We start from the raw sequence: 60948 nt of genomic DNA on the forward strand, positions 1-60948 counted from the left end.
CCCTGTGTAATTATCGCACGCTGCAGTTTGATTTTTAAAACGCCTCTTCTGTGCCTGTAGCAGAAAAAACCTCTGGGGAAAAAAAATTATGCCAGCAAGACGACTGTGCCCTCAAAGTTTATAATTTAAGCTGGATAGAACCAGACACAAACAATGATACAGACAACAGGTCAAGGGCAGGGAATGTGGAGTCGACACTTCCCCTTTCAGAACAATCATCAGCTCTGAAAACGTGTCCGTTGTTGCTTTTCCCTCCTAGACTGTGAGCTCCCTGGTGACAAGTGTCAGACTTATTCATGATCGTCTCCCCAGCACCTTGCCCAGTACTGTTTCCTGGCACAGAGTACATATTTAATACATTTGTGCTGAACAGGTGAATTAGGCTTGTCCCAGGGAAGACACAAGGGAAGACCCAAGCAAAGATTTCCCAAATCGTGCCCAAATTCTTTATTCCTCCCCTACATTTCAATGCACAGATTTCCCCGTGGGCCACACGCCAAACACTCCAGGCTGGGAAACTGCAGGGCAAAACTCCTGTGAGGCTTGGACACTACCCGTAGGCTGCCAGGGAGAAAAGGAACCCCAGAGAATGTTTTTTTGTTTTTTTTTGGTTGTTTTCACCTTATGGAAACCAGGAACAGTCTGTTTTCAAAAGTCACAGCTCTCGAGAGCCCTGCTTGATTGGGGTGGTGGCGCTAGCATTGCTCAGTCTCCAGGATACCGAAGCTAAGCAGCTAAACAGACACCAGGGTCTCAGAGAAGGAGGAACTCAGAGGAAAATGCATGCGTCTGTTGGGGACGGGCCTCCCATGCCCTTGGGGACAGAGTGAGTGAAATAACTAACACTTGGGAGCCTGCAGAGATCTGTGACCCCCAACGTTAGCCCCAAATTTCAGAGTATTCTAAATACCATCCTTTAAAACACATTTCTTTGGTGTATTTCCTATTCTTTTAAGTTGAAAATGCTCCTGGAATTGTTTTAACCCTGATTCATGCTAGGATACAAATTACTTAAACTGCATTTGTTTGCCAGGGCTGCTGTAACTAAGTATCACAGACGAGGTGGCTGAAGCAACAGATATTTTTCATCTCACAGTTCTGGAGGCCGAAGTCCAAAATCAAAGTGTCCACAGGGTTGTTTCCTTCTGAAGGCTTGGAGGGAAGAATCTGTCCCCGGCTTCTCTCCTGGCTTCGTGGATGGCATCTTCTCCCTGCGTCTCTTCACATTGTTTTCCTTCTATGCATGTCTCCATGTCCAAATTTTCCCATTTTGGGCCAGGCAGAGTGGCTCATGCCTGTAATCTCAGCACTTTGGGAGGCTGACGTGGGCGGATCACGGGGTCAGGAGTTTGAGACCAGCATGGCCAACATGGTGAAACCCTATCTCTACTAAAAATACAAAAATTAGCTGGGCACGGTGGCGCACACCTGTAATCACAGCTACTCGGGAGGCTGAGGCAGGAGAATCACTTGAACCCAGGAGACGGAGGCTGCAGTGAGCCAAGATTGCGCCACTGCACTCTAGCCTGGGTGACAGAGCAGGACTCCATCTCAAAAAAAAAAAAAAAAAAAAAAAAAATTCAACAAATTTTCCCATTTTTTAAAGACACACTTCATTTGGATTAGAGCCCACCCTAATGACCTCATTTAACTTGATTCCCACTGTAAAAGACCTTCTCTCCAAATGACATCACAGTCAAAGATACTAGGCTGGGGGCTAGGACTCCAGCACAAGAATTGGACTGGAACACGATTCAACCCATAACACTTACCCAATCTTTTTCCTGGAGACAGAAGTTAGACAGAGAAAGGCTTGAGGAGAAACAGATCCTGAATGTCAGAAAAGGGCACTGACAGAAAATCTCAGCAGCCCCCAGGGAGACAGGGAGAGGGATGCACACTTACCACAGTGCCCAGGGTGGGGTTCAGAGCCTGGCCCTTGACCTGTCTTCATATGGCTATTGCAATGGGGACACCACCATTTCCTTCTGCACCTGACCTTCATCTCTCAGGTGAAATGAGCAAGCTGGCCCTCTGCACCTGCAGAAGGTGGCTTTGCAGAATTGGGAGGTCTGTTTACTGATTCCATTTCCCAGAGCACTCAGTCCCCCTAATAACCTTTTGCCAGATTTAACTCCCTCCAAAGCCTACCGTGCCACGAATGCTGCCTTTGCTCTTGAATTGCCTTGAAAATATTTTCTAGTTGTGATGAGGGTAACCTGTCACCTTTGGTATAGTCTAAGTTCTTTTGGTGTCAGCTGACCTGAGATCTAGTACCTGTTCTATCACATACCACCCATATGGCCTGGAGCAAATTGTTACTTCACCTCTCTGTGCCTCAGTTTCCTCATCCGTAGGTGGAGATAATGGTAACTCACAGGGTTATTGCAATGATTAGATAAGAGCATTTGTAAAACGTGTGCATTTAACAAATGGTGGTTATTACTAACTACTTTACAACGGATAACTCCAACTGCTTCCTATGTGCACAACAGATAACAAATGTTCCTCACCACCTATTGGTGTGTGATGCATATGTAGACATTCAAAAATGGTCACCCAGGGGTTTGCATGTTAGCTGGGCTGACCCAAAATCAGCTCCAAACGTCTTGCTCCTCTTCACAGAACCCAGGCATCCCCCCAGTCTCTGGCTCCATACTCTTCCTCTGATCCCCAAACATGCTATTCTGGATATGCCAGTTCCTTGGGCTGCTTTAAGGGAAAACCCTCTAATAAAGGTTGAGAGGTACAGCTGGGGTCAGGGTGGGGGCAGGGATCATGCATCAGAACTTAGGGACCCCTAGTTGTCACCCTGAGAGTTCTGGGGGACTTGGATTTCTACTGCTCCAAATAATCCCTAGCTGTAAATATTCAGCAAGAAAAGCAAGGTCCTCTGCCCCTGGTCTCTGGTTGCTTTTGAAACCCAGCACCTAGGCTAAAGAGTTAACATAACCTCATTGCAGAGGGATTTCTCTGTAATCTGTACACATGTCCCAAGGATCAGGACTGTGGGAGGTGGTGCTAGTCCGTGGCAGTTGCTCAGGCCCTTGGCCCTCAGCCCACCAAGCTCCCAAAGCCCTCTTGTTCCAGTTGATTTCAAATTTAATTAAGAACAACTGAGCAGAAGCCAAGGTCTCTGCAGGGCCGTCACCCCTGAGCTTGGAGTTGGCCAAGGAGATAAGCATCTCATCACAAACCAGAAAGCTGGAAGGGCCATCACCTTCACCTGTGAAAACAAGGCAGCAATGACCACCAGGATGTTCAGCAAAGCCTGTGGATGGTGCGGGGAGGGGCGATGAGAACACCATCAGAGCAGACTCAACTGGAGCCACGTCCCGGCCATCCTCAAAGGCAGGCAGGAGGAGGCCCCTTGCCTTTCCATGTCACTCTCACCCTCTCTGGCCAAAAGGACTCACATTGTGCCCTCAAATTCATTAAGCTGATAGCCCACATCTGAGAAGGACTTAGCCAAAAAGAGAGAGAACAGACAAAGAGAAAGAAAAGGTGAGCAGACCAGTTGGCCTGAGAGATCTGTCAAGTTGGAGCCCAGGAGGGGTAGATGCCTGGAGAGATATTGGGGTCACTGAGTAGCCAGATGGTTGTCCGATGTTTCTAAAAGTCTGGCCCACTGGCCCCCCTACCACAACAGCAGAGCAGCTCCAAATTCTGGGATGCTTCTCTGTAATATAGATTCCTAGGCCTCCACCCAGACTGAGGAAAAGATCCTCTAAGGGGGCCAGGAAATTAGCAATTTAAGACGTTCTTCAGGTGATTTTGACAATGACTTTTTAAGACTAGGACCCTCTAGAACAGGGATTGGCAAACTACAGTCCATGGGCCAAATCTGGCCCGCAGCTTGATTTTGTAAATAAAGTTTTATTGGAACACATGCCTGTTTGCTTATATATTGTCAATGGCTGTGTTTGCAATACAACGGTGGAGTTGAGCAATTATGAAAAAGATGGTGTGACCCTCAAAACCTGGCCCATTACAGAAAATGCTTGCCAACCCCTGGCCTAGAGCAGTGATTCTCAACCTTAGTGGTATGTTAGAATCAGCTGGGGAGTTTTCAACATTGCTGATGTGGGCTCACCTCAGTAAGAAAGTAAGCACAGGCATGGATGGGTTTTGATACTCTTAAGGTCTGGGAAATGTCTGGGGAAATCCTGGGCTCTTACAGAGCTGGTAACAATTTAGAATTTCCTCCTGCCTCTTCCTCTGATGGTAAATAACTTCAGAAGGTATTTGTGGTTGATCTTCTATGAACATGATGTTAGAGCTAAACAGGGGTTCAGACATACCTGCCTTCAGCTACAAGAAATACAAGTCACAAGTTTTTTCCCCTTGGATTCTAATGTCCATCTCTGTCCTTAGGGAGACATCCTTCAGCAGATTCCAGCGGTTTCCCAGCTCTGGCTGACCACCGACTGGTTGCATCGGAATCACTTGGGGGAGCCTCGTGGAAATCCAGACTCCAGGTCCCATTTCAGAACTATGAATTCAGTTCTCTGAGAGCGGGGCCCGTGGGTGGGTTTTGTTAAGGAGGTTCCAGGTGGTCGTTCAGACATCCAGGCTTGGGAGCCACTGCTAGGAGGCTCTCTGGGGCTTGGCTGGAGAAAACCTTGTTTCAATCAGGTGGAAGGCTTTTTCCAGAAGCCAGCCCCCAGGCCCAGAGGAGTCATTTTTCTCACTTTTGATGTAAACTTGGACAGTAGCTGACTTTATGTCCATCTCTTGGCTCCCAGTGAAATCAGACCAGAATACCATGATCTCTGTTAAAGTTGGGGTGTGTGTGTATGTGTATGCTTGTGTGTGTGTCTGTGACTGTGAGAGTGTGTATGTGGGCAAGTGTGTGCGTGTGTGTGAGCATGTATATGAGTGTGTGTACCTGTGCATACATGAGTGTACATGCATGTTTGAGTGTGCTTGTGTGTGTGTGGATATGTGTTAATGTATGTAACTGTGTTAGTATGTGAATATGTGCATGTGTATTTGAGTGTGAGAGTGTATATGTAGGTAAATGTGCAGGTGTGTGTGCATGTGAGTGTGTGCGTGTGTGAGGATTTAGGTGTGTATATGTGTGTTTGAGTATGTGTAAGTGTGTGTGCATGTGGGTGTATGAACGTGTTAGCATGGGTGTTGGTGTATGCATGTATGTATGAGCATATGTGTATGTACATATGTATTTGAGTGTGAGTACGTGCATGTGTATTTAAGTGTGTGCATTTGTGTGTGTCAGTGTGTGGGTGTGTGCATGTGTTTGAATGTGAATGTGCAGATGTGGGCATGTATGAGTGTGTTTCAGTGTGTGTGGGTGTGTGCATGTATGAGTATGTGTCTTTCAGTGTGAGTGTGTGGGTGTGTGCATGTCTGAGTGTCTTTCAGTGTGAGTGTGTGGGTGTGTGCATACATGAGTGTGTGTTTGAGTGTGTGGGTATGTGCATGTATATATCTGTGTGTGTTTCTGTGTGAGTGTGTGGGTGTGTGCATGTCTGTGTTTGTGTTTCAGTGTGAGTGTGTGGGTGTGTGCATTTATGTTTGTGTTTCAGTGTGACTGTGTGGGTGTGTGTATTTATGTGTGTGTTTCAGTGTGTGTGTGTGTGTGCATGTATGTTTGAGTGTGTGTGTTTCTGTGTGGGTGTGGGCGCATCTGTTTGTCTTTCAGTGTGAGTGTGTGGGTGTGTGCATGTATGTTTGAGTGTGTTTCAGTGTGTGTGGGTGTGTGCATGTATGTTTGAGTGAGTGTTTCCGTGTGAGTGTGTGGGTGTGTGCATGTCTGATTGCGTTTGTCTTTCAGTGTGTGTGGGTGTGTGCATGTTTGTGTGTGTTTAAGTGTGAGTGGGTGTGTGCATGTATGTTTGAGTGAGTGTTTCCGTGTGAGTGTGTGGGTGTGTGCATGTCTGATTGCGTTTGTCTTTCAGTGTGTGTGGGTGTGTGCATGTTTGTGTGTGTTTCAGTGTGAGTGTGTGGGTGTGTGCATATATGTTTGAGTGTGTGCGTCTTTTGGTGTGTGTGGGTGTGTAAATGTATGAGAGTGTGTGGGTGTGCGCGTGTGCATAAAATCACTCCACAAGAGCCAGACCTTGAGCTGAAGCGCTCAGATTTTCAGTGGCCCAGCCAGGCCAGGCAGGGGTCGGGGGAGGCCAGTAAGTGCCAAAGGCCCCAAGCACCAGGAGGTGCCCACACCAGGGCCATGCACTGCAGGCAGGTCCTGGACCTTCCACAGCCCTCAAATCCCTCTGCCACTTACCTGCCCTGTGGCTTAGGCAGGTGCTGCCGCCTTCCCAAGCCTCGGGTTCCTCATCCACCTCAGAATAATGAGTGTACCCACGTGATGGAATTTTGGATGGGGGGAAAAAGGGAAAACTAAGATAATGTTTTTAAGTGTCCAGCTCAGTGCCTGGCTACTAGCAACTGCTCACTTGTTTGTCCTTGCACCAAACATTTAGTGAGAACTTGCTCTGAATGGATTCTTTTCTGGGGATTGGAAATAAAACATGGAACGAAACCCCAGAAAAATCCCCATCTTCATAGAATGTACGTGCTAACAGGGATGGGGAGGAGGACAAAAATAAACAACCAAGGAAGCATATGGTACCTTCAGATGGTGACCAACGCCATAAAGAATAACAAATAGGACCACAGACACCACGTGAACCCAGAGACATGAGTGTTGGTCACCATTCAAAAGCTGATGCAGCCAGTGGTGACGCCTCCCCTGTGGAGGGTTTAGCTCCTTCACCCCAGGACTCCCTAACTTCCTGGGGCTCAAGTATAGTTATTTGTGGTTAAAAGCTGAGCATTCTATCATGAGAGTTAGGCAAAGCAAAACAAAAACAAAACCTAAAATGAAAACATTTTGAGAAAAACAAACAAAACTCCCCTACACGTTTACCAGAGATTTGTTTCTGCCGGCTTCTTGGCTGAGAGTGAATATTTATCTACACGCACAAAAAGAACTGGGTGGGGGGGCAGAGGCACCTGAAGGGGGACCCCGTTTCCAGAGGGGCAGCTGCCAGCTACAGGGATGGCTGGGACCCCGAGCCTGCCTAGGAGGAATGCCCTTCCAGAACCCAAACCTTCATTTTTAGGATGTAACTCTAGATGCAGAAAAGACTGAGAAACCAAGACTGGCAGTTTTAGCCAACCGCGTTCCCAGGGGCAGTTTTGTAATGGAGGAAGATTTTGAAATACCTCGCTCTTCCAGCCAGTGAGAAATAAATCTCCATTTCTGGTCAGAGGCTGAGACTCACTGGCTCTTGGATTCACTCAGGAGAGAAATCCACCATCTCTCCCCTGGCCCATCTCATCTCCACCCAGCACCACCAGGGAAATGACTGTTCCCTAGCTGCATTCACCCGGCTTTGAAAGATCCTGCGAGGCTTTGAGAAGGAAAATGCTTTATGCTGACTGTGCTTTCTCAGCTATCATTTGGGCTGTTTCATGCAAACTCAGCCCTTAGGCACGTTTTATGCCTTTATTTCAATTCCACTCATCCCCTTACCAACACACACACACAGACACACGTACTAGAAGCCAGGATCTAATTAGACAATGTCAATAAGAGTTCTTTAAAAACTGCTGGACATAAACAAAGTGGGATTCACTGTTATTATTCCCCATCAAATCAACAGGACATTTTCCCCCAAAGCCCCACAGATACACACATCCCAGGGCAACCGAGCATTTTGGAGAGGTCTCAGTGGGCCATCTGCATTTACTGACCTCGTTGTGAGGAAAGGACAGGAAAAAACAGACAGCAGGGATATAAGATTCTCCCACACAAACTGGACCCCCAAGACACTCTGCATTCTTTCATCAATGACTGTCACACCCCTTCCTTCTCTGGGACCACAAGGAAGACCGACCAGGGATCCATTTGGATCTTAACACTAAAGCAGAAGAGGCCACTTGACATATGTTTACTAAACACCCACTCTATCCCCCGATGATACTAGATACCAGATAACACACAAACAAAGAAGCCATACTCTCTTCTTTCTAGGAATGCAGAGTCCATAAGGATAACAGACGAACAGATGCTTTTTGTTTGTTTGTTTTGTTTTGAGACAGAGTCTCGCTCTGTCACCCAGCCTGGAGTGCAGTGGCACGATCTCGGCTCACTGCAACCTCCACCTCCCAGGTTCAAGCTATTCTCATGCCTCAGTCTCCTGGTAGCTGGGATTACAGACACGCGCCACCATGCCCAGCTAATTTTTGTACTCTTAGTAGAGACGGGGTTTCACCATGTTGGCCAGCCTGGCCTTGAATTCCTGACCTCAGGTGATCTGCCTGCCTTGGCCTCCCAAAGTGCTGGGATTACAGGCGTGAGCAACCTTGCCCGCCATAGACGTGTTTTTAAATGACAGTAACATCCAACCTCCTTTCCCTGACCATTAAGACCTTATGTGATCTGATTCCCTACCTCCTTTTTTGAACATATGCTGTACTCCTTTTGCCTCATTTGCTGTGTTCCAGCCACGCTAGCCTTCTTGCTGTTTCTCAAATGTGCTAAGAATATTCCCACTTCAGGGCCATGGGATTTTCTGTTCCCTCTGTCTGGAATGTTCTTCCCGCGGACCTGCCAGTGGCTTTCTCTCTACTTCCTGCAGGCTCTGCTTCCTCCAGGGAGGCTCTTCAGCCGCTCTACCTGAGACAGCCCTGTGTTTTCTTTATCTACCCTTTTACCCTGTTTTGTTTTTTTTCCATAGCATATGTCACTGTCTGACATGATGGTACAAATGTATTATCTGCCTCTCTCACTAGAGTCCCACTGAGTCCTCTCCAAAATGCTCGGTTGCCCTGGGATGTGTGTATTTGTGGGGCTTTGGGGGAAAATGTCCTGTTGATTTGATGGGGAATAATAACAGTGAATCCCATTGGTGCTCATTGGAGCACCAATTTGGTTTCTTTTGTTTCCTGCTATATGCTTAATGCCTAGCATATAATGGGTAAACAATAAATATGTGTTGAAGAAATGAATAAATAAATGCTATAATGAAAACAGAATGCAGCAGAATCTATCCAAACCACTCCCGGCCTGTTACGTGAGTATCCCACTTGAAGCATCTCCGTTCCTGGAAAGTTTCCTTTAAGCACAGTTCCAAGGACCAAAGTTTATTTCTCAGAGGCCATTTATTGTAAGACTTGGAGATGTGTTTCTCTGGAAAAAGATGTTTACACCACTGTACACTGAAATCTCAGAAAAGTGCTCCAAATCATAGAAATATACAATGGCGATTTTCTAAAATATGAGCTGCAGAATTTCAAACACTTCTATGTGAATGCCCTCTTAATAAAGCAAAACAGTGTCAAGATGATATAGTGGAAGTGAGGCGGGAATCAGAGCCTCACCCACCAGGGCCTCCTTCCCTCCTCAAAAGCCATCACTAAGACAGATGAATGACATGAAGACTGTCACTAAGATGCCCAGCCACCTACAGACATGGTTTACAAAGCAAATACCAAATCTTCCCAAGAAAAGCCAGGACAAATGGAAATAAGTGAGAGTATATTTGTCTGTTGACATTAAAGCTTCAAAGCCTAGAGAAAGTATCATCACCAGCCTCTGGCAAAAGGCACCCCTCCCAGCCATCCCCAGCAGCCTACTGCAGAGGCACAAGCATCTCTTCTGGATTGGTCAGAGCCAGGGTCAGGACACTGAGGCACAGTTGCCGGCTTTAAAATATCTGTGATGCAAAACAATTTTGATCAGGGGAGAGAAGGAAATCATGCAAGTGTGATGATCCAAAATGCAGCAGGAAATAAGCAAAGGAGGAGAGTTTATGAGAGTTTATATTGGACAAGTCTAGAAAAAAATGAAACAGAACAGCAGTGTATTTACTGAATCTGGTGGAACAGGGACGCCATAAAGCCAGGTTAAGTATGTGCAGTTAGGGACCATGATTCCCTGTATGCATGTCTGGGTCATCTACGAGCTGCTTCCTGCTTGCTGTAGCATAATTCTACTCCACACACTGCCACTGGGAACCCTCCATGGGCTGGTGGAAGAGATGTAAGATGAGAAGACAGAGGATCTCACAGCTTACCCTCAACTGCCTCAACAGCCCAAAGACACCCGTCAAGGGAGCAGTCATAATAATAACAGCAGCAATTGTGATCGTAGCAAACACCCCTCCTCCCTGGGCCACTGTAGGGGACAAAAGCTCCCCATAAATTGTAAAGCAAGTTTTAGTCATCTGTTTATGCAAACACTCATTGCAGGCCTCCTCTGGGCCAGACTTTGCTCAGCAGTAACTGGACAGACAGAGGCTAGGAGCACTGGTGCAGATCCTAGCAGGAAATGCAGACAATGCAGAGAGAGAGAAGTAAGTTGGGTGGTACAAATAAATATGAGAAAAAAGAGAACAGGGCAAGGGCTGGTGGACAGCTGGGGTTCAATGTTGAATAGAGGGGTTGGGGAAGCTCCCTCTGAGGAGGGAACATTTTTGTTTTTGTTTGTTTTGAGACAGTCTCACTCTGTCATCCAGCCTGGAGCGCAGTGGTGTGATCTTGGCTCATTGCAACCTCCCCCTCCCAGGTTCAAGTGACTCTTCTGCCTCAGCCTCCCAAGTGGCTGGGACTACAGGTGCACACCACCCCACCCAGCTAATTTTTGTATTTTTGGTAGAGACAGGGTTTTACTGTGTTGGCCAGACTTGTCTGGAACTCCCAACCTCAGGTGATCTGCCTGCCTCAGCCTACCAAAGTGTTGGAATTACAGGCAGGAACCACTGCACCCAACCAGGAGAGAACATTTGAGCAGACCCCCACATGAAGGGCCAACCATGAGACCGTCTAGAAGAAGAACGTTCCAGGCAGTGGGAACAAGAAATGCAGAAGTTTGCAGCAGATGCTCAGGCAGGTGACCATGGGGAAGAATAAGGTAATGAGGGACAAAACTTCCCCAACCAGGGCAAGACTTGGGACTGTGCTCCTCCATGTGAGTTGGGAAGTAGCAGGATCACCCAGTAACATCCGAAAAGCGTCACTCTGGCAGATCTCGAAGGTAGCATTATTGCTGCATGCCCAGAACCACTCGTAGCAGCTCCTGACCTCTGTGAATCCAGTGGAAACAACTCAGACTGACCACATAGTGGCTCTTCCTTGGCCTTTGACTCTTCCATCTGTTCATTTTTTATCAACAGATTAACTGCAGAGCAAAGAGAACAGGGAAGTTGCGGTGGTACCACCATCTCCCACCAGGTTATGCTGCTCCACGTCCCTGGTGAATTTGCATGAGATAACAGCAGTAAGGAATAGTAAGGAATTCATTATAACAGAACAGAAACCACAGGATGTCATAGCAAGAGCATCCCAAAGGAAAATGTTAGGGTTAGAGGTAAGATGTTGAAGCAAAAAGGCGGCGGGTAATAATTACGGTGCAGACACTGCTTAACCAAATATGCTTTTCCACGTTCCTGCCGAGGAACGCCCGATGCAAAACTATTTGCATGCTCTCACTGCACATGTCATCTGCAAAACAGCCCAGCACAGTTCTGGTTTCTCTAGGTGAGGTGACTCTGCTTTCCAGGATAGCAGCAGGATTGTTGCTTTGCTCCGGGCCTTGTCGTTGGCCATGGAGGAGCCAGACTGCAGGCTGTGATGTGCTTGCCTCAAGGCTGGACTATCAGAGCATCAGAGTGTGTCTCCAAATGTCAGGAAGAGGAATCGGGTTGGCTGAGAAGGGCGGTGATTTCTGATAGGAGGTTCCCAGCCAGGCGCAGTGGCTCACGCCTGTAATCCCAGCACTTCAGGAGACCAAGGCGGGTGGATCACCTGAGGTCAGGAGTTCAAGCCCAGCCTGGCCAACATGGCAAAACCCCGCCTCTACCAAAAATACAAAAATTAGCCGGGTGTGGTGACATGCGCCTGTAATCTCAGCTACTTGGGAGGCTGAGGCAGCAGAATCACTTGAACCTGGGAGGCGGAGGTTGCAGTGAGCCAAGATCATGCCATTGCACTCCAGCCTGGGCAACAAGAGTGGAACTCCATCTCAAAAAAAAAAAAAAGTTCCCATTCACCCTTCTACGCTAGACGAGTGTTGTTGGGTTATTATTCCTTTCAAACTTAAAAAATTATGGGGAATGTTAGAGCCCAAAAAACAGGAGCTACAGGCTAGGGGTTACTAATCACAGAGCCTGGGGTTCCCTCTGACAGCAAGGGGAGGTGATTCAGCTGTGCCTTCTCATTGTCTCACTGTGTGGATTGAATTGTACACCCCCGCCCCCCCCCAAAAAAAGATCTATGGAAGTGCCCTATTGACTCAAAATGTGACTTTTTTGGAAAGAGGGCCTTTACATGGGGTAACCAAGTTAAAATTAGGTCATATAGAGGGGCCCTAATCCATCAGGGCTGGTGTCCTTATAAAAAAGGGAAATTTGGACACTTGACAGACACACACAGAGGGAAGATGATGTAAAGACAAAGGGAGGAAGCCGTTCACGAGCCAAGAAATGCCTGGGTCTCCTCACAGCTAGGCAAGCAGCCTGGGGCAGATTCACCCACACAGCCCTCAGAAGGAACCAACCCAGCTGACACTTCATTTTCCACTTCAAGCCTCCAGAATTGGGAGATGATAAATTTCTGCTTAAGCGCCCCAGTTTATGGTACTGCTGTTTAAGCCCTCCCAGGAAGTGAATGCACTCACCAATAACAGCTTATACTGAAGGGCCGTCTTTAGCGAATATTAGTGAACCCTGGTGTCCTGCAGGGGACGTTCGCAGAGTTGAAGATGTGGATAATTTCACATGGTTTTTGTAAGGTGCTGGGCTCCCAGCACATATTCTGCAACAAGCTCTATGAACATGGCCTCCTCCCAGATTTTCCATGCTTGCTTTGCATTAAGCAATAGACTGAGACTTGGACTATCTCATTTCACCCCCAGGAACAAAATGAGTGTGGATGTTTACACCATTTTATAGGTGAGAATACAAAGGCATTAGTTGTTGTACAGTAGTCATGAAAGATGGCTGAAAAAAATCAGATGCAAAGAGGGTGTGCCAGGGAGCCCCCATGAGGAGAGCTCTGCTAACAGACAGGGGAGGGCCAGGGAGCCGTAAGTTCTTCTGAGCCAAGGAAACCCATCCTGGAGGAGAAAGAGATAGACAGGCCAGAGTTCCAAGCCTGGTTCTACCTCCTGCAGCCATCAGGCCTTGGGCATCTCCATTCCAAGGTTTGTCTATGGGAGGAGTATCGGCAGGGGCGTCCACACATGGCAGGGCATTCCAACCCCCTAGCGTCCACCCACTCCCTGCCAGCAGGGCGCTGCACTTCCCCCCAGGCATTGAGGACTTCCACAATCACCCCACACATTCCAAACACCCCTTAGGGGGTGGTGCCCTATCCAGGTGGGAACCCCTGAATCATTGTGAGTCTCATTAACTTCACTCCTAAAATGAGAAAGACATTATCCTTCCTCCTAGGTTATGAGGGACTTGAGATTTTTCTTTTTCTTTTTCTCTCTTTTTTTTTTTTTTTTTTTTTTTTTTTTTGAGATGGAGCCTTGTTCTGTCACCCAGGCTGGTGTGCAGTGGCATGATCTAGGCTCATTGCAACCTCCGCCTCCTGGGCTCAAGCGATTCTCCTGCCTCAGTCTCTTGAGTAGCTGGGATTACAGACATGGCACCACTGCGCCCAGCTAATTTTTGTATTTTTAGTAGAGATGGGGTTTCACCATGTTGCCCAGGCTGGTCTTGAACTCCTGACCTCAGGTGATCCACCCGCCTTGGCCTCCCAAAGTGCTGGGATTACAGGCGTGAGCCACCAAGCCCAGGTGGGACTTGAGATTTTAGGTGTATAGAAGGCAGCATTTTCCAACCTCAGTGCCATTGACATTTTGGCCTGGATGGTTCTTTGTCATGGGGGTCTTGTCCTGTGCATTGTATGACATTTAGCAGCACCCCTAGCCTCTTCCCACGAGATGTCAGGAGCACCCCTCTCCCAAGTCATGACAAGCAAAACCGTCTCCAGACATGGCCATATGTCCCCAGTTGAGAGCTGCTGATAATAGAATAATATTCAGAACAGCGTGAGGCTTGTAGTAGGCACTGAAGGAATTACAGCTCTTATTACGAAAACATCCAACTTCCTTCTTTTTCTACTCAGTAACAACCACCAATCCAATTCAGGTAAATAAGAATGCACCACTGACTCCGTGCACACTCTCATTAGGTGGGGCAGCCCACAGGCTGTGTCATGGATTCCAAGGACTGAACGTATGTATGGCCATTGTCCTCCTCTTGCCAATTTCAAGGGTCCTTGGCAGAAGCCTTGGCCTTATCTGTGACTGCTCCCTCTCCAGCAACTCTCTGATCCACCTGCCACCAATCTAATTGTTCATTCCTCCATATACTCTTTTCTCTTCATCCCTACTGCCAATTCCAAGGCAAAGCACCCTTCATCTTTCACCCAGAGATCCCAGCAATTTCTAGAGAAAGCTCTGGACCCTAATCTTTCGTCTCTCTCCTTCAATCCTTCCACCTCTTCCTGTTGGGGCTTCACTCCCCGGACACCACTCTCATCTTCCATATACCAAGGTCAAGAACTCTCCTGCCTTTCAAGTGCCTGATCCCCATCCCCTCTCTTGTGGACGGCCTGACTTTCTGCTTTCTGCAGTACATAGGCACGTGCCTCCTCTCATCCCTCCTCTCTCACTGCATGCTCAGTGCCTTCAGACATGCAGAGTATCTCTCCAACCTCCTCCCATTCCTCCAATCCCAGTGCAAGCTCAGCGTCCCTCCTCCAAAGCCTTCTTTAACTCTCCAAACCCCACTCATTTCACCCTTTGCTAAAATTCTATTGCAATTATGGTCATTCACACACAGCAGAACACTTATTGTTTAAATGCAGTATTGCCTTTCCACCCCCTGGTATCCTTAGATGAATGATGTTTTTATTTCCAGAGTTCTAAATTCAACCTTCCCTACCCCACCTCCTACTAGATACCTGGCTTACTTCCTCCTTCTGTTTTTTGTTTAAATATCACCTTCTTAGCCAATCTTCTTTGACCACCCTATTTAAAACTGCAGCCCCTCCACCATCCCCAAGTTCCTCCATCCCCCTCACCACCTAAGCAAGTCCCTGTTTTCATGGAGCTTACAGGAGCCGACATATTTGCCTGGGCAGAAAATATATTCACTTTACCACTGATTTCATTCACAGACAGTTCAATATCGAATCTGTTCTCAGTATTTTATTATGACTCCTTATCAGTGTCTTGAGCTTGACTTTAATCTCTAAGGACAAGAACCTTCTCTGTTTTGTTTTTCTAAAATGAACTTTGAAGTTTAGCATGATTTTAGATTTATAGAAAAGTTGTGAATTTGGTACAGAGAATTCCCATATATCCGACACCTAGTTCCCCTGTTGTCAATATCTTACATGAATATGGTATATTTGTCATAATTAATGAAACCAACATTGATACATTATTATTAAAGAAAGTTCATACATTATTCAGAGTCCCTTAGTTTTTTTCTTAATGTCCTTTTTCTATTCCAGGATCCCATCCCATCCAGGATACCACGTTACATTTACCTGTCATGTCTGCTTAGGCTCTTGTTGGCTGTGACAGTTTTCACACTTGTTTTTCATGACCTTCCTTGACAGTTTTGAGGAGTACTGGTCAAGTCTTTTGTACAATGTCCCTCAATTTGGATGTGTCTGATGTCTTTCTGATTAGACAGGCGTAATGAATTTTGGGAGAGAAGATCTCAGAGGTAAAGTGCCACTCTTATCATCTTGTATCAATGGTGCAGATAAAACATGACATCACTGCTGATACTGACCTTGATCACCTGGCTGAACTGGTGTTTCTTGCTTTCTCCACTGAACATTACTTGATTTCCAGCATTTCCATACTGTACTCTCTGAAAGGATGTTACTAGATCCTGCTTCCTTGTGGGCAGAGTATCTACCTAAATTATTTTGAATTCTTCTGCATGGGAGATTTGTCTACTAGCTCTCATTTATTTATTGATCCAATCATTTCTTTATAGCAGTATGGACTCATGGGTATTTGTTTTATACTTTGGGTTATAATCTAGTTAACTTTATTTTCTTATTCAAATTGATCCAGCTTTGGCCATTGGGAGTTCCTTCCGTTGGTGCCAGTGTTCCTTTGACCCATCCCCATCATTGTGTCTGTTAGTTTTTGTAATTTTGTTTGCTTGTATTTTTAGCATTTCCTTACTTTCTGGCTCTACTGATGTTCCAGGCTTATCTTGGATATGTCCTGCCCTACCTCTAGAATCAGCTATTTCTTCAAGGAGCTCTAGTTCTTCTTACTGCAGAATAGTACTAGAAAACAAGATCTGGGCTCTCAGTGTGCTCATTGTGACTAGGGTGTGGTTAATTCTAAGCCCTTCCAGCTGACAAAGCAAGGAAACGTATGTGCATATACTAGTCCATGTCTCTCCACACACATGTATTTACAAATATTTCTATATGTAATCATCTGTATCTCTATTAAGCTAAACATAAACTTATACTGATATTTTTCCAACTCTAATCCATTACCACATAGATCATCCTAGACTCCCCCCATTGCTGAGCTTTAAAGTCCCACTCCCACAGTGAAAAACAAGCTTCCCACCATTCACCAACCATTTACAGGATTGTTCAATTGCAGTCTACGTGGATAGCAGTATCAGAATTGTTGACCCATACCCCCATGGAAAACAACCTTATCAGCTACAGTAGAGTGCTTGCGGGTGTTTCCTTTGCATTTAGTCTTACCCCCCTCATTTCAAAGTTGCTTAGATCAGCACCTTTTCCCACCAACCCCTTCAGTTAGCTTGCTTCATACAACTATAATATATCTAGATTATTTTGTCACATTCTTCATTCCACTCTGTGATCTCCCAATCTCCTAAACAATTTGTTAAATTGCATGCATTAAGATTCTCAATGTGCCATAAAGTTCTATTGGTTTTGACAAACGCATAGTGTCCTGTATCCACCATTACGGAATCAAACAGAATAATTCCATTGCCCTTAAAAAATCCCCTGCACAACACCTATTCAACTCCTTCCCTCCAGAACCTCTGGAAACCGCTGTTTTTTTTGCTGTCTATATTTTTGCCTTTTCCAGAATATCATATAAATAGAATCACACAGCATGTACCCGTTCAGACCAGTTCCTCTCACTTAGCAATATGTATTTAAGATTCATCCATGTTTTTGCATGACTTGATAGCTCATGCCTTTGTGTCACTGAATAGTATTCCATCATATGTATGCATCAAAGTGTCCTGACCCATTTAGCTATTGAAACACATCATTGTTGCTTCTAGTTTTGGATAATTATGAATAAAGCTGCTATAAACACTCATGTGTAGAATTTTCTGTGGACTACAGTGTTCAAATGAGTGAGATAAATATCTGGGTGGGAGCATGGTTTCTGGATAATACAGAAAACTGATTAGCTTTGAAAGACTATTTGTTTTTTAGAAATTTTCAGTACTGAGACACATGCAGGTAAATATTTAATAAATAGTTTTTTAAATTTATTAAGGACCTAACAGTCAGCTGCTTAGAAGCTCAGTTCCTGGGAGAGAAGCTTTTAGCTTTGAGTAAAGGAAAGGAACTTCCTGGCATATGTCATCTCACTACCAGAAACAGAGTCAGGTTGCCCCACCATTGAACTGTGGATCAGATGGCATGTCTTCTTCTGCACCTACTTGCCTTGCAGTTCAGCTATGCCTTGTGGTTTCTCAGATAATAGATGTTAGAGGAATAATAATGACGATTACCACTAAGTTGTCACTTGATGTTGAATGTGTGGCCCAAGTGAAAACTACATTTTCTTCATTTGATCTATTTTCTTGTATTCCCACTTTTAGCCATTTTCCCAAATCCAAACAATCTGGCTGCCACACTCAGAGGGGGAAGAAGTCAACTTTTCCAGGAAAAAAAAAAAGACATTTAGAGAGCCTGGGCCCATGTAGAGAATGTCAGACTTCTCCAGAAGGACATGGCCCTGCTCCTGTCCATGGGAGAACAAAGGATCCAGTATGTAATGGACCAAAAAGGATGCAGGCTGTGTCTATATTCTCTTGCTGACCTCTTCCAATTGAGGCCAAAACAGTGAGCTTTAGACTTGAACATCCATTAGAGTCACCTAAAGGGCTTGTTAAAACCCGGACTCTTGGGACCCATCCCCGAGATGTCTTATTCACCCAAGAGTTTGCATTTACAACAAGTTCCCCAGTGATGCAAATCCCACTGGTCCTGCCCCGTTCTTGGAGATCCACCTGCCTAGAGAACTAACTATCCTTCATACATCCAAACCCATTGCCATCGCTAGATCTCCCCTCTACTCCTGATGTAAGGGACGAAGCTGAATGGAAGAGCTTGGGAAGGTGGATCTGAGATTTGGGGAAGAAGGGCCAAGGGGTCTAGGCACTGACTCTGGAAACGCAAGTTGTTCACCACTCTGGAGATGCTCACTAGTGTGGAAATGCAGGCTTTTGGAGACGGAATGGGCTGTAGTGGCCAAATTCCCTTTACCATAAAAAGAAAGAACATAAACCCAGAGGGTGGAAGCCATGCTCTCAAGGCCGCACAGCAAGCCTGGGCAGAGCCATAGTGACCTAGACCTTTTGACTCTTCCCATAATAGTAAAGCTACCCTTCCTTGTTCAAGGCAGCACAAGTACCTTCTGACTCAGAGTGAGGAGGTTAGGATCAAGCCCATTCCTGGAACGACAATATTTGAATTATCATCTCAAGGGGAAATGAACAAAGAATAGCAGCTCCCTCAATCCACTCCCTGCTAAACACACACACACACACACACACACACACACAGAAACACACACACACACACACGGGTTCACAAAGGCCAGCTCTCCAAAGAGTCAGGGAGTAGGAAATGGGCAAGTGGGAAGATGAAAGCTCATTGTTTTTGCAGCAACACTAGTCAGAGTAATAATTCAATTTTGACCACACAGAATAAACAGTTCCAAGCATCTAAAAGATGAGACTGCTGAAATTCTCAGCTGAAAACCCAAGGGGACAGAAAAACCAGAGCTGCACTTTCAGTTCCTCCCCCAAAATAAAAGGACTCCAGCCAGCCACATCTCGCCCTTAGAACCCTGGAAACAGGTGAGCGATTCATGACATTTGTTTAAGATGAATCAATTCCCAGCACCATGTAGGGAGCCTGGGTCTCAGAGTGACCCAAAAGGAGGGGTGCAAGACAAGCACAGGAAGGGTGATGGGAGAGAAGAGTCTTTGTCTGCTTTTCCTGAGATTTTAAATATTATTAGATAATTTCTTTCAAATTTCTAATAAGCAGGTTGAAGTTTAAATTACAAGATCTCTAACAGAGTCAGGATCCAAATAGCACAGGAGCCGGCAGACAACAATTGCTGGGGCCGGATGGGTTTCAGGTTTGCTCTTTGCGAAGACAAAGCTCCTATTGAGTGGTGGAGAGGAGAGCTGGGGAAAAGAGAGAGGGCTGTGGAGGGTTTTCATTACCTCGATCATCATCCCCACCGCGAGGGGAGGATGTAGAAGGAAGAAAGAAAATCTGGACCTGGCCAATGCACTGCTGAAAATGACAGCTTGGAATGAATCACACACCTGATATCTGTGGCTCCTCCAGAGCAGAGTGTGGACATGAGACAAAGAGGAGGAAAGAAGGAAGGAAGCTGAAGCTCTAGCCCTGCACGCTCATGCATCCAGCAAAAATAAAAAAGCAAAAACATCAGAGCAGAGGATGGGTTCTTGGTAGGTGGTCCAGGGCTAGAAAGGTGATCTAATAGTTTTCTGTTTTTTCTTGAGATGCCTTGTAAACATTAGATTAGGAATCTCAACACTCAAGGGAATTTTATAGTTGAAAACCAACAGCCACTTCCCAATAGAAGGTGAAGCAGAGATGGCAGAGATCAAGAGATACAATACCTCTCCCTCTATGTGTAGGCTAACAACGGAGATCACGGGTCTCTGGGGCATTGCCACAAACCCAATCTTGTTTGTTCCTCTTCCTTTCCTTCCCTCATTTCTTTTCTCTCTGTCATTATTAATGTCAGAGTCAAGTGCCCTCTTTGAAAAAAGCAAGTCTCCATCTGAATGGAGTTGGGGCCAGGTTCACAGAAGTTATTTCTTATTGGAATGTTCTCCCTGGCAGGTGCTTCTCATCTGCTAACCCCTGTGTCTTCCCTTCTACTGCACTGGCATTAGGAATTAGCATCTCCATTCAGATATGGCCAAATAGCGTCTGAGAGGTGAAACCAGTAGCTCTCAAACTGGGCTGCAAAAAAGTTGTTTTTGTTTTTGGATGCCCATTCTCTACACTCCAGAGATTCTGATATAATTGGTCTATGTTTTTAAAATTCACCCCAAGTGACCCTTACATGTCACCAGAACTGAGACCCCTTATGTTAAGAATTATCCAAGGAGTGGTTCTCAAACACCTGGAAGGCTCACGAAACGTAGATTTCTGGACACACCTGCAGAGTGGCTGATTCAGTGAGTCTAAAAATGGGTCACAGAGTTTACATTTTCAGCAAGCTCTCAGGTGATACTCAGGTGGCTCCCAGGGACCACACTGTTAGAACCACTGACCCCAAAGCATATATGTTGTAATTGGTAAATAAGATGCAATGTGGGCCTCCCTGCCTCGAAGTCTGCACCCCAAGCATGTTTGTATTTCCCTTTTATTTTTATTTATTTATTTAGAGATGGAGTTTTGCTCTTGTTGCCCAAGCTGGAGTGCACTGGCACGATCTCCACTCACTGCAACGTCTGCCTCCTGGATTCAAGCAATTCTCCTGCCTCAGCCTCCCATGTAGGGGATTACAGGCATGGGCCACCACACCTGGCAAATTTGTTTTTGTTTTTGTTTTGTATTTTTAGTAGAAATGGGGTTTCACCATGTTAGCCAAGCTGGTCTCGAACTCCTGAACTCAGGTGATCACCTGCCTCGGCCTCCCAAAGTGTTGAGATTACAGGTGTGAGCCACCACATCTGGCCTATTTTTATTTGTTTATTTTTTGAGACAAAGTTTCACTCCTGTTGTCCAGGCTGGAGTGCAATGGCACAATCCCAGCTCACTGCAACCTCTGCCTCCTGGGTTCAAGTGATTCTCCTGCCTCAGCCTCCCGAGTAGCTGGGATTACAGGCACCTGCCACCATGCCCTACTAACTTTTCATACTTTTAGTAGAGACGGGGTTTCACCATGTTGGCCAGGCCGGTCTCAAACTCCTGACTTTCAGGTGATACACCAGCCTCGGCCTCCCAAAGTGCTGGGATTACAGGCGGGAGCCACCACACTGGGCCTGTATTTCCCTTTTAAAGTGGTCTATTGGACCAAAAGAATCTCTAGACACAATGACTACTGTGGAGCAGCTGTAGAATCTCTTTCCTGAGAGATGTGTCAGATAGCATGGGAGAGAATATTCCAGGGCATTGCTGCTCAACGGGCGCTCTGTGGACCAGGAGTATTGGCATCACCTGGAAACTCATTAGAGGTGGAGTCTCTCAAGCCCCACCCCAGAGCCAGGACTGGAATCTACATTTTTACAAGGTTTCCAGGGGATTTTATACACATGAAAGTTTAAGCAATGCTGTTCTAGGACAGCTGAGAAACACCATGATTGGAGGATGGAGAGATTAGGGGTGTGTGCCCAGCACACCTACAGGAGGTAGGGGGCAGGGAGCTGCAGCTCATCTAGGTCCTCCTAAACCCTGGCAAATACTGGCAGAGTCAGGAAGGGTGTTCAAAGAGGGCACTCGACCATGATGATAATGACAAAGAGAAAAGAAATAAGGGAGGAAGAGGGAGAGAAACGAGATCCAGGTGGCAATGCCCCAGGGACTTCAGGTCTAATGACGGGATTCAATGATGTCTAGAGTGTGTTCAGCCCTGGAACTGCCACTGCCACTCAGCCCAAAAGCAGAGGAAGGAGGGGAAAGTTGTGGGCTGGGCTCTGAGCAACCCATGTTGCTGTCACTTAAGCCTGACCAGATCCCTATCAGGGATGGCCATGCCTGGTGTATTAGTCTGTTCCCACATTGCTATAAGGAAATACCTGATACTGGGTAATTTATAAAGAGAAGAGGTTTAATTGGCTCACAGTTCGACAGGCAGTGCAGGAAGCATGATGCTGGCATCTGGTTGGCTTCAGGGGTGGCCTCAGGAAACTTATGATTATGGTGGAAAGCAAAGGGGGAGCAAACATTTGATATGGCCAGAGCAGGAGGAAGACAGAGCGAGGAGGGAGGTGCTACACATTTTTAAACAACCAGATCATACAAAAACTCACTCAGTATCACGAGAACAGCACCGCCGGCATGGTGCTAAACCATTCATGAGAACTCCACCCCCACGATCCAATTACCTCCCACCAGGCCCCACCTCCAACAATGGGGATTACAATTTAACATGTGATTTGGGCAGGGACACAGATCCAAACCATATCACCTGGTTTCCAAGGAGAAGTCAAGATAAGGAAGATCAGAGGACCTGTGCAGGTCTCACAATTACTCAAAAAACAAAAACAAAAAAACCCAGGGGATTTCTTATCCAGGTCTGGGAAGCCAAAGCTCACATTCTCCTCACCACAAAATGTTAGGGATAGTTTCATGGGAGATGATTACAGGAGCACCGTAACTTGGGAGTTTCAGAGGATTCCCAAATTCTGTCTTGTCTTTTGCACAACAGAGTAACCAAGCCACTCTTAATGGTTGTAGGAGACAGAGCTTCGGGATTACACACAGGGGCTCCGGACTCTAGTCGCCTGAATTGAAGCCCTGTCTCAAATCTTTGCTAGCTTCAGGCTCCCGTCTATAAATTCTCTTTGTCTCCGCTTCCTTGCCTGCAGAAGATGGAGAAGAAACTGATATCCACCTCACTGAAATTTTCCAAGAATTAAATCAGATAAAACATTCAAAGTTCTAAGCCCTGTGCCTGGTACATAATAAACACCCGGTCTTTTTGGAAGAAGTACCAGTCCCTAGTCTTGGTCCGGTCAAATAATCTCTCTAATTGCTGCTCTGGAAAGGAGCATTTTAATTCCACAGTGGGACAATGTGGAGAAGTGGAATGCTATGGGAAATGTGGGTACAAAATGGGAGGCGAAGTGCGGATGAAGCCCAGTTATTTATGTGATTGCAGGATGTTTGCAAAGACACACTCAAAATGCACACAAGTTGGCGTTTCCCCACAAGTGATGGCAGTGAGCCTGGGAAGGGTAATGTCGACATCAGAACCATCTGGCTCTGCCTGCAAATTCAGAAGCCAATCACCATTCCCACCCTCTGAACTCTCACCACCCCAGTCCTACATTTTTATACCAGAGACCCTGAGCCTGAGCCCCCTGGAAGGGGAAATAGTCTCTGTCCCATTTGCTGCCCATAAACAATACCCTGCAAGAGTGCTCACTTTAGTACCTTATCTTGCTTTGCAGTTACCTTAAGTGCAAAAGACAGGCTTGGAGAAGAGAAGCACGAGCTGAAAACCTGCAAACTTCTGTGCTCCCCTGGGCTCAAAGGTCTACAGAAGGAAGATTTGTTTTTAAAATACCTCCGTGTTCAGGAAGGGTAGTAATTGTGATCATCAGAGGCACCTTGGTGTGTCCTAGGCTTTCATTCCTGGGGTTCACAGGAATCCACGTAGAGTTCCCCTTCCTGCTCAACTGCTGCCCTCAAGAGCCAGCTAGCCTTGCTCAGGTCATTGCAAAACCTGATAAACTAGGTGCCATTATTATTACTATTTACAGGTGAGAAAACTGAGTCTTAAAGAGTTTCACCTATGTGCTCAAGGTGGTACCTATAGTAAGTGATTGAGGACCAGGAAGCATGGACTTCCAGAGCCTGGGTTTTAGCTGCCAGGCCAACCTTCATCCATGGCGGTGCAAGGGGACTATCATTGAGGTGGGGACTCACCAGACCTGTGTGGACATCTTGGTTTTGATGTTCACCTTTCTTCTGATACCACTGTCCCCATTTTTCTCTGGAAGACCCAGTATCAGTCTTGCCCTGGAGGGCACCTGACTCATACCTGGCCAGTCAGCACATCCCTCAGGCTGTAGGGATTAGTTCATGAATGGGCACATGGCTAGAGAGGTGGCTCATTCTGCTGGACATGGGGCTGTGAGCCCAGGAGCCCGGAGGGAGAACCTGCTTGAGAATTAAACCAATGCCGAGAAAAGCAAAACCCAGAGATGTTGTGTCAGGTAGGAAGGCCATGCTAAGCTGAGGTAACAAATAAACACAATTATTGTTGTTATTTATTATTGTGTAGCTTAACATAATAAAGGTTTATTTCCCCCTCACGTAAAGTCCAATGTGGGTCAGATGATCTTCCAAGGCAACTGTCTTCTTCTTGTCCATAACTTGGGGGTTCAGGTGCTCTCCATCCTGTAATAGGGCCATCTCAACATGTGGCTTTCAGAGTTCCTGAAGTAGGAAATAGAGACATAATACACTCATTTTATTGGTTAGAAGTTGTCATGTGACTCACCTAAACTCAAAGGGGCAGGGAAATATGGCTGTCCAATGTGGCACAGAAGGTAAGAACTACTCAAGAATGAACCCCAAAAGTCTCCACCACAGATGGAGGGAAATAAAGTAGTTTAAATGATTCAACATGATTTAGATCTCTGGATCAAGCTGTGCCTGAAGGAGTTGCGGTAGTTCTTAAATGAGCCAATAGATTTCTTTTTTTAAAGTCTAGTTTAAGTTTAGCTTTTTTCTCACTTGCAATGGAACAAATCCCACTTGACAGGAACATACCTAGACCTCACTCCCTGGCTGGCTGCAGCGTCTCCCTCCTCCCAGTTGAAACACCACCCACTATGGGCTTCTGCCCTTCCACTCACTAAGGAGAACTGCAACACACATAAGCTTAAATGTTCTAGATTTTCCTAGGAACTGTCTTTTCAGCCACTGTGAAGGCCAAATGGTACATGAGAGAGGAAGTCACTTAGGAGAAAATAAAAATCAATGCTAAAAATAGCCTTCCATCTTGCAAATGAATGGGGTTCCTCTGAAGGAAAGATAGGACTTCTGTAGAACGCCATAAAGTTAGCTTTCTGAGATCCTTTGGAGAAAGTGGCCACATCTGTCCTTAGATTGGCAGCAGCAGCAAGAGTTGGCTTGACCTCCTAGGGACTTTGCTTGAAGACTCTGGCTGGAGAGAGGAGATCTGGGTTCTGGTTTAATCTTTGCCATTGACCAACTGGCTAACCTTGAGCAAGTCATTTATCCTCTCTGGGCCTCAGTTTCCTCATCTGTAAAGTGAGTATGTTAAAGTAGCCAGGGTCTAATTTCCCTGTCTCCCTTATGTCCTAGATTTCTATAAGATCCCACCTCCGCCTGCAGGTGCTCAGAATGTGGCTCAGCAATTGTCCTGCTGGTCACAACCAGCAGGAGTGAGTGTGCTTGTTGAAACCCCTCCCAGAACTTCCCATGAAGAGTGGCTGCACACTCTGTATACTAGCTGGGTAGACCACTGCCAAAATCATATTCGAAGAACATTGGACTGGGAGCCAGGAGACCTAAGTTCACATACCACTTGTTTCATTGCCTTTGACAAGTCCTTTAAATCTTTCTAGACTTAAGTTTCTCCATCTTTCATGTTGGAATGGTGATTTGTGCTTCCATCAGAAGATCAAACAACCTTCTAGAGGCCGCTTTGGGCTTAGAGTCACGTGACATGGTTTGAGTTATCACTCTGACATCTTCTAGCTATGAGACCTTGAGCAAGTTGTAATCTCCCCATACCTTAAGGTCTGTAAATAAAAATAGCAACCATTAACTTAATTGAGGGCTTTCTCTGTGTTTCTCTACAACCTCATGAGGTAGGTACTATTATCAACTCTATGTTTCAATGTCCTTTAACCTCTTTAAGCTGCAGAGTCACAGAGCAGGTGGCAGACCCATATTCCAATCCAGAGCTGTCTGGCCCTAGTCCCTGTTCCACACCACACTCCCTGCTTCCCTGACATGGACAGTGAATGAGGATGGGTACAGGGAAGCCCCAAATGCTACAGAGGTGTCTCATTCAGGTCTGTATCATCCTTCCTCCCTAGAAACATAATTAAAATGTAGTATAGTCTCAGAGGCCTTGTGATGAATGAGTGATTAACGGGTGCTTAGATGGATCACAAAATAGATAATTTATAAATGGAAAATAATATGGCGCTATGTAGATGCCCAAATGTATGTGTTGACCCAGGTACCATCACAGTCATTCCATGGGAGTAACAGGGATATGGTGATCAGGTGCGCTTGGGGTTGGGATATGGAAGCGGCCATGTTGAAGGGGCCCAGACTACCACACACCAGAGGGGCTGGGGTTTCTTCCTCTATTCCTCCACCAGTGGCCCAGAAGGTCCAGACATGTGCCCAGGGTAAGAAAGTCATCTAATTAGAGCTCTGACGCTAAATCGCATGAGGGCCTTCCCTGGAGCTCAGGATAGAGGGCTGGGAATGAGGCAAGCAGAGCTGGAGAAAAAGGGCTGCCCACCCATCACTCAGCCATCTGGGTCCCACGCCTGAAGTGAAGGGGAATCCTCAGATCTTTCAGGAAATGTCAGCAGCCAAAACAATGTCTTCCTTGTCTTCCTTCTTGTTTTTTCGCTCCTTCTGCATGCCGCTGTGGCCCAGGAATATATAGATCCATCCACCCAATTTTGAGTACCTGCTATGTGCCAGACACTGCTCAAAGGGTTTGGGATATCCTTAAATAAAAACACCCAAAAATCCCTGCCCGGGTTCACCCTGTGTCTGATCACAAGAGCAAACCCTGCCCAACCACTGCCAGAATTGGTATCATGGGGAGTCCTCTGCACTGACCATCTGATTATCTTGCCCTGAACAAAGGGTCAGAGCTATGTTTAAATGCTGGGATGTGTCCTACAATGAACTCACATCTCTGGAGAAGACCTTCAACATTGGAGAACCAGCTGGTGCCTTCTTCTAAAAGAAAGGCAAAGGTCTTGGACTTCGTACTTCCTTGCAAATCCCAGTCTAAGCCATTGAGCAGCAGGAAATATGTGTACCTGGAGAGGTCTCCTGCATGGGTCTGTGAAAAGAAGGAGGCAGGTTGATAGCCACCAGTTGTCCAAATGAATTCACTCAATGATGATGCTGGGCACTGATTAAGTCTATGGCCCCTTGCTAGATGCTGAGACAGCCACTGAAGAAATGAGAGGCAGTTCCTACCCTCCATGAACTTCCAAATGAACTGACAATCGGATGGGCTGAAGAGGTTAGGAAATCTGTTTGGCTAGGAGTAAATAGAGGGATAGGATAGGCAGAGGGAAAAACCAGGACCAGGTTGGATGTAATACTGAGAACATGCACAGCCCAGGTATAGCAGCAGGGAGCTTATATTAATTCACTCACTCATTCGTCTATTCAGTCAATAAATATTTGTTCCATACCTCTTCTATCCCACTCTGCTAAGCTCTGCAAATAACTTGGTGAGCACATCCACATCATTTCTTTTCTAAGCTGATGGTCCCAGTGGGAGAGACAGGCATTCATCAAATAATCACACATTATTTCTCTGAAGGAAAAATACAAGACATATCAAAAGAACTATGTAGGTTGTTGTGTGTGTATGCATGCATGCACACATGTGGTGGTTAGAGGCTGGTGGTAAGGAGACAGTTTCTGCAAAGGTAACAACTTTTGCAAGATGTCCTGAGATAGGTAGGGATCTAGTCCAGTAGGTGGGCTGAAGAGAAGCAAACTAGAGGTGAGAGGAGGAATCAGCAAAGCCCAGGCTGATGGTACAGGTCAAGTTGAAGGTTTTGCTCTCATCCTAAGGAAAGGGCAGCCAACAAAAGGTTTATGCAGCAAACAACTAGGCTGTGATTTGTGCTGGAGAGAAGATGTCATGCTGAGGAGTTAGGAGATGAATTCACATTTCCTTCATTTTATGAAGAATTTACAAAACCTTTGAGCCAAAAAAGTTCATTTTCTGTTCTCTCAGAGGCAGTATAGCAAAATGGTTATGAATCCAGGATTTTAGGGTGAAGATTTCAATCCTACTTTGGATAATTAATAATAAATTACTTCTAAGCCCCATGTTTCTCATAGGGCTTTTGTGAGCATTTAAACGCAAATGTATGTAAACGTGAGCAGTATCTCTAGCACTTATAAGCACCCAACAATTTACAACTATTTTTCTTGGTTCTCCTTGCACCTTGAGTAAAGAGATGCTGAGCTGCATCATAAGTTTCAGTAGGGTTTGACCACTCTTAGGACCATCTTTCACTGAGGGACCTTTGGCCTATTGCTTTCTTGCTGAAGTTTAAATGTTTCCAGTTTCTTTTTGAGAACAGCTGGTCCCAATCTACTAAATAACCCCTTTGCACACTTGAAGACCATTATTAAGATTCCCTTTGGCCATAAACATACGAAGAAGTGTTTAACATATGAAAAAAATGTTTAACCTCACCAGTAATCAAAGAAATTCAAATCAAAACAACAAAATGCAATTTTTGCCTATCAATTTGGTAACTTTTTAAAATGATAGTGCACAGTGCTGGTGAGAGTAGGGTAAGGTGGCAATTTCGTACATTGCTGGTGGGAACATAAATTGGTACAATCTTTCTGGAAAGCAATTTGGCAATATGTTATCAAGACCCTGAAAATTGTCTTTACCCTTTAACCCAGTAATTCCACTTCTGGGAATCTATCTCAAGGAAATAATCAAAGAATCAGACAAAAATTTCTGTTCATGCTGTTTGATATAGCAAACAATATTTTGAATTAGGAATAACCAAAAACTACCTAGAAGTCAAATGGTGTCGTGACATATATTAAGGTGTCGTGACATATATTAAAAAGTTATTAAAAGTCCTGTTAACAAGGAATTTTCAAGGACATTTAAAATGGTCACCAAAAACTGTAAAACACAAACATATAGAAGATACAAAACTAAACACAGTAGGATTTTAATTATGTAATTATATATACTTATATTTTTATATGTGCATAGAAACAGCTACATGCAAACACAGCAAAATATTGACAGTTCTTACTAGAGGGTGATAGAATTCGGGGTGGCTCTTTATTTTCTACTTTACAATTATATAACCAAAAAACTTGTTTAAGAGCTCACATGGCCTTATGTATTTTTCTAAGTAGTTCATCATGGTCCCTCTTCTGCCATAGCATCTTGCCCAGAATTGAAACAGCGGACTTTCAGTGGTTACAATTTACCTGGAAAGGGCCAGATAGCAGATATTTTAGGCTTTGCAGATCATAGTCTTTGTTGCAACTTCTCAGCTCTATTGTTGTATGGCAAAACCAGCCATAGATAATATGGAAACAAATGGGCATGGCTGTGTTCTAATAGAATTATATCTATATAATTATATAGATATAAATATCTATATATCTATATATATCTATATATCTATATATATATCTATATATCTATATATCTATATATATCTATATATCTATATATATATCTATATAAATATCTATATATCTATATATATATCTATATAAATATCTATATAATTATATATATAGTTATATATATTTATATATATAATTATATATATATATGCAGCAAGTCAGTTTTAGCCCATGGCCTTAGTTTGCCGACACCTAGTCTAGATGATTTGAATCTCTCCTGGCCCAAATTATGTATAGTCTCAAACAAGTATAGTTGGGGAAACTTCTAGAAGGGTGGGGTGAAGTAAGGTTCTTGTCTCCATATTCCTAGTGAGTCAATCCTTCTGAAATGTATTGAGAAGCAGTCAGCCAGGGCACTTCTCCCAGGCTGTGTTTATTCGCCTCTTTGGTTTTTTTTTTTCTTTCTTTTTGTTTTTATTATTTCAATAGTTTTGGGGATATAGGTGGCTTTTGGTTACACGGATAAGTTCTTTAGTGGTGATTTCTGAGATTTTAGTGCACCCATCATCCAAGCAGTGTACCCAACATGCAGTATTTTATCCCTAACCCCCTCCCAACCTTATCCCCACCCAAGTCCCCAAAGTCCATGATATCACTCATGCCTTTGCATCCTCATAGCTTAGGTCCCACTTATAAATGAGAACGTACAATATTTGGTTTTCCATTCCTGAGTTACTTCACATAGAATAATGGCCTCCGACTCTATCCAAGTTGCTGCAAAAGACATTATTTCATTCCCCTGTGCCTAAGATAAGAGGATCTTTGGGTCCAGGAGTTCTGGGCTGATCAGACATCTGCACTAAATTCACCATCAACATGATCAATATAGTGACCTCCTGAGAGCACGAGGCCACCAGGTTGCCTCAGGAGGGGTGAACCGGCCCCAGTAAGAAACCAAACAGGCCAAAACTCCCAGGCTGATCAGTATTCACCTCTTTGCATGGGTCTTCCCTCTTCTTGCTCATCAGTGCCCCCTACAAGTCCTTCCTTTGCCACCACCCACTGCAGCCCTTATCCCATCTGGCGTAATAGGAGGTGAAGAAAGCCAAACACCCCAGTGATGACTGAAAGGGGCTGCAGAGACTTGGAACAGTTGGTGGCTAGTTTGAGATAACCCCTCTCTACCAACAGTATGGTAAATGCACCTGATAGCAATAACCTAAGCATACCCTGAGAACAAGGCTGTATGGCCGATGCACCTGACTGTGTTTTCAGAGTTCCAAGCTAAGGAATCTGGGAGGAGCCAATGCAGAGATTCATTTTTTATCTATGAGGAACATCTGAATGCCCAGCCCTTCCTGCAGAACATGGGCCATGCAGGGATCGAGGCCCTTTGTTTGGGGGTTCAGTAAATGTTGCCAGGTGGAGACTGTCAGGGGAAGGGTGCTAAGTGAAAATGTTACATAAACTGCACGTTCTTTGCAAGCAGCTCCTGCCCAGCCCACCACTGGACTCTCTTCCCTGTATGTAAGCCCCTAGCCCATGTCTCATCTGCCGGTTCTGGGTCTCGTCTCCAGCCTCTTCAACCTGGTGCCATCCCCACTGGAGTTGACAGGGGTTCAGCACAATACCAACAATGAGGTTTCCAGATTCCTGGGTTTGTGGCTCCATCTTCCTTCTGGCCACTGTGTTCCAGAGGAGGAGGAGAGAGACAAAGGATGAACTGTAAGTGTGCTGCATCCAAGGCATTGCTCTGAGGGGTCCATAAGATGGTTTTTTGGTGGGGAAAGTCTTATATTAGAGAGACAAATAGAACCCTCACAGCAAGGGCGCACCATAAACTTATGTAAACATATAAGTACATGTGTATGATACAAAGTTTTGAAAGTTCTCTTGTTGAGAGTGGAGTCTTATATCACTCACTTTAACATATGCACAGGTCGGCCAGGCGCGGTGGCTCACACCTGTAATCCTAGCACTTTGGGAGGCCGAGGTGGGCAGATCACGAGGTCAGGAGATCGAGACCATCTCGGCTCATACAGTGAAACCCCGTCTCTACTAAAATTACAAAAAAATTAGCCTGGCATGGTGGCGGGCGCCTGTAGTCCCAGCTGCTCGGGAGGCTGAGGCAGGAGAATGGCATGAACCCGGGAGGTGGAGCTTGAAGTGAGTGGAGATTGCGCCACTGCACTCCAGCCTGGGCAGCAGAGTGAGACTCTATCTTAAAAAAATATATATATATACACACATATACATATATATGTGTATATATATATGTATATATGTATGTGTATATATATATGCATATGTGTGTATATATACATATATATATATGCACAGGTCATTACCCAGTATAGGTAGGGAGCCTTTCTACCTTCTCCACCTTCCCTTTCCTGCTCCAATTCTTTTTGTATGTTTCCAGTAGAGTCCCCTTGTTTAAACCATTTTAGACATTGAGGCCTTGTCCAGGAGGCAGAAATGACATCTCAGAGCAGCCCACATATCAGGTGGTGAGTGAGAGAGTTATAGGATGACAGTGGCATTCCAAAGGCGTCTACTTCCTTGTCACTTTTCCCTACAAACACCTCAAATACAAAGTTGAGAACCACCAAGTGAAAATGGCCCACGTGGCAAGACAAGTCACTCATCCAGGGGTCCTCCCAATGACCTCTTCTGGCTTTTGGGTTTGATTCCCCTGACTGGTTTGATCTTACTATCATACTTTCTATTGCACCCAAGAGGCAGGTGCTGGCATTATTCAACTTTCCTTAGAGACCCAGCCATCCTGTTAAACAGTGATGAGGAAAGAGAAGAGAACAAGGAGACTTTGCATTTTAAAAATTAAAAGCTCCAATAGGTCATTTTGCTTAAAAGGAAATCTCTCGGCTGGGCGCAGTGGCTCATGCCTGTAATCCCAGCACTTTGGGAGGCTGAGGGGGGCGGATCACGAGGTCAGGAGATCGAGACCATCCTGGCTAGTGTGGTGAAACCCCATCTCTACTAAAAATACAAAAAATTAGCCAGGCGTGGTGGCGGTCGCCTGTAGTCCCAGCTACTCGGGAGGCTGAGGCAGGAGAATGGCGTGAACCTGGGAGGCAGACCTTGCAGTGAGCCAAGATAGCGCCACTGTACTCGGGCCTGGGCGAAAGAGCGAGACTCCGTCTCAAAAAAAAAAAAAAAAAAAAAAAAAAGGAAAGCTCTCTCACACCATAACCAAGGCAGAAAACATTTGTACCCAACGCTCACATCCACCTACAATCTCTGTTAGGCGGTTGCACTGTGACTTACTTTTCTGCTCAATATTGACTTCAATGGATATTTTACTCTAATTTCCTCTGCATAGAAATGTTTGATGATTGTCTTGCTGGAGGAAGGGTACATTGAGAGCCCATTGTGAATCTCACTGTCCATACCATCTTTTTATGAAATCTTGTTCAATAAACAATCATTAGGGGCAACATGGTGGACAGGAAGGCCATAGGATTAGAAGTCATTCATGCTCCCACATGGTAGGCATTTTCTCTGTAGAAGACAAGACTCAGTTTGAAAAGCATTTCTGTCACTCCCCAACTATGTGGATTACTTCATCTCTCCAGGCTTATCTTCCTTCTATTTGAAGGAAGAAAGGATGGCCAGGCGCAGTGGCTCACGCCTGTAATCCCAGCACTTTGGGAGGCTGAGGTGGGCAGATTACCTGAGGTCAGGAGTTCGAGACCAGCCTGACTGACATGGTGAAACCCCGTCTCTACTAAAAATAAATAAATTAGCCGGGTTTTGTGGCAGATGTCTGTAATCCCAGACTACTCAGGAGGCTGAGGCAGGAGAATCGTTTGAACCTGGGAGGCAGAGGTTGCAGTGAGCCAAGATCACACCAATGCACTCCAGCCTAGGCGACAGAGTGAGACTCTGTCTCAAAAAATAAAAAAGAGAAAGGAACAGGGTGGGAGTGGGAGGCATATATATGATCTCCATCATGCAGGGCTGTGAAGCTGGAACAGGGTGGGAATGGGAGGCATATATATGATCTCCATCATGCAGGGCTGTGAAGCTGGAACAGGGGCTATGTGATCACCTGGCACAGGGAAGGTGCTTAGAACATTCCATCCGCACTTCATTCTTGAAGCAAGAAACCATGCTAATAGCTCTCAGAGTTGCAGAGAAGGATGTTACCCAGCCCTGTCCCCCAAGTGCTGAGTCTTCAGGGAAAACATTTGTGTACACAGGTAATTCAGAATATTGGGCACATTGTGAAAGGTGCTGCCAGAACAAAGAGGAAGAAATTCATCCAAACAGCATTACTAAAGGCTTCAGGGAGGAGGTGGCATTTGAGCTGAGCCTTGAAGGACAAGGATGGAAAAACAGCCAGGGCTTCCGGGAGGGAACCATGAGAGCACAGGCTGAAGACAGGAGGGGACAAGCATTTCAGGAAATGATGAAGCATTAAGGACAGTCAGGTGCAGACAGAGCCCAGAATGAGTGAGGCTTAAAGAACTGAAGGAGGCCAGATCATGACAGAGCCACAGATGCAGTGCTGAGATTGCATGGTTTCTTTTTTGTTTTGTTTTGTTTTGACTCAGAGTCTCGTTCTGTCGCCCAGGCAGGAGTGGTGCAACCATAGCTCACTGCAGCCTCCACCTCCTGGGCTCAAGCCATCCTCCTGCCTCAGCCTTCTGAGTATCTAGGAGTATAGGCATGTACCAACATGCTGGGATAAGCTTTTTTATTTTTATAGAGACAGAGGTCTCACTATACTGCCCAGGCTGGTCTCAAACTCCTGGCCTCAAACGATCCTCCTGCCTCAGCCTCCCAAATCACTGAGATTACAAACATGAGCAAGATTACATGTTATCATGGTGGAGGGGCGCATAAGATTCTCAGACCAGGAAATTACATAATCAGAACATCATTTTAACACAGTGAACGCACATCTCTGTCTGCCCAGGATAATCCGCTGGCATAATTATCAATGGAACCCCCATTCACTCATAAAAGCACTTTCCTTTAGATGAAGAATTACACGATCACTCTCAGTTTAGATCACCCTGCTGTCCATGGGACACAGAAACCAGGGGCAAAAGGAGGCTGGACCAGAGAGCCATTCAGAGGCCATATCAACTATCCAAGCAGGAGGTAGGGACTTCCAAAGGCAGAGAACTCATGGGAAGGCAAAGTACTAGATCAAAGGACCAATTTGAAGGCAGATTCAACAAGACCGATTGATTACCAGACGAGTGATGGAGAAAGAAATAAGCAGACCCACTAGATGACTGACAGTTTAGTATCAGATATGGGGACTGGACAGGCTGAGCAGGACATTCTTGTGTAAGAGGGCAAGGAGCTGGCAATGAAAATCTGGAGCACAGAAGAGGCCAGAGCTGGAGATGTGGATTTGGCAGATGGCAGAATCCTGGGGACAATCATGGCTGAAGAGGGAGGGTGTGAGACCACCCAGGGAGAGGGTCAAAAAGATGACAGTGGGGTACACTGAGATGATACTGAGACTTGTGCAAAAGAAAAGAAGATTCAGGGAGAAACAGGCTCATGGACACCTGTGGAGAAGAAGGTTTGGGGATGACCACCAGGATCAACAGAGCCAGACGTTCCTGCAGGAGTGAGTAGGTTGGAAGAGGATGATGGGAAAGACCTTTGAAAGTTCCATTGCACCAGAACAGTGGAGCAGAGGCAAATTCAGTGGGTTGAAGAGGGAGTGGGAGGTAAGGAAGTGGTGTCAATAAGTACAGATGATTCTTTGGATAAATCTGTTAGTGAAAAGAAGGAAAGAGATGAGACTGTGGTTTGAGGGAATAATTTTTTTAAAAAAGAGGGGGCAGGGAAGCATTTGGGAAGTTAAATGTGGAAGTTGAACATATTTGAACACCAAGAGGAAGACAGTGGCAAGAAGAGGGGATGTGAAGTTGCCAGAGATAACCATTTGGAATAAGGTAGGAACAGATGGTTTCTGCTCCAGTGGAGAGGCCATCCTTAGACAAGAGGTAGGACTCTGGAAGGAAGCGAGGCTGCACTTGGAGGGAGTGAATGCTGCAGGTGGTGGTGCCTATAGTAGTAGTATTATAACATCATTAGTAGTAACAATGAATGGTTAATCTTACTTTTTGTTTACATGCAAGTTCTCTGCATTGTTTAATCCTCACAACAGCCCCATTTTATATGTGAGAAAACTGAGCCCAAGAGAGGTTAATTAAGTTGCTCATAAACCACTATAAAAATGCCAGAAGGTGGATTGAAATCCAGGTCTTTCCAATGGCATAGCCAGACTTGTGGGCCACTTGGAGTCAGTATAGACCAATGGCTCAGTCCTCTCAGTGAGCTGGAGGTGAAGTCATCTTCTGTGAATGATGGGGGTGGATGTGGAGGCCTGAGGAAGGAGGAGAAGAGTCGAAACAGCTGCTGGGAAGAATGCAGTAGGGATGAGCCAGAGAAAAGAGAGGGCACGGACAGCTTCCCAGGGGTACTGATAGTAGATTCCATCTCGTTCTTATCACCCTCATTCCCAGCCCCATTTCCTACCAGGGGCATGCACCCCATACTCTTCTCATTTATTTTGTGTCTTCTCTCCTCTAATCCCTCCATCAAAGGAAATAAGAGCCATGTGCTCAAGTGGAATGGGTCAGATTCTTCCCACTGCTGGAGGACTTGGTGATGGCCAGTGGGTAGAGCTGGGGAGGTGGTCCTCAGGGCCTTTGTCCCACCAAGAACACCCTTGGCCTGAAAGGCTTAGGGAAGCAAGGCATTCACCAGGCAACAGGGATTGCAGATGGAGTGTCTGGGAGCTGTGCCTCTGTGTTTAGAGGGCCAGAGTTGCTGTTTCTGGCTTAGCCTCCCAAGTTGCCTGGGCCCAGCCAATAGCAGAAGAGAGCTGGAGCCAAAGCACTTGTCCCAGGTGAACCAGCCGTCTTCTATTCCATTAACAAGACTGTCCATCCCGTGCGACCTCTTTCTACCAGAGATCTATTAATTTTAGCTAACAGTCAGTGAAGAGGACACCATTTGATCCCAGAGCTTAAACCCATACTTCTTATTCACTGGTTTGACCACTTTGAAAATAGTAGCAGGATCAAATAGGCTGAGCCTCCCTCTTTGGACAGAACTTCATTGAATTGTAAATGGAAGGTGTTAGCCTTGGAGACAAGCTTAAAGATATGGTATTACTGCTTGTTGGATGTGGACCACCACTTATAAAAACCTACTAAGCCACTGGTCAAATTGATAGAATCCATACAGGACCAGAATCTAGAAAACATGGGGCTCAACTCAAATTTCCATAAAAGTGGCCAACAGGACCAGGGAATCGGCATTGAATTCTCAATGTGTGCTGACTTTCAGCCTCCAAATGTCATGGTCAACACATGGGGTCTCAGGATAGGACATCTGTGGGCTGGCAGGTTCCAGAAGCGTTTATTGGAATTTTCTTGGGACTCTTTTCCACAGTGCTAGAAACTCAATTGTAAGAAAGTAATCACAATGAATTCTTAATAATTGAGAAAAAGCACAGGGAAAATGATCACATCTGTTCAGACTAAAATGGAATCGTTTCAGGGAATGCAAGCCGGCAACGCTCAATCTACATTTAAGGCGACTGTATTTGTAAGATTGGGGACAAGGAAGAGGGGAGAAGCAGCTCTTGAGAGAGAGAGTCCTAAATCTGTATATTCAGAATCCATGGGTGAATGTTTGGGAAGCAGTGATTTGTGTGTGTATGTGCGGGTGTGTGTGTGTGTGTGTGTGTATACACACGCACACATATAAGCACACACATTCTCACACACTCGAACCCACAGACACTCCAGGTTTCTGAAGAGCTGTATACCATTACCCAGTTCGACTTGAAATGAACCCCGTGCCTCCCTGTAGCCCCTGTTTTGAGTTGTATTCTCCTATCATGGGCAGGAGAGTCTCCTGCAAACCCTGGCCACGGGGTCCTCAGTCCAACTCTCCAACAGATTACCATCTTTCCCTTAAGTTGCTCTGAAAAGCAGCCCAGGGGCAACAAATCCCTCCCCCTTCCACCAGTTCCAACATTTCTCTAATGAATGCAGGAGAAAATTAATTACAGAGAGATTTTCAAGACCTCGGCATCTAATGACCAGCCCCAGCGCCCCCTCTCTCCAGTTCCTCATTGGCCCTGCCCAGCCCTGCCCTCCTTCCCTCCACCCTCCCCTCCCCTCCCTTCCCAGAACCCAGGAACAATACCGCAGGCTAATTAGGCAGGGAAAGAGTTTCTTGGCAAAAGGGGCTGAGTGCTAGGTCACTACCTTGAACAACCCAGAAGAAAAACAAAACAGCATTAAAAGAAAAAGAAAGGGAGGGGGACCTGTTAATCCCAAGTGCATTTCCGCCAAATATTCTCCTTTTCAAGTGTTTTCTTCCTGGTAAACAAAGTTCTGTGGCTGGCTTTGGAGATTTTAGGACGCGGTTGCTTAGTAATATTGGGGAAAACACGAAGTCCCCACCTCAGCCCCATTTTGTGCCTCCTCTCCCTCGGTCACTGCACTGAGGGGTGGTGACATATTCCCACATTGCAAGGGACAGCCCATTTGTGAAGAAGAGCTGAGCTCTCTTTTCTTTTCTTCTTTTCATGTCTCACAGCTTCCCAAAGCCCAGCAAAGAACAGAGATTTCTGCTCCCAAGTTTGGTGAATCTAGACCAGCGCTGTCCAGCAGAACTCGCTGTGATGATGGAACTGTCCTATATCTGTGCTGTCCAATATGGTGGTCACCAGCCACACGGGGCCACTGGGCACTTGAAATATGGTTTGCACAAATGAGCAACTGAGTGTTAAATGTTATTTCATGTTGATTAATGGAAATTGAAATAGCCACAGAGAGCTTGTGGCTTGGAGAGCCACAGCTCCTGTCAAAACCTCTGTGGGCTGAGGGCAACAAAGGGCACAGTAGTACCATCTGGGTGGCTCGGTGACATTTATGAGGGACAGAGGATGGGATGGTATAAGGAGCACAAACAAAGGTCCTGATTTCACTACAGCCCTATCTTCTCTTTTCTGTGCCCTTGGGCATCACTTAAATTGATCCTCAGTCCCCTCTTCTGTAATGTTAGAGACAATCACAAGAGTGCGCTTCACAGTTGTTTTGAGGCAAGGGCAATGGATGCCGAGTCCCCTAGTGACCCCTTCCACCAGAGAATAACAAATACAGGCAGACCTGGTGCTCTGCCTTCCTGCCTACTCTCCAGTCTCATCTCCTGCTCTTCCTTGGCTGGCGTTTTTTGCTCCCAGAATTCCATGCACTTTCAACTTTCATATCTTTGCCTATGTCATGCCTTCTGCCTGGATTCCCTGCCCTTCTGGTTGCCTTGCCTTGGCCAAGAAAATTCCTGATCAATCTCAAGGGACCTAAAGAATAGGGAATCTTCTGAGCTCTGAGCTAGAAAGCCTGTTTCCCCTCTCCTGTCATCCCATCTTCCTCCTCCTGTCATCCCATCTTCCCCCCTCCTATCATCCCATCTTCCCCCCTCCTGTCATCCCATCTTCCCCTCTCCTGTCATCCCATCTTCCCCTCTCCTGTCATCCCATCTTCCCCCCTCCTGTCATCCCATCTTCCCCTCTCCTGTCATCCCATCTTCCCCTCTGCAGTCATCCTATCTTCCCCCCTCCTGTCATCCCATCTTCCCCTCTCCTGTCATCCCATCTTCCCCCCTCCTATCATCCCATCTTCCCCTCTCCTGTCATCCCATCTTCCTCCTCCTGTCATCCCATCTTCCCCTCTGCAGTCATCCTATCTTCCCCCTCCTGTCATCCCATCTTCCCCTCTCCTGTCATCCTATCTTCCCCCCTCCTATCATCCCATCTTCCCCTCTCCTGTCATCTCATCTTCCCCTCTCCTGTCATCTCATCTTCCCCCTCTCCTGTCGTCCCATCTTCCTCCTCCTGTCGTCCCATCTTCCCCTCTGCAGTCATCCCATCTTCCCCCCTCCTATCATCCCATCTTCCCCCTCTCCTATCATCCCATCTTCCCCCTCTCCTGTCATCCCATCTTCTCCTCTCTTGTTATCCCGTGTTCCCCTCTCGTCATCTCTCTTTTTTTCTCTCTTTCTCTCCCCTTCTCTTTCCAATATGGCTGCCACTAGCTGCACATGGCAACTGAGCATTTGAAGTGTCGCTGGTACAACCGAGCACTGAATTTTTAATTTGAGTTTACTTCATTGAAGTTGAAATAGCCACATATGGCAAGCTCTTGCTTGCTCACTTCCTCGCTCTCTTGCACGCACACACACCCCACGTGCTGTAGCTGGGCTACACACTCCTCTCCAACCCCATCCCTCTGAACATGTGTGCCCCTGAACTTACCTACAATCTAGTATTGAAGCAACTTCTTAATAAATCTACCATCCCATGAGAAAGCGAGCAATTAGAAAAGACACAGCCTGTGTTCCACTGTTTTGTTTTGTTTTTCATCTATGTCCCGGCATTCAGTACAGCATCCAGTACATAGTAACTTCTCAATGAATATTTCCCATCCATGAAACAGAAATTGTTCATCAGTCTACAACCTATATCATGGGTCAGCAAACTACGGCCCACAGGCCAAATCCAGCCCACTGCCCACTTTTGCATGGCCCTCTAACTAAAAAGCGTTCTTTTATTTTAAAATGATTATATAAGTACCTCCCTAATAGCCTTAACTTTGCCTCTTGGCCTACAAAGCCTAGGATTTTTTTGCTTCCTGGCCCTTTAAGAAAAAGTTTGCCAATCTCTGGTCTGGATCCCAAGAACAGCTGCTAATAGGGCTTGGTGTAGCCTGTGGTTAGAGAAAGGGATAAACGAGGTCTGGGGAGGGGTGTGGAGAGAAGGGCCCACACCTGGGACAGTCCTAGCAAAGCTGAGCCCACAGGTACCTGGCTAAGTCTGCAAGAGCTGGTCCTCAGGGACACTGCCAGCCAGGGCAGCACAGACAGGCACACCTCGTGCTTCCTCCTCCCTCTCGAGCCATGGCAAATGGAAGATGGGATTTTCTGGATTGTGTTTTGTGGTTTGACTGCGTAAAGTAGCAGTTTCCATTCAAAACAAAGCCCCTAAGCATATTTTTAACAGCAATGGCAAGGTCTTCCAAAGAGACATGCATAGGGGCTTGGAAGCAATCTGGCAGGCAGGAAGCAGTCTGTCCTTCCCTTTCCTGCTAAAACATGAACCGAGGTTTCTAAGAACCAAAGCAAAGATTGCTCCAGGCCCTGACAACACCACATCAAGGTGAGCAACAAGATCCTGAAAGGTTACCCCATCTCTGTCCTGTGCTCCTCAATACCCTCTATACCTGGCCCGTGTCTTCCTAATCTCCACCCCAGAAACAAATCGTCAATCATCTCTCCAAACATCACAAGCATCTGGGAATGTCTCCTGCCCCACTCACTTCCCTGCTGGGTTCACCCTTCCAAACAGAGAGGGGCTGAGCACACCCAATGTGCTAAATATTTCCCTGCTGCAGAATCTATTTTGCTGCAGCGGCTGCTGCTTGGCAGCAAAGAGACAGGAAGCTATTTAGATATATTATCTTCCTTTTCAGGAAGTTGAGAGGAACTTTTCTATTGCAGTTCACACAAACATTCCGTCTAATGGTCATTTAGTCATGCCGGCTCATTAGGTCACCAGTGAGGAATGCCCAGGCTGATTAAACATCATTCCAGCTTCTCTACTCGCTGCCCCGGGTCCCGGGGAGAAAACAGAGCTTCCATGGCCTGGTGGTGACCAAGACAAGGAGCCCATCCTGAAAGCCACAGGGGCTCACTGCCAACCTCACAGCCCCTCCCCAGCTCCCACACGGAGCACTTCTTACTTCTAAGGGGGCGCTGATGGCTTTATAAAGAAATGTGTATGGGACTGAGTAGGAAGGTGGGCCCCATGAATACCTCTGGTCAGATAATGCTGTCCTTTAAGGGAGATCAAAGCGGGCCCTTGGCAGAAGGCCCTGAGAATGCTGTTACCAAAAAATGCAAGACAGACCCATGATGAGGTCACAGAGATGAATTGATAGCTAGAACACAAGCTTGTGCAGAATGTAACAACTAACTATGAGTGAGTGGTGGTTATGCACTAGACATATTCCAAGTATTTTATGTGTATTCACTCATTCAAGGCTTGAACAACTCAACGAGGTAGGAATCATGAGGAAATTGGCCCAGAAAGTCAAATACAGTATTTCTGCTTAAGGTTGCACACACAGTGGATCTAGCCTGTGCTCTGCATTAGGACTTTCTGCAGTGATAGACATGTCCCATGTCTATGCTTTCCAGTGGGGTCACCACTGCCACATGTGGCTATTAAGTCCTTGAAAAGTCACTGGTATAACTGAGGAAGTGAATTTTAAATTTTATTTAACTATATTTAAATTTACGTGGTGCATGTGGCTAGTTGTTACCATATTAGACCCCCTGGATCTAGGTGTTCTGGCTCCAGAATCCACACCCTTAAACCTTGGACTGTCCTGCCTTTCAAATCAACTAAGAGAATCAACTACTTACTGGGAGAATAATTAAACTCTAAAGGTGGAGTTTAGGTAGAGTTTCATCAATATCTTAACGGACAAGAACAGATGAGAAATTAGACTAGGAAAGAGAGAGAAAAGCTAGCTTAAATTAAATGGTAGGCATTCAGGGCAGGTGTTTGGGAGGGTATATCTATAAAAGGAAGAAGGTAAAATACCAACATGGCTTGTCAAGAGAAGAAGTGGTTTCCTCTTGTCTAATCAATACATTATATTGAGCTCCTACTACGTGACCTTATTAAGTCTTGCCCTCTAGAGTCATGTGGCCTGGGTGGGAAGCCAGGTATGATCCCCTAAACAATGCCAGGCTGCATGGGCCAGGGCGGATGGCAGGACTAAAGTCTGTTTATTCTGTTGGTATTCCAGTTAGCCGTTCATCTGTAAAGACAGGAGTGATCAAGGAAGGCTTCATGGAAGAGAAGGCATGTAAGCTGGAATTTGAAAGAAATGGCTTGAATTAGAAAAGTGGGACAGTGGAAAAGATGACTGCAATGACATACTTGGAAGGAAACATGAACTGTTCTTGGTGACTCTTAGAGACTGACATACGGAGAGTAATCAAAAATGACTTTACATGTTTTGGCTTGGATAAAAATAGTAGTTCTTGGGGCAAACACAGGAACTTTAGGGGGTGGTAGGAGATAGTTTCAGAAATTATGACTTTGGTTTTGGGCGTGTGGATTCTGAGGTGACAGATTGTGGAAATCTTGGATTAATATCCACTTTTCAGTTTAGATGGGAGGAGGATGGATTAGAAGGCTGCCCGAGATCACCTCCATTCCTGGCACTCAGAGGAGCTGCGTTTCCTCTAAAGCAGAGAAATGAGGCCAAGGCAGAATGAAGAGGAGCCACAGGACTCCAGAGAGGTTCACGTCACCACCCCACAGGGGACAAACGCATACCTTGTTTTCTGAGTTGACAGACATCCGGTTACTTCATCTTGGAAGTTACATTCATCTGCCCTTTGGAACATCCTGCCCAATGACCGATTTTTCAAAATAGCTTCTTTTCCCTGATTATATTTGTAATACCTACTCACTGCAAAACATTTGAGAAAGCTCAAAAACAGAAATAAGGAAATGCAATCACATAGACACACACACACAGACCCACACACAGAGACATATATGTATATATAGAGACATGCACGTACACACAGACCCGCACATGTATGTGTATGTTTGTGTATAGTGTATACAGTTTTCATCCATTTTAGCTGGTATTTAAAAATGCACTTTTAGCTGACAAAATCTGTAAGAATAAACAAGAAGATAACAATAGCCAACATTTATTGAGTTGTTAGTATGTTGTAGACATAGGGAAAAAATATACACCAATCTCTGCACACACATTTTAAAACAATCTGTTCCTAAAATGCATCTATTGACTCTCTCCTTATTACCCAACATTCTTCAACACTCAGGTAGGTGCGGGTAGCTGTTTAACATCTCTTTTTGCCATGTGCTTATTTTCCTTCTAACTAGAAAGCTGTAGTTTCAGAATCACCTGTAACAGCCTCAGAGGCAGCCTATGAGAGGCCAAGAAGAGACAGAGTTGGGGGTTGACACATCATTAGGGATCCAAAAAAGCAGAATCCCTGCCAGGAGTCCCCGCCAATATTCTAAACCTCAAACCTTGAATTGCTGAATCTAAAGAATGCCCTGGACAAGAAAATCAACATTAAACACACCTGGAGAAATACAATAAATAGACACATATGAACAGTGCAAGCAGAGAGATTGAGTGCCTCTGGAAAGAGACAAGAGTGGGGAAGGCGTGCAAGGAGGTAGGACAGGACCCGGGGGAATTTGTGAGCTGCTGTCTTTAACCTGTCCCAGGGAAATAAGGATTGAAATATTCCCTAGTGAATATGATTGGCATATGCAGTTCATCCACAGATCATGGAAACACACCCAGATACAGACGTACACCACATACAACCTCGATGGGCAATGCTTCCCTCCCACCTTGGTCTCCTGGGGATACCAACTAAGAGACTGGTGCTTCATTCTTGGAGACAGCCACAGTCTTTGTTTCTGGAGGTGGGTGGATCCTCATCTGGTTCATTTTTTCAAGAAACTGCCTGCTCCCTGAGAAAGCTTGCTGGGGAGAGAGTTGTCTCACTGGATACGTCTGCGGAGGGGAAGAGAAGGAATGGCCTTTCCTCCAAAGATAACACAGCAGCCCCTGACCTCCTGCGAGTCTCCCTCCAAAACCTTCCTAATGAGCTGTCTGTGGGAGGGGGTGGATATTTTCCACACTATCTTGGCCTCTCCTTGGGTTTTTTTTTGAATCTTCACTTTTCCATGCCATAAACACCGTTTGCCATGACCTCTCCCTCACTGCCATCTCGGACAGCTTCTCATGCGTGAAACATATTTTTGTTCATTATTTTGTTGTCCACGACCTTCCTTCCCAACCGTCCAGCCCGGGTCTCCCTCCCTGCACCCTTCACCCCCACGTCACACATATAATGAATTGCTATTCCTTCAGACAACGGGGTGGAAAACTGTGGTCTCCAAGGCAACGGGGTATCCTGGGGTGGGGTGCTGGGGAGGGGGGCCTTGCCCGGCCAGGAAAGGACTGGAAGTAAAGGGGGGTGGGGAGGCACAAGCCGAGATGATATCATTCCTGAAGCCTGCAAGCAGCCAATCCGCTGGTGAGGATATGATGTCATCTCCCCCGCCCCCGCCCCCTCTTAGCCTAGGTAGCCCCACTGAGAATTCTAGACAAGTATTGAACTGAAGTTGTATTACTGTGAGAGAAAGGGGGCGGGGGATGGCGATGGGAGAGAGAAAGAGATCTACGGACCCTCTGGATGGCCCGAGCAGACACTACAGTCTTCACCAGAGGCAGCCCCATAAAAATGTCATCGTCTCGGGCTCTCCCCGCATTACAACACAATGATTTCTTTGGGGAGGAGAAAAAAAAAACTAAGATTTATTTTGCAACCACACCTCCGCCTCCCTTGGAAGAGAAATACTGACCAACAACAAGTTGTGAATGAAATGTCTGCAGATCGGCCCTCCTCGCCCAGCCTGAGAACTTTCCAGACGGAAAGGCGCACACGTGCACACAGCACCAGCTGAGCCGATTTGTGCTGCTCTCAGCAGCCACCGGGGATGGAGGAACCGCTCAAGGATCTCCAGAGTGCGAGCCTGGTTCGGGGCAAAGTTGCCCAACCTAGTGGTGTGAGCCACGTAAGGAGCTGGGGAGAGGGGAGTCTGTCCCCAAGACAATGACAGCATCTAGGGCTCAGTGCCAGGCTCCCGGGAGAAGCAAACAAGCCATGGCTTTAGGGAGGGGTGCAGGCTCATTAGAGAGCCCACTGAAGTGTTACCACCATGCAGAGAGGAGGGGTGAGAGGGCACGGCTCTCCTCTGCCAGTTTTTTTCTCTTGGGACGGGGAAGCAGCGCTGCTTGGAAAATAGCAAACTCAAACCTTCCCCCCAAATGCCAGAAATGTTCCCGGGAGTCCAGGCCACAAGGACAGTGTGTGCAATGGCTTGGACCAGGCCAGAGCTGTTCTCCCTCCCCTTAAACTATGCATAAAAAGAAGGTTCCCCCACATGCTCCTCCTGGGATCTTTCTGGGGTTATCCCACATGAACCTGCTTAGGTTGCCTTTGAGGAAACAGAGAAGTGAAGATCCCCCAACCACTCCCCATTTTGGAAAAGTGGACATCAAAGCCCAGAGAAGGGACAGGACCAGCCCAATGACCAACAGAGTCACCAGTGACTCTGGGGCTATGTCTAGGACTCTGTCTCCAGTCTACTGTTCATTCCCAAGGACAAGCCCACAACACAGTAGCAGCACCTGCAGATGGAAAGCCTTCGATCTCAATGTCACCTGTTTGCCACTTTCTGCATAAATAATGTCATTGTTGGAATGAGTTTATGATGGTCTCCATCCCCATCTCTATGAGCTGTGAGCAAGACATCTGCTGCATAGCTCGTGTGTGTTCAGGCCTCCCTGGACCAGCAGCTCCGACTCACACATGCACAGAACGGTAAGGCACAGCCTCACTCCCAAAGGGCCCGAGATCCAGGAAGGGGGACAAAACAGGGGTCATGAAAACATGTGTGAATTGCATACACGAGTAGGATGGATGAGGGCTGGGTTTGCTCAAAAAAAAGAGGTGCAACTCTGACTTTTAATCAATAGTTACTGGCGTCCTACTCTCTGCCAGGTGCTGAAACACAAACGTGACTAGGTCTGAGTCCTACCCTCGTGGCATTTATATCAAGAGAAGGAGACTGAGGCTGTAAACTTAAGTCTTCCCTATGGAAGCCCCAGGAAGGCAGGGGCTTGGTTGTATGGAGGCTGTATGAACCCAGCACCTAGCATAGAGCCTGCTATACAGTAAACACATGATATGTTGAATGACCAAACAGAAGCAGTGCCTGGAAGGATGTTTCTAACTCTAGAGGACGTTAGCGAAGAGGTGATACTCGAACGGGGCTTTGGAAGATTAATGATCGCTTGCCAGGTGAAAGGAGGGGGAACATTCTAAGTAGAGGGAACAACATTTGTAAAGGTATGACGTATAAGTGCAGGACAGGATAGGTTAGATAAGAGAATGAATAACCCCTGTATTAGTCCGTTCTCACACTGCTATAAATAACTGCCCGAGACAGGGTAATTTATAAAGAAATTGACTCACAGTTCCACATGGCTGGGGCGACCTCAGGAAACTTACAATCATGGTGGAAGGGAAAGCAGTCATGTCTTACATGGCAGCAGGTAAGAGAGCATGTGTAGAAAGTGAAAGGGGAAGAGCCTCTTATAAAACCATCAGATCTTGTGAGAACTCACTCACTATCCTGAGAACAGCATGGGGGAAACCGCCCCCATGATCCAATCACCTCCCACCAGGTCTCTCCCTCAACACCTGGGGATTACAATTCGAGATGAGATTTGGGTGGGGACACAAAGCCTAACCATATCAACCTCCAAATCTCCACGGCTTAAGATAACAAAGGTCTGTTTCTTGTTTTTGCTACATGTCCGTTGCAAGTCAGCTAGCGACTCTGCTCCATGCTGTGGCCACTCTCTGACCCAGGCTGATGGAGCAGCCACAACTGGAATATTATTGCTGGTCACCAGCGAAGATGAAAAGGAGGGCTCAGCCCTTAAGTGACACACCCTGCTGCTTATAACTCATTGGCCATAACTGGTTACATGACCCCACCCAACCCCAACAAGGGCCAGGAAGTACAGTCCTAACTAATTCACCATAATCAGAAAGCTAGAAATATTCAGCAGCAGCATTAATGACTATCACACAAAGACATGTAAAATTGGTCTTGTGTCTTTGGGGAATATACACTGTGAGCTGCAGCAGTCCAGGAAGGCTTCATGGAGGAGATGGGCTCAAAACAGGCTCTGAAGAATAGACAAGAGCCAGGAAGGCAGAAAGAAGAGGGAAAGGCATTGCAGACAGCAGAAACAAGCCAAAGCCAGACACTGGGAATGAAGCTGGTACCAGGCAGCTGGCAGGGATGAGGAGGTGGACTAGAGCGGCAGGATTTGGTTATTTTACCAACTGGATGCTGATCCTTTCACGGTGTCAAGAAAAATTGATCCGGCACACCAGAATGCTAGGTGGCGCTCCTGCAATGCATGCTTTCTGTTTTGGGCCATGTTTTAAACTTTGTATTTGGGAAAATTTCAAATTTATAAAAAGTTACAGAAATAGTAAAAGAAATGCCTGTATACCCTTCACCTAGGGTTTTCTATTATTAACATTTTATTTTATTGAGACAGGGTCTTGCTCTGTCACCCACGCTGGAGTGCAGTGGTACAATCACAAATCCCTGAAACCTCTGCTCCCCCCAGCTCAAGCAATCCTCCCACCTCAGCCTCCCAAGTGGCTAGAACTACAGGCATGTGCCACCATGCCCAGCTTTGTGTGTGTGTGTGTGTGTGTGTGTGTGTGTGTGTGTGTGTGTGTGTGTAGAGACAGGGTTTTGCCATGTTGTCCAGGCTGATCTCGAACTCCTGGACTCAAGCAATCCACCCACCTCAGCTTCCCAGAGTTCTGGGATTCACAATATTCTCCTATATAACCACAGTGCAGTCACCACCTTCCCAAATTTGCATTGATAAACTACTTTAATCCCCATCTATGTTCCAGTTTTGTCAATTAATGCAATACTTTCCTTTCTTCCATGGTTTCCCTCCAGCTTAGAATCCAATCTAGAGACTGGCGTTGCATAAAGCTGCCTTGATTCTTTGGCCACCTCCAATCTGAAACATTGCACAGCTTTCTCACCCTTTTATAACAATCACGTTTTTAAAGAATACAGTCCCAGCTTACACCTCTTTTCGTTTAATAGACTGTTCCGCCTAGGGCTTTTGTCTGATGTTTCCTGGTGAACAAATAGACTTTGTACATTCCGGGCAGCTGTGCTACTAGGTGATGCTATGTCCTCATGGTGTCCCTTCTGGAGGCACGAGATGTCATCTGCCCTCTTGGGTGATTGTATTTTTGATCCCCTGCTTATGATATTGCCCAGTTTTCCCACAAATAATAGTTGCTTTTGTGGGTTTTTCTCTTCCCTTGCAAATTAATAAGCAGTCAGAAAGGACACACTTTAAGATGATACAAATATCCTGTTCCTAGGCCGGGTGCGGTGGCTCACGCCTGTAATCCCAGCACTTTGGGAAGCTGAGGCAGGCAGATCACTTGAAGTCAGCCTGTCCAATGTGGTGAAACCCCATGTCTACTAAAAATACAAAAATTAGCTGAGCATGGTGGTGTAACCCCAGCTACTCAGGAGGATGAGGCACAAGAATCGCTTGAACCTTGGAGGCAGAGGTTGCAGTGAGCCGAGATCATGCTACTGCACTCCAGCCTGGGTGATAGAGTGAGACTCTGTGTCAAAAAAAAAAAAAGAAAGAAAGAAAAGAAAAGAAAAGAAAAAATAAAAGAAACAAAGAAACTCAAAGAATCAACTCTATGGAAAGTGCTGGTTCCCTTTCAGAACAGATTCTTGGAGCCAAAAGAAAAGGATGTAGAGGCACAAGGCCTCTGCCTTGTGAAGATATGATTTCCTTCCACCAGTGCAGCTCTGCATGCCACATTCTTAGCAGTTGTTCACAGCCTGGACACAAGGGTCCCTGTGACCATCTTCATTTTTGGTGCCAGCACTGTCCAATTCTTTGTTGGGTTACTCCATCCCCCTATGCTGATCTTCTAATAAATAATACTTGGGCGAGGTTTCTCCACTCGCATTGTACACATGGCGACACTGAGTTTCCCCCAATTCAGAAGCCTTGCCTTAAGGTCTCTCCAGGGACAGGAAATTATCAGCTTCCACATGGGTCAGGCAGTGCTAGTTAGAGGGGACACCAGAGTCACTGGCCCCTCATAACAGGACTGTAAAGAACAGTGGTTTCCACCTAAGCAAAATGGGGAGGCCAGAGGGCTGCAGAGAGTGCAGGGCGGTTTCTGATGCAGGCACCACATAACCCTTATTCTTGGATGCTTTCCATCCAGCATCCTTGCATTTTTGTTTTGCTTAAGAGATGGGGCTTTGGAATCAGGCATCTGGGACAATTTCCTTTAACCTCCACGAGCCTGTTTCCTCAGTAAATGGGGGTGATGATACCTACATCTCAGGGCTGTGTTATGGTTAAATTAGACAATGTATTTTTCTTTTTTTTTCTAAGCTCACCTGTCCTTATAATTCTTTAATGCAAATGAGTGCTAATCACTAGAGCTAAAGTTACAACATACAATTAATAAACATGGGCCACAAGGATATAATAATGTGTTTCCATAGCTTTTGAACTGTTTTTCAGGTAGAGTTTGATCCTGTATCATAACCTGAGGATTCATTGAACTTAGACAATGTATTTTCCACTTGTGCTTAGCCCAGTGACCAGAAGAAGCCTCGATATTTTGAAAGCACAGCTGTATTTCTAGAAAAGGCCTTCAAAGAGGTAATTAAGGTAAAATGAGGTGATATGGGTGAGCCCATTTCCAATACGACTGATGTCCTTATAAAAGGAGGAGATTAGATCAATGTTTGAGATGATGGCTATGCTGATCACTCAGATCTGATCACTATACAGTCTGTGGATCAAAACATCGCTATGTACCCCATGAATATGCACAGTTACTATTTGTTGATTTTTTAAAATTAAATTAAATTGACTTTTAAAAAAAGAAAAAAAGAGACCAGCTGGAACGTAAAAAAAAACAACAACAACAACAAACAAACAAACAAACAAAAAACAGAAAACAAAGAGAAAAAAGAAAAAGAAGAAGAAGAGATTAGGACACATACATGTGCAAGCACAGAGAAAAAGACCAGCTGAGAACGCAGCAAGAGGGAGAAGGCAGCCAGTTTTTAAGCCACAGCGAGGCCTCGGGAGGAAAGAAAAAAACCTGCAGACACCCCGACCTTCGGTGTCCAGCGTCCAGAACTGGCCCACGGTGAAGCGTTGCTGGAACTCACTCCTCAGGGGATGGGATTGGGATGGGTCATCTAGCCCACGCCTCCAACCTCTTTGACCAAGTTCCTGAGCCTTTGGCTTGAAAGAGGGGGGTGGAAAACAGAAAAGACACCACTATTCATTTTGCCCAGCTCGAGCGTTCACTTAAAACAGCCCAGATCAGCCGGGTGTGGTGGCTTACACCTATAATCCCAGCACTTTGGGAGGCCAAGGCGGGTGGATCACGAGGTCGGGAGTTCGAGACCCGCCTGGCCATCATGGTGAAACCCCGTTTCAACTAAAAATACCAAAAAAAAAAAAAAAAAAAAAAATTAGCTGGGCATGGTGGCGGGCACCTGTAATTCCAGCTACTTCAGGAGGCTGAGGCAGGAGAATCGCTTGAACCCGGGAGGCGGAGGTTCCAGTGAGCCGAGATTGCACCATTGCCTGGGCAACAAGAGTGAAACTCTGTAAAACAAACAAACAAACAAACAAACAAAACAAAAAACACCGCAGTCCAGATCCACTAGCACCACATACATCCCTCCCCAGAGCCCATGCCATAGCCCTTGACATCAGAGCTGGGGATCAGAGCAGCACTGAATAAAATCCCTCACTGTTGGTCCATGGGTTCTGACAAGCTAGTTCTCTATTGCCCATTCACCCACTGGGGGGGCAAGGCTGCTGGGCCAGATGTGGAGAAGATGCTGAAACCCTGAGTCAACAGTCAGCTCACCTGAGACACTGGCTGCTTAGGCAAAGGAAGACCCGACCTTGGCTCCTATGGGGCTGCCAGCCAGCATCAGTTCAGGCTGCATAGAAACCCCTTACCTGACTGACCAGGCAGGCCAGGAAGAATCCCCTTTCCCTTGCATTCTCACAAGGCGCCCCCGCCACCAACCCCATGTCTTCATGTCACTTGACCCTGGCTGCTGCCTTCCCAGCAGTCAGGAGGCTCTGGAAGATGGAGGAGTGGAAGGAGGCATGGGAAGGTGGAGGGCTGGAGGGACAGCAGGACCTGGAGAGGACCCTTCTAACAGTTCAACTTGGCCCTGTTCCACGGGGCAGGCTGCCTGCACTTGGGGCTCCATCTGTGGCCTGTTCCCATGCAACCTTGGCCTTCTCCCCGCAGGCAAATCAGGGCATGTCCAGAAACAATTACAATCAGCCGCACTACCCTGAGAGCTGCCCCAGAGCCCAGCCAGGGCAGAAAACACACTGTTCTTCCATTTTATGAATGAGCAAAGCCGTATGCTTTCTATAAATGTCTGCGTAAATCATCGGTGTGCATTCCCCTCTTGGCACAAGAAAAACCCAATCCAGACTGCACAGGCAGCTTCTTCTCCAGAAGGGAGGCCCAGGTGCCGTTCTCTCCATTTCTTCTGGGCTCTAGGGAGCTGCCTCCTGGGCTGGTCTCTGGTTCTGCAGAGAAAGCTCTTGCTCAGACAATGATTCGGCCCCAAAGGGGCAACAGCTCACCTTTCCAGGGGCCTCCTGGGCTGAGCTCCAGGTGAGGCCCAGCCAGACATGCTGGGGTTCAGGGGATATTTTGTAAGCCATCCTCCTGGGAGCTCCAACTCTCCCCGGTCCACAGCCCTACCCTGCCCATCACAGCCTGCACGGCCATTGGAAAGGTCTCTGTGCCACTGGCATTTTATGTAAAAGCTCCATGTCCACTTAACTAATAAGTAATCATTAATTTACCCCTGGCCCATGTAACCAACTGTTAAACTGACACTAATGAAGTGAGTCGTGGGCACCATGACCAACATTAAAGCCAAGTCTGAACTGTTCACTTAAATGACTCAGGCTGATTTATACATCGTGCCTTGCATTTAACCAGAATGGTGGGTATTTTATATCAAAATGCACAGACATTCCCTCCATCCTGGTTTTATTCTTTCTGACTACCTCCCAGCCCCAACTGGATCAGACCAGACCAAACCAGATGGTCCCGGCCTTAATTATCTGGATCATAGTGTTACCTTCTTGGTGAAAATGCATTCCCAAAAACTGGGAAATGGATGGAAAATCTGGCGTTCAAAATAATGTATTAAGGAGCACATTTGACTTTGACTTTGGAGTTGGCTGAAATGAGCATGCTATGAAATTTGGCTAATTCAAATGGGTTGAGTCCTCATTTTATGAATGAGCAATGCTGGGGAGGAAGGGGAGCAAGCTGGGGAGGAAGACAACTCCGTGTTGGGAGGACCCATCTCTGCAGGTGCGGCTTACCGGCCTCACTCCAAGGCTGGTTTCTAGGAGGCAGGAGAAAGTCACAACCCAGGAGATTCGAGTTAGGGAAACTCTGCTGAGGACACCCACTCCTGCCTCTGCCCTTACCTTCTTCCCAAGCATGCTGGGGTTGGGGGTGTCCCTTTTAATTTAGAGGTTAGTGACACATCCATCTCATAGGACATTATACTTGTGCCAGCTAGCCTGCCTTCCTCGTGGACCCACCCCCAGCTTCAGGGACACCAGAGGCAGCCACTTGCCTCCATCATCTACCCAGGAATCACGCACAGGATTGGGAGTGGGCAGCACCTAGGAGGAGCGAAGCTGCAAGGAGCCCTGAGCGGGGCCAGGTGGGCCAGGCCAGGAGACCGGGTGGCCGTAAGAACCCCAGGGCTCCTCTGGGACAGCATGGCATGGGTGTTTGGGGTTGGGCAGATGTTGGGGCATTTCCCTTCTAAAGACCTTGGAAACTGGTGCTTCCACAGCCAACATTGAGAGTTTGGGGTGGAAGAATTCCGGGTCTGCGGATAGCACCTGCTCCCTGTAACCCCTTGCAGAAAGCCAGAGGGGCCAATAGAGAGGGGCAGGTAAGGAGCCACCTGGACAATGGCTGCATCGAGGCCGCCTGGGATAAAAGTTAGATCTCACCCTGCAATCCTGGTAGACACACCAGGACACCCATCTCGCCATGTGGCACCGTGGACTGGCTTGGAGCAGGTTAACTTCACTGCTTGATTTTTTATGTTTTTTCAGTTCACTGTTTGGCTTTGATTCCTAGATCCCTTATAGCTGTGTGACCTTGGCCAGGTTACCTAACCTCTCTGAGCTTCACTTTCCACATCCATGCAATGGTCATGAGAACAACCACACCATTCACGAGAAAGGAGACAGGAGGTTCTAGTCTCCCCGCTTTCCCACTCATCAGCCTCACTTCCTCCTATTTACTCTCAGGAGAGTTGGTGGCAGGTCTGAGAGCTGTCGGTTGCAAGCCCAGCGATCTCAGCAGAGCCAGCTCTCAGCAAGTCCATTTCCACCTGAACTGCCAAGGTGTGCAGTCCGAGGCCAGGCCTGCGGGCTGTCACGTTTAGCATTTGGTTCTGTTTCCCTCTACTCCTTGCCTCGCCTGCCCCTAAGGACGCTCTCAGCCACCCTGCTGCCTCTGTCAGGCCCTAACTCGTTCGGCCGGCTTGCCTTGGTACCGGGGCTTATCCAAACATCTTCATCGCTTTTCATAAATTCAATCCCTCCTTATCAGCCGCACCATCAGGAGGAAGGGCAGGAGGGGCTTGTGACTGAAGTGTGGGGAAGAGAAGCTTTAATTAGCCTCCTTGCTTCGCGGGGTCACCCGCAGTTCAACCGCCCTGCCTCCGCATGCTCCCAATCACGTAGTGGGAAGCCAGCCCTGCCGCGATCTCGCCACGCTGCACACAACCTGCATGGCTGGCCTCTGCTCCCTGTGTCCAGGGCTGGGTTCCTGCCCCTGGCTGTGTGCTGGGCAGGAGTCCTGCAAATTGGAAAGGAAAATCAGCCAGCACCATCCCTTAGAACATCAGTTTTGTGACAGCCGCTTTGCCCCCATCTCCCAACTCACAGTACAATACTGCTGCAGCAAAACCCCAACCTTGGTTCCATGAGCAAACTCACTTTGCAGAGAGTGCCAAGCCCCTGTCAGAATGCGAAGTGCTTTTGCCAGTCCTCAAAAATGGCCTCCGTGATAACGAGGTAAAAAGAGCACTGGGCTTCAAGTCGAGCTTACCAACATTCTGAATTCTGCTGCCTTTTAGCTGTGCAGCGTTGGAAAAGTTTCCTCATCCTCAAAAATAACAGAGCATGGATGAGAGTACCTATCCTTCCTACCTCCCAATGCTGTGAGCCCTAAGCGGGAACATATGCAAATATACTTCCCAGTGTGCCAAATTCTAAATAAAAGACACATATTCCTAGCCGTCCAGCCCACTAGGCGTGTGGCAACATCTTGCCCAAAATATCAGGCTCAGAGACTGATTCTTTCCACACTTGTTTATTCACTTAACTCGGCCACTGCCCTGAAGCCCAATTTCTTCCATGAAGACCTTAACCTGAATCCCCAGCACCTTGCTGCTAGGATTTAAAAGCTGGGGCTAATTTTTCCTGGTATAAGGACATTGTCCCCAACTCCACCCCCATCTATCACTGGTTGCTTACTCTTCCTGAGCATTCAACCACTTGGTGGGGGTTGTACGGGAAGCCAAACACAGCCCTTCCCAGATCCCTGCCTTGTACTTTACATCAGCTTCAAATTCCCTAGATAATCAAATAGCCAAATTCATTTGACAACAACATTTCTTTGCAAGCATGCTTCTCAGTGCCAAGCCTCATACCAGCACCTAGGAGAAGTCCTGGGCTGTTTCTGGGCTGCCCAGAGGGGCAATAAACAGTGAGACCCTAGGGTTTACTCTCCGACTAGGACTGTCTTGGGCAAATGACTATGGATTTCTTAGATCTTTGGGGAGAAGGCAGAGGCAATTTCACAGATAGAATCTGAAGAGTGGATGCTCAAAGGTGCTGAATGAATGAATTCTTTAGTCCTCATGTTCTCTGGGAGAAACGGAAACTCTCATCCTTCGATTTGGTTCATAAACGGATCCATCGGAGAGGAGCCCCTCACCCAGTGCTCAGCCTAGTGCTGACCCATTAACATGCAATGAGTGTTAGACCAGAGGAGACAGATCGAAGAGAAAGAGACACAGGCTTAGATTCCCCAAGAGGTCCCAGCCCACGCACTCATGATTATGATTATAGCTGGCATGTATGCGTTATCCAGGCCTTCCGAGCACATTCTCATGCATTTTCTCTTTTGATCTGAGGCAGATAACGCAGATGGGAGCATGCGCCTGGAAGGCCACCCTGCCGCACAGCACACTGACTGAGCAAGAACAAAGACCGTAAATGAAGAAGGATGTTTGCACTCTGCTCCTCGCTTGCCTGAAAACAGGAAACTTTGGAGACCTGTTCTGGCAAGGTTTCCACCTCTTCCTCACCCCAACGGTGAATAGCCTAAGAGGTCTTATTTTTATTACTTTTTTTAAGAGGACAAATCTTTTCCAAAGCACTTTTCTTTTTCTTTTTGTTTTGCTGCTGTGATAGGGAACTGTGTGTGTTCTGATGGTTCAATGGGGAAATGAGGATCGATCATGAGTGATTTTCCCGAAATGCAACCTGTGCAGGTCTTGCCTTCCTCAAGCACCTGTGAGGAGAAGTCGTCACTAGCGGGGAATTCCAGCAGGTGACCCAATCGAGACAGCTGGGCAGGCTCCTGGAGCTGATGGCTTGGGAAGGAGGGAGTCAGAAGTGGCAGGCCCACGGAGGTATGCCTGTCCGCGGATGACTGGGATCACAAAACAATGACACTGACTTGTCGTGGGGATGGTATGAACAGACACCAGGAAGGATTGGAGAAGATCTCTGTTGCTGACAGAGGACAGGGACCAGTCAGCTAGGAAACCCAGAGGCCAGATATGTCTGAGCATAGGAGCAGGAGCTGTGAGGTATCTCTGGAAGCAGCAGGCAGGACCTGGGCTGGAATGGCTTTGTGAGATTCTATTCTGCAGCCTCAGCAGCCTCTGAGTCTTACAGCCCCAATTCTTAAAGTTGAAACATGGGCAAGGTACTAAATCTCTGTATCAGTCAGGGTCCTCCAGAGAATCAGAACTAATAGTAGATGATAGATGATAGATAGATGATAGATAGATAGATAGATAGATAGATAGATACATACATACATACATACATACATACATACATAGATACATAGATAGATACATAGATAGAGAGATAGATGATAGATAGACAGATAATCTATTTTAATGAATTAGCTCAAGCAATTGTAGGCACTGGGAGGTCTGAAATCTGTAGGGCAGGCCAATAGGGTGGCAATTGTGGATGTTGCAATCTTGAGGTCCAAATCTATAGGCAAGCTGGCAGGCGGGAAACCCAGCCAGGAGTTGATGGTATACTCTTGAGGAGAATTTCTTCTTCCCTAGAAAACCTCAGATTTTGCTTTTAGGGCCTTCAACTCATTGGATGAAGCCCACCCTTATTCCCAAGGATAATCTCCTTTACTCAAGGTCAACTGATTGTTGATGTTAATGACATCCACAAAATGTCTTCACAGCAATGGGATTGCCTCACAGTAATGGGATTGCCTCACAGTAATGGGATTGCTGGGTCAAATGGTAATTATCCTTATGATTTTCTTAATACCATTGTCTTTTCTCTACCTTACTTTATTGTAGTAATACAGTATATAGTACATATAACATACAAAATATGTGTTAAAATAATGTCTATGTCACTGGTAAGTCTTCCAGTCAATACAAGTCTATTAGTTAGGTTTCAGGGGAGTCAAAAGTTATACACAGGTTTTCAACTACCTGGTGGCTCAACACCCCTAACTCCTACATTGTTCAAGAGTCAACTATATGCAGAAGTTGAACCAGAGGCTATCCACTTGTAGCAAATGGTTAAATCACTTATCACATATCCATGCTATGGAATATCATACTGCAGTTACAAAAGAATAAGGTATCCATATACACTGATGGGGAAACGGCAGAACTATGCATATACTACGTCTTAGTCTGTTCAGCCCACTACAACAAAATATCATAGCCTGAGTGGCTTATATATGACAGAAATTTACTTCTCTCAGTTCTGGAAGTTGGAGATTCAAGGTCGGAGCACCAGCATGGTTGGGTTCTGGTGAGGGTCCTTTTCTGGGTTGCAGACTGCTGACCCCTTGTGATGTGCTCACATGGCAAAAGGGGGAAATAGCTTCCTGAGGCTTCTTTTATAAGGGCACTAATCCCATATACAAGGGTGTCATCCTCATGACCTAATCACCTCCCAAAGGCCCTACCCCCAATACATCACCTTGGGGTTAGAATTTCAACATATGAATTATGGGAGGACACATCCAGACTATAGCATACTATAAGCCAAATCTATAAGCTCTATCTTCATTTGTGTGTTTGTGTGCACTGTGTGTATGTGTGTCCAGAAAGAAGACCAGAATAAAGTATACAAGGCTGTTCTAGTGGTTACCCAGAGGAGGAAAGTGAGATGGGTGGTGGGGCAAGAGAGATGGAATTAGTCAACCTATATATACCGATCCCATTGTTTCTAACCAGAATGTAGTCACATGTCATCTATATGATTTTAGATAACAGTAACAACAACAGTAACAATAGCAATAAACAAAGAAAGTGAGTAAACTTAGGCTAGTTCCTGTCATTATTTCAGAATTGTCCCATCTTCTCTAGTCCCCAAATTCTCCTGGGTGGTGCCTGTCAAAAGTTTAGCTTACTATTAAGGAGTGTGTAAGCAAGATTGTTAGCAAATGCCATCATAATGCTAAAATTTTTCCATTGAACCTTCAGTTATGGTATCATTTAGGGTCTTGGCAGGAAATAAATGACACACTCAAGTTAGGTGATTCTGAGGTGAGTTAGTAAAGGGGTTATCGTACAAGGTGTGTCATGCAGGACAGTGCCACCCATAGGGCTCCAGTACTGCCCTCGAGGGAGCAGCTGCAAGTGACCACACAGGGGGATAGAATGGGGAGGGGACGGTTGGGCGCAGTGGCTCACGCCTGTAATCCCAGCACTTTGGGAGGCCAAGGCGGGAGATAACCTGAAGTCAGGAGTTTGAGACCAGCCTGGCCAACATGGTGAAACCCCATCTCTACTAAAAATAAAAAATTAGCCAGACGTGGTGGCAGGCACCTATAGTCCCAGCTACTCGGGAGGCTGAGACAGAAGAATTGCTTGAACCCAGGAGGTGGAAGTGGCAGTGAGCCGAGACTGCCCCATTGCACTCCAGCCTGGGGGACAGAGTGAGACTGTTTCAAAAAAAAAAGAAGAAGAATGGGGAGGGGACAGTGTGATGGTTAATACTGAGTGTCAACTTGATCAGACTGAAGAATGCAAAGTACTGTTCCTGGGTGTGTCTGTGAGGGTGTTACCAAAGGAGATTAACATTTGAGTCAGTGGACTAGGAAAGGCAGACCCACACTCAATCTGGGTGGGCACCATGTAATTAGCTGCCAGTGCGGCCAGAATAAAAGCAGGCAGAGGAGCGTGGAAGGACTAGACTAGCTTAGTCTTCTAGCCTTCATCTTTCTCCCGTGCTGGATGCTTCCTGCCCTCAAACATCGAACTCCAAGTTCTTCAGCTTTTGGACTCTTGGACCTTCGACCACAGACTGAAGGCTGCATGCACTGTCGGCTTCCCTACCTTTGAGGTTTTGGGACTCGGACTGGCTTCCTTGCTCCTCAGCTTACAGACGGCCTATTGTGGGACCTTACCTTGTGATCCTCCGAGTCAATACTCCTTAATAAATTCCCGTTCATATCTACATCTCTCCTATTAGTTCTGTCCCTCTAGAGAACCTTAATACAATGAACACCGCAGCCTCACTCTCCTCACTCTCTCCCATCCCCCACCAAATTTCGCCATTTTCCAAAACCAACCAGAAGCCCTAGGGGGCAGGGAGAGTGTTGATGCAGTTCATACAGGTTAGCCTCCTGGAGCACAGAGCAGGGTGGGGCAGAGTGGAGAGGGGCAAGCAGGGAAATCCACACTCACAGCAGCCATTCTAATGAGAAAAACCATGCACAATCACAGCTAGATTTTTGGCTGAAACATTACGCTCCCATTTGGCTATGCGTATGTATTTTGTCTGCGCTCCACTTCCATCTCAAACTGGTTTTGTGCTCTTGGGCACCCTCCCACTCCAGTCCTGGGCCCCTAATTTTTTGATCCATAAGATGAGGGTACTGGGTGAATCCAATTATTTCCAAGATTCTTTCCAGCTCTAATGGCCATAACTCTTGAGTCTAGCCCTCTACCTGAGCCTTGAGCCTTTCTATGGTTGGAAACTGCTGGTGCCAGGTCATGAGTCTGCAGGGGTCTTTGTGCAGATCCTGCCTCTTCTACTTGGCACAAAGAAGGCAAAACAGGTCTGCAAAAGTGGGCCAGTTCTTAACACTGTCTCTGCCTGGGCTCCCCACTGGAAGAACCCAAGGAAAATAAGTAAAATCTACCCTGTTGAACTGACAGGCGGTATTGCTGATTCATCATCACCAGACAAGAGGCAGGTAAGTGGGGAAATGTAGTAACAGAGCTTTTTTTTGTTTTCTTTTTTTTTAAACCTATTTCAGTGCCCTGTTTTCTCCTCTATGCCCTGCTCAGCTACAACTCTGTGAATGAGGATAAAGATAGTTCAATTTCCAGAAGTGTTGCCAACAGCCCCCATTCCTCAACCAAATACTCACATCTGAGAAATGTAATGTGCAATTCACATGCTATTTGCATGCCCTTATCCTAAACAGGAGAATGACCCATTGTCGTTGGACTCTGCCTTTCCAAGTCGTAAGCTCTGAGGTCTCCTTTCTCTCAAATCTGGCCATGCCCTTGAAATCCCGGCATGTCTCTGTCTTCAGAGCATAGGGGCTTTTTGTTGTGACCTTGAACCAACAGTGCACAAAATCTGAGAATTTTGAAGAATACAGAACACAGCTTTATGCCAAGAAGAAGCTATAGTTCTGCTCATAAATTCTTCCTCCAAGGCTTAAAGGTCATTCCCTACCATTTTTCTTGCAGACTTTTGGTTTCAATATAAGGTGGGCCTGCTCAAAGGCAAGAATTTTCCTGGGCATTTTTTTCTAAAGCATTGCAGCTGTACTTAGGTGAGGAGCCATAACAATGAGATGTGGAATAGAGCCAATCAGCTGAAGAAATTGATACTGAATAAGGAAATATTTCTTACCAGTGAGAGACTCTCAACAATGAAATCAGTGCCCTAGCAATGCACAGCATTGCAAGAGATTGAGTCACACCATGTTAGGGTCCGTGCCAATATGAAACACCCAATTACCCATCCTTTCAGGTATGAGAGTTAAGAAAGACATGCTAGGAGGGTCTCAGTGATTCTTCCTCTGCGTTTGGTTGATTTTAGTTTTCAGGGAGTGATTTGGTTGACCTGTGAATTCTCAGCTTTAAATAAATACTGGGGACCATAGAGATGAGAGCTGTTCTTCATCTGTGGACCTCCTAAGAGAAAGGAATAGAATTAACGTTAATTAAGAATGAATAGACAGGCCAAGCAGGATTCTAAGGGTTCTATAAACATTATTGCATTGAATCATCGCAAATATCATGCCCATTTAAAGATGTGGAAATGGAGGCAAAGGAAATGAAGTGTGTTTTTCAGGACCACTAACCTGTAGGGCTAATACTTAAACCTGGGTCACTCTGACTTTGGTGGCCTTGGAGGCCCGTCCACATCAACACACCACCTAGGTGAGGATTCAGATAAACTGACTTCAGTCTGGGTTTAATGACTCTTGAAGTCCCAAAATGGCGGTCGTTAGGTTTGTTTCTATTCTGTA

At 46.2% G+C, this 60948-nt stretch overlaps 3 long non-coding RNA genes across 3 annotated transcripts; 2 read left to right on the top strand and 1 right to left on the bottom strand.

Moving 5' to 3' along the window:
• Positions 1-24233: 24233 nt before the first annotated feature.
• LOC107969315 (uncharacterized) lies at positions 24234-29184 on the bottom strand. The gene is made up of 5 exons (XR_001711078.3): positions 29084-29184; positions 27396-27520; positions 26881-27034; positions 25520-25739; positions 24234-24405 (listed from the first exon to the last, which is right to left on the bottom strand). It is a non-coding gene; the product is annotated as an uncharacterized LOC107969315 (long non-coding RNA).
• Positions 29185-41363: 12179 nt separating this feature from the next.
• Positions 41364-43126, top strand: LOC107969316 (uncharacterized). The gene is made up of 3 exons (XR_001711079.4): positions 41364-41454; positions 42210-42269; positions 42574-43126. It is a non-coding gene; the product is annotated as an uncharacterized LOC107969316 (long non-coding RNA).
• Positions 43127-44399: 1273 nt separating this feature from the next.
• Positions 44400-56842, top strand: LOC134808982 (uncharacterized). The gene is made up of 3 exons (XR_010153374.1): positions 44400-45852; positions 55371-55867; positions 56566-56842. It is a non-coding gene; the product is annotated as an uncharacterized LOC134808982 (long non-coding RNA).
• Positions 56843-60948: the final 4106 nt, after the last annotated feature.

This window comes from Pan troglodytes, chromosome 19 (assembly GCF_028858775.2).
Source record: "Pan troglodytes isolate AG18354 chromosome 19, NHGRI_mPanTro3-v2.0_pri, whole genome shotgun sequence".
Lineage (NCBI taxonomy): Eukaryota > Metazoa > Chordata > Mammalia > Primates > Hominidae > Pan > Pan troglodytes.